At 42.7% G+C, this 72,089-nt stretch overlaps 1 protein-coding gene across 4 annotated transcripts; it reads right to left on the bottom strand.

Annotated features, from left to right (window-relative positions):
* Positions 1 to 24,757: 24,757 nt before the first annotated feature.
* On the bottom strand, positions 24,758 to 58,177 carry mgat5b.L (alpha-1,6-mannosylglycoprotein 6-beta-N-acetylglucosaminyltransferase B L homeolog). Of its 4 annotated transcripts, none has more exons than XM_018235384.2 (19): positions 58,014 to 58,175; positions 53,943 to 54,017; positions 52,910 to 53,022; positions 49,529 to 49,676; positions 48,399 to 48,508; positions 48,057 to 48,130; positions 47,718 to 47,885; positions 45,408 to 45,572; positions 44,115 to 44,284; positions 43,620 to 43,751; positions 32,880 to 33,013; positions 32,518 to 32,648; positions 32,070 to 32,075; positions 30,779 to 30,934; positions 30,506 to 30,652; positions 28,723 to 28,839; positions 27,643 to 27,717; positions 26,857 to 27,119; positions 24,758 to 25,760 (listed from the first exon to the last, which is right to left on the bottom strand). In XM_018235384.2, the coding sequence occupies exons 2-19, from the start codon at positions 54,008 to 54,010 to the stop codon at positions 25,562 to 25,564; spliced, it is 2,376 nt and encodes a 791-aa protein (XP_018090873.1). In that variant the 5' UTR covers positions 54,011 to 54,017; positions 58,014 to 58,175; the 3' UTR covers positions 24,758 to 25,561. The 4 variants fall into 4 exon arrangements, with proteins under 4 accessions (XP_018090873.1, XP_041431785.1, XP_018090875.1 ...); XM_041575851.1 differs by lacking the exon at positions 58,014 to 58,175 and adding an exon at positions 57,833 to 57,954; XM_018235386.2 differs by lacking the exon at positions 32,070 to 32,075 and having other exon boundaries at positions 58,014 to 58,176.
* Between the last annotated feature and the right edge of the window lie 13,912 nt (positions 58,178 to 72,089).

Genomic DNA, 72,089 nt, shown 5'->3' with positions numbered 1-72,089 from the left:
TTTTCTCCCTCTAACAAGTAGTAGGTAAAAATCACTAGGCGGGTATGACGCCAGCTAAGCATAACTTTAAATTTGACTTTTATCTCTCTAACAAGTAGTAGGTAAAAATCACTAGCCGGCTCAGACGCCAGCTATGCATACCTTTTATTTTGACTTTTCTCCCTCTAACAAGTAGTAGGTAAAAATCACTAGCCGGCTAAGCATACCTTTTAATTTGACTTTTCTCCCTCTAACAAGTAGTAGGTAAAAATCACTAGCCAGCTAAGCATACCTTTTAATTTGACTTTTCTCCCTCTAACAAGTAGTAGGTAAAAATCACTAGCCGGCTCAGACGCCAGCTAAGCATACCTTTTAATTTGACTTTTCTCTCTCTAACAAGTAGTAGGTAAAAATCACTAGCCGGCTAAGCATACCTTTTAATTTGACTTTTCTCTCTCTAACAAGTAGTAGGTAAAAATCACTAGCCGGCTCAGACGCCAGCTAAGCATACCTTTTAATTTGACTTTTCTCTCTCTAACAAGTAGTAGGTAAAAATCACTAGCCGGCTAAGCATACCTTTTAATTTGACTTTTATCTCTCTAACAAGTAGTAGGTAAAAATCACTAGCCGGCTCAGACGCCAGCTAAGCATACCTTTTAATTTGACTTTTATCTCTGTAAGAAGTAGTAGGTAAAAAGCGCTAGCTGGGTCTTTGTGGGGATAACTAGTTTAAAGGAGAAATCAAAGTTCCACACGTCCATCTTCTGCGTCCTCTGTAATCTCACTGCGAGACTGGTATTCTTGCGCATGAGCAGTTGGAGCAGTTTGCCGGTTTGCGCAACAGTGCATACGCGGAATTACACGTAAATTGCCGATCTGTCAGATAAATAATGTGCTAATGTCTAGCATGTTGCGCCAAGCAAAGGTAAAGGGTATGGGTTCCTTTGGGGTCCTCTGCAATTGAATTGCTCTAATAAACAGTATATTGTTATTTTTTTAATGATAGTTTAGTTAATGAAGTGTTTCAATATACAGGTATAGGATCCCTTATCTGGAAACCCGATATCCGGAAAGCTCCGATTTACAGAATGGCTGTCTCCCATAGACTCCATTTTATCCAAATAATCCCAATTTTCAAAAATGATTTCCTTTTTCTCTGTCATAATAAAACAGTAGTTTGTACTTAATCCAAACTAAGATATAATTAATCCTTATTGGAAGCAAAACCAGCCTATTGGGTTTATTTAATGTTTAAATTAATTTCTAGTAGACTTAAGGCATGAAGACCCTAATTACAGAAAGATACGTTATCCAGAAAACCCCAGGTCCCAAGCATTCTGGATCACAGGTCCCATACCTGTATAAGGTTTTTTAATCTAAATTGATATTGTGATGGTTAGGGATAGATTCTACATAAGGTTTTACAATATACATCTGGATAGTGTTATAGAGAGCGGTTTGTTTTACATGTGTATTGTATTCTCTGTATGGTTATGTTGTTTTAAAAAAATGTTGGTGATTTTTAAGTGAATGTGATTCATGTATTGGGTAATCAATTTATTTAGGCCTAGATGACCAATTTGATTGCTGAGTTCCCAAGAGGGTGAATGACTGGTTTAACCAAAGTGCTCCTTCATGGCAGCTACGCTAGAGGGTGGGGTTGATGGGCCTCTTTGCTCTATCATATAACCCAAAGCAAAGGGAAAGGGTAGAGATTCCCGTGGGGTCCTTAGCTGTTGAATTGTTATATACATTTATATTGTTATTTTTCTAATGATAATTTGGTTAATTTTAAATATAAAAGATTTTTAAATTAAGAGTTACGTTGTTATAATTAGGGTTATATTCTTGATAAGGTTTTTCAATATACATCTTTATTGTGTTATAGTTGGCAGTTTGTGTTATTAGATGTGTGTTGTATTCTATATATGGTTCTCTATATGGTTATGCCGTTCTTTAGGATTTTTTGTGTTCCTTTTTTTTTTTATTTGATTCCTGTATTGGGTAATTGATATACAATTGAATTGCTGAGTCACCAAGAGGTTCGTTCCCTTTATGGGGGATAACTAGTTCAACCAAAGGTTTCATTTTTAGACAATTAAATTGCTGGTTCCCCAAGGAGGTGGGACCTTTTGCTGGGGATGACAGGCTCATAGAGGTTCTTCATGACAATTTAGGTAGAGGCTGGGTATGATGGACCTCTTTAGTTAAGCATGTGACCCCAACAAGAGGGAAAGGGTAGCGTTTTCCATGGGGTCCTTAGCAATTGAATTGTTCCTTAGTATATTTGGTTTCATAAATGAAAGTCATTACTATTGTCATTGGGATATATTGTTTGTGACGATGCCCCAGATTGATTTGTTACTTATGTATAATTCTCATGTCACTGCTAAGACTATTTCCCAATTTCCTGCTGAAATTGGTTTTAACATTTTTGTTTTGAAATTATTTTTAAGAAAAATGCAGTTATTCTGTAATTGAATGTCAATTGTCATATCCAATGCGATTGTCGATGATTTTTTAATAATGTCTGTTTTTTTTTAACTTATTTAACATTTTAGCAGAGATTGTAAACAGAGATGCATTACCCTTTGAAATAAAATTCTGTACATTTTCAATCCATTTTGCAGTGTTTTTTTCTCATCTCTGTATTTCTGTTATATCTGATTATCCAGGCTTTTAGCAACTGCACTGATTCCTGCTCCCCATGTTAAGTACCACCAGAGGAATCCAACTCAGCGTCTCTTTCTCCAGGGCATAAGATGAAAGCTCTTCTTCTTCTTTAGTATTTTCCTGTTTATGGGAAGAGGGAAAACATGGCTATGTACCTTTTTTGCATCCTTCTACAGGGAGAACTTCTAGCTCTCTTACTGCCTTCACCTTTGGGTTGATGCAAAGGGATTTACAGTTCTATTTCAGTTTTCCAGGTTCTTTATTCCATAGAGCCCCTCACTGAATGAACATCCTTGATCATGCACAGAGCATATTTTGTGATGCAGCTCAAAAAAGAGTAAATTGTTACTTTCCATGTTTTTTTGTAATAATTATACTCCCCTCTAATATTTGCACATTATTTATCTGTAAAAGATCTTTAAAGGCCACTTAATCTGTGTCTCTGGATTGAATGATGTCTTCTGAAAACTTTAATAACTTAATAACTTTACCCAGTGTCGGACTGAGACACCAGGGGCCCACCCAAAAACCTTAATCCAGGGGCCCACCCAAAAACCTTAGACCAGGGGCCCACCCAAAACCTTAGACCAGGGGCCACTCTGAGTACTAATATCTCCTCAATCTACCTCTATTCTCCTAGGGGCAAATTTACTAAGCCGTGAAGCGCCGAACGCTAGCGTTAATTCGCTAGCGTTTGGCATTTTCGCTACTGCGCAAATTCACTAACGAACGCTGGCGTAGTTTCGCTAGTGTTACTTCGCAACCTTACGCCAGGCAAATTTTCACTAGCGACGAAACTACCAAATTCACTAACTTGCGCAGTGTAGTGAACGCTACCTTTTACGCTAGACTTCCTTCGCTACCTCAGACCTGGCGAAGCGCAATAGAGTAGATAGGGATTGTTTAAAAAAAAAGTCAATTTTTTTTCTAAGTCTCAAAAAACGCTGGCGTGTTTTCTACATGATGGCTGATAGGCTGAAAAAGATCGAAAAATTTTTGGGGCTCCCCTTCCTCCCCCATACATTTCTTGACTCATGGCAACTTACCTAGACAGTGGGCACATGTGTAGGGCAAAATAAAATTTTTATTTGCAGCAGCTGACCTTATATCCTTAAATTATCATTTCCTTAGGCCTTAAATACATTCTATTCATCTTTGCAGCAGAGTCTGGTATTTTTCCTTTTAGCTTTAGACTTCTTAAGGAACAGTTCAGTATAAAAGTAAAACTGGATACATAGGCTGTGCAAAATAAAAAATGTTTCTAATATAGTTAGTTAGCCAAAAATATAATCTATAAAAGCTGGAGTTACCGGACGTCCAACATAATAGCCAGAACACTACTTCCTGCTTTGCAGCTCTCTTGCTTTCCATTGTTTGGTTACCAGACCATTACCAATCAGTGACTTTAGAGGGGCCACATGGGTCATAGCTGTTGCTTTTGAATCTGAGCTGAATGCTAAAGATCAATTGCAAAGTTATGTCCCATGTGGCCCCCCTTAAATGTTCAGATTAACACTGAGCTCCAAAGCAGGTACTAGTGTTCTGTTATGTTGGACATCCAATCATTCCAGCCTTTATACATTACATTTTAAGATAACTATATAAGAAATATTTTCGTTTTTCATAGCCTATCTATTTATCCAGTTTTTATTTTTACATTGAACTGTCCCTTTAATATAAAATCATTCTACCCCATTCTCCAAAACTATGTGATCACTAAGAGGTCAGTGTAGGACTGGCCCACCGGGACACCGGGAAAAATCCCCAGTCCATGTGGGCCCCCACGACCACACTCTAATCTATTTTTGTTAGGGCTCTGGTTTTGCTACTACCAAACCAGCAAGGGCTGCTCTGCTCCCCGACTCTGCTGTGCTGCGTGGACGTGCGCATGTTTCTTCGCTATTCGCTTTCGCTGGGCAAGTTGGGGCCTGATGATGAGTAACTGACTATTGCAGTCTTCTCCCTCTTCTCTCCTCTGCCAGTCCAGTTTAATTGGAGAATATACATTTATAATACAGTGCTGCCTGGTGAGCAAATGATTTAAGGGGGGTGGGGGGACTGGGACTATGTATGTCGGCCTTAATGACAGTGGGGGGTTGGGGGGGGCATAGTCTTACTATGAACTATGTTGGCCAATGGCCTTAATTACACCCGTAAGCCATTTTTCTAATCTGACCATCTCCAGTCTCTGCCAGTAGTTGCTTCACCTGTCTTCTGTCTATCTCTGGTTTGAAGCTGAGATATGAATTATTTTACTGGGACTGGGGTGGGAAGGCTTAAAATAAAAATGATAAAATAAATGAAATGCTCAATGTTTTTTTTACTTGATGAATGCAGTATATACCATGAATTTTTAATCAATTAATGAATTGCAGTTGATTAAATGGAACGCAATTCATAAAGCTAATGGAGTACTGGTGTTTATAAAATGTGTGTATAATGTAGTTTTCCTACTTTATTTGCACATGGGCTGCCTTTAAAGCTTCAGTTGTGTGGACTTTGCATACCAGGTGTTAACACATTTTGATCAGTTCCTGCCCTTTGAGCTTACAATCTAAAGTCCCTATCTTATTCACATAAGTTACTGTCTCAGTGAGCTTACAATGTAAGGTCCCTATCACATTCCTACTAGTCTCTTCTCCAGTGGAGCTTACTATCAGAAGGCCCTATCACATTCCTATCAGTCACGTGTGTTCTAAGATTTATACTCATTTATACTGCATGTCTAGTGCTTTAATTATATTTCTTATAAAACAAATTTGTTCTTTTTCAGTAATAAGGTTATTTAATAATTATGGCAACTTAATGTTATTTAATAGTATACAAATAAAAATGTTCACTTTGGTATGCATTTCCTTTTTTTCCCTTGTGGGCTTTCGTGAGTAAATAGAGGGGCCCTTCAGATCAGGTTCTCTAGGGGGCCCCAGGTGCCCCAGTCCGACACTGCCTAATGCAAGCCCCCCCCCCATTTTCCATTACCAGACAAGTGGTAACGTAGGAGTAAGAGTTTATAAAATGTTTATCCTGCAGTGCCAATAATAGAACATTTAGCTGTGCATGAGTTGGACTTTATTCTGCATTATCTTGTGTGTGCAATATATCTAGTGTTTTACAGAATCATTACAGAAACGTATTATTCCTCTTGTTAACTACATAATGGGTCCAACACATGTCCTTTGTTGTTCCTAGAAAAGCACTGCATTATAATTGGCTATAATCAGACTAATATGTTGTTCCTAATTTCTTTCTTCTTTTATATACAGCAATCCGACATTTCCAGCTTGAACAGCACCAGATTTAATGGAAGTGGTTATACAAGGTACCTTGCAATATTGTTTGACATTATAATGATTTTCTATTGGAGGTTGCCCTTAATGACCAGCACATGATGCTCTTGCCTAAGGTTATTCCCCTCTGGGTTATGAATTAAGGGCAATCTCAATATTTCGGTTGTTGTGCCCCTACATCAGATGTGCAGCAATCAATTACTGAGCACCTTAAATATGTGCTCCAACAGTAAACAATTACATGTAGTGAAGGAGAGTTGTAGTTCAATAATGATACAAAATTCACAAAAAATAAAATCCATTTGTACATTGTCCATTCAATTACTGTGCTGTGTGATTATTCCAGAAAATAGTCCATAAAGTGATTTAAAGGATGTAGACAAGTAACATGTGAAGGTATCTTGAGGAATAAAGGCATTCACTTATAATTCAGGTGAATACAGACTTCATCAAACTCTCCCTGCAACCAGTGTTTATTTCTTATTCATAATATAAAGAATTACACATCCAACTATGAAGGAGTTAAAGTGTGAGCGGCTGAGACTGGAGAACTACTGGTGCCCAGGTGTGTGACCTGCAGATGCTCAGGCTGAAGGCCAGTTAGGGTTGGATTTGGTATGAGCGCTTATTTGCAGCCCTAGATACTCCTTGAAGTAAGGCCTATAATATTTAGACTTGAGGGGATACAAGTGAAAGCCGGGATAAGGACTGTGAATCCAATTGAACTTTGGGACTTTATATTTTCTTGGACTTTATTTGGATAACTCTTTGAAGTAAAGCAGGGCAACTGTTACCTCAATATTTTTATATATCTGTAACCTTGTTATGAGCTAAGGGGGCCCAGCCTGAAGGTCAGTTAGGGTGAGATTTGGGGTGAGTGCTTATTTGTGCCCTGGGTACCCCTGGAACTATAGCAGGAATGTTTCTATATATCTGTAACCTTGTTATGAACTAAGGGGGCCCAGCCCACAGACCAGTTAGGGTGAGATTTGGGGTGAGTGTTTGTGCCCTGGGTACCCCTGGAACTATATCAGGGTGACAGTTACCCCAATGTTTCTATATATCTGTAACCTTGTTATGAGCTAAGGGGGCCCAGCCTGAAGGTCAGTTAGGGTGAGATTTGGGGTAAATATAAACTATCACGAGGATTAGGGGGATTTCCATTTGGGTTTCTGAAATTTAATTCTGACAAGATCACAATATCACATCTGAATAAGCAGGATAAAGGCTTTTTTTCGGTACTTGTGTGGACTTACTGATATCCTGGGAAAGCAAGGATTAGTGTTCTGTCTCATGTACCAAATGTCTTAATAGCAATCCAGCTGGCACATGGGTGGATTGGTCAACAGTGTGTAGCTGGCACTACATAACACACTGGTTGTTATTTGATGAAGACTTGAGGAGGAAGGAGTATAACAAAACAAAAAAGGGGTGAAATAATAGAAAATAATATATAGTGTAATATTTATGTTTAAACTTAATCATCATACCAATCAGTGTATCACCAGAAGTTTGGGTTTAGTTGCCCTTTAAACACACAGACCACAAACATTGGTGTGTAAGGATTAGTTAAAATATTATCTCCACAATGTCCTTTTTCACCAGTTTGTATGGGAGGAGTGCCTACTCACTCTTTCTCCCAGTGCCTTTCAGAGATCATCCTTGCTTGCTGTAACCGTCCCTCTCATGGAAATAAGATAACGAAGTTAAGAGGAGAGATGTGCACCCCCCATAGTGGAAAACTCCTCGGTAACTTATAATATCCTTATATTTTTTTGGTGGGGGGCCTCAACTTTATCAAGTTACACCACTGAAATTAACTGCCTTTGGGGGACACTAGGGTTGCCACCTGGCCGGTATTTACTGACCAATTTTCCTGTAGCTGGTGTTTCAGTCTGGCAGCTCAGTAGCAGATTCTGAACTGTTCCAATTTGCTACATTTAGTTGATACATTTCCCAGCAGCATCTGTGGAATATTAGCAACTATTGTATTAATAACAGCTTCCTTTAATAAAAATCTGAGATTCTGCAGGGCCAAAGATAAGAAATGTATCAACTAATGTATCAGTTTAGAACAGTTTACAGATTTGGTAACCCCCCCCCCCCAAGAGATGCTTCAGAAAGACAGAAGAAGCTGAAAAATTAATCTTTTACCTTCAATATTATAGAAATGGTCACAAAAAGGAAATAGAAAGTAATTGAAAAAAGTCCATTAGTGCATTAATTTGTTATTACATTATATGTAAATGTGTCTAGCTCCTGTATATATTAATTTAAGTAGCATTTCATGAATTTAGCAAATGTTTAGCTAATTGCTAAGTATAATTTTACCTGTTAGTACATATGACACAATGGGGGTCATTTATCAACACTGGGCAGATTTGCCCATGGGCAGTAACTCATGGCAACCAATCAAATTGCTGCATTCATTGTTCTACTTGCAGCTGTCTTCAAAAAGCTAATCACTGATTGGTTGCTATAGGTAACTGCCCATGGGCAAATTTGCCCAGTGTTGATAAATGAGCTGTATTTTGAATCCACCTCATAAGCCTGATGAGCCGTATTATTTCCCTGCAGCTTGGCCATTATATACAGTGTGTCCTCAGCCTCCAATCTCAATCTCAATGCCCAACTGCAGGCAGTAAGGACAGTACAGCCTTGTACAGGCATGGGACCTGTTATCCAGAATGCTTGGGACCTGGGTTTTTCTGGATAAAGGATAAGTCTACTATGTAATCATTCAATTAACCCCAAAGGCTGGTTTTGCTTTCAATAAGGATTCATTTTATCTTACCTGGGAATCCATTGCAAGGTGCATCACTTGTGAGTACAGGTATGTGATCTGTTAACCAGAAACCCATTACCCAGAAAGATCCAGATAACGGGATGGCCATCTCCAAAAGACTCCATTTTATGCACATTTTTTTAAAAAAAAATCTCCGTAGTAAAAAAAAAACAGTACCTTGTAACTGATCCCAGGTAAAATAAAATGAATCATTATTGAAAACAAAACCAGCCTTTTGGGTTAATTGAATGATTACATGATTTTCTAGTAGACTTTTTTATCCAGAAAAACCCAGGTCCCAAGCATTCTGGAGTCCCATATGGAGAGGAACCTTGTGTTTCATTCTGCCTCAGCTTGAATTTTTGAATGTATTGCTCTTGGCTCAATTTCTACTGCACTACAGAACAGGCCAAGAGATCTAGTCCACTAAAAAATATGAAATAGTGGCAATAATGTGGACTGTGCAAATGCTGACACTGCCATCTAATTAGGGGTAGTATTTTTAATATATATATTTGTAGTTCGGCAATATACCTTTTAATGTCCCTATTTTATGTAAAAGGGCAATATAATGTTTAATTCCCATACCACAAAGCTTCCAAGTGTCTTTATTGTAGGAATATTGTTGGGAGACTGTAGAGAATTTAGTAGACAAGAGTAGGCCAGTCCTACAATAGCCAACCTATTGCCCTGCAGACTGAACTGGTGAATATCCTGTGATACTGAGTGGCCATGCAGCCTATGATCTTATAAGCATTAATAGATAGAAGCTGGCTACCAAACACAGGCTGATGCTGGCCTCAGGCTAGGGTTGCCACCTGGCCGGTAAAAATGATGGTTGATCCCAATGTTATTAATATGGAAATAAAGATAAATAGGAGGTAAAAATAGGAGATGTGTACTTTATATTTTGAGTCGGTCCCTAAGCTCAGTAAGTGACAGCAGCACAGAGCATGTGCAGTGAATCTGCAGAAAAGAAGATGGGGAGCTACTGGGGCATCTTTGGAGACACAGATCTTCCCTGCTAAAGGCCTGTGGGTGCCTTGGGCTGGTACAGAAGCACAAAACATAATGTACAACATTTCTACCTACTTATTTAGTAAGTATTTCTCCTTTAAGCCCTGTACCTCTCTCCTTCAGTGAACTTGCTAAACGAAAGGATCTTAATGTATGACGCCAACTTAACTGTTGATAAATACAAAAGCCCAGCCTTTCTTTTCTGCGTTCATGGGCTCCATCAGGCCACCTCAGAAAACAGTCCCAGACCCTCTGGCTATAGGAGTAATGTAGGCACTAGAGTGTGGTGCCTTTTCTGCTGAGGAATATTCCCTACACACAGACCAATGGGCAGACATGGGTAGTACTATTGCTTTCTGATACTTCCTAAAGATCTCAGTGTGAACATGCTGGTGCCTCACGCATTTAACAAGCTCATGTAGTCACAGCAGGGTCTGCTGTACCTGGATAATCTGCCTTGATCCCATTCTAATGTTGATTAGAGATTGATATTGGGACTGCACAGCTGAAAAGAAGAGCAACTGAGATTATTGCCTTGGAAAGAGCTATTATACCTTACAACATTTTTTAAAATAACTTATTAATTTAGGGGATTATAGACACAGTTGGAGACCTGTAGCAGGTGTTAAAGGAGAACTAAAGCAGAACTAAAGATATAGGCTAGAAATGTTGTATATGTTTTGGGCTTCTGTTCCAGCCCAAGGCAACCACAGCCCTTTATCAGAAAAGATCTGTGTCTCCAAAGATGCCCCAGTAGCTCCCCATCTTTTCTGCTGATTCACTGCACATGCTCTGTGCTGCTGTCACTTACTGAGCTTAGGGACCCACTCACAATATACAGTACACATAGAATAGAAATGTCACAATATAAGGCTGATTAGTAATTAATACAGATAATTACTACATGGCAGCACAGAAACCAGTGCAACTAGCATCAGAATTTAATAATCAGTCCTGCCGATAATTAGTGACGACCCCTAAGCTTAGGTTCTCAACAGCTGCTCAGAGCCCACTGAGCATGTGAGTGTCACAAACACTTTCCAAGATGGTGACCCCCTGTGACAAGTTTGAAGTCCTGGATCATTGCTGTTAATGAGAAGCTGAAACTTTAGGCTGGTGCAATAAGTTCAGTATGTAAAATATGACATTTTTAGCCCTATTAATTTTTAGGGTTTAGTTCTCCTTTAAAGAGGGATTTATATTATTCCAGCTCAGTTTCTCTGTTCTATACATCATAGGGGTTATCCCACTACATAGCAAAGGGAAAGTTATCTATATATATCAGCAGTACCAGGTATGCTCCTGCCTTAGTTTCATTTCATAAAGATATATGAAAAGCGGCTCATCTAATTTTAATTTACAGTAATTACAGTAGGGGGTACATTATCCCTTATGATCAGAGTTCCCTGTATAACTCAGCCTGTAGCCTTGTGTCTTTATATGGTCACAGAACCCCTCAGTGACTTCTAATATCCTTATAATTTACAGTAGGGAGTACATTATCCCTTATAATACATGAGTGATACTCAGAGTTCCCTGTATAACTCAGCCTGCAGCCTTGTGTCTTTATATGGTCACAGAACCCCTCAGTGACTTCTAATATCCTTATAACTTACAGTAGGGAGTACATTATCCCTTATAATACATGAGTGATACTCAGAGTTCCCTGTATAACTCAGCCTGCAGCCTTGTGCCTTTATATGGCCACAAAACCTCTCAGTGACTTCTAATATCCTTATAATTTACAGTAGGGGGTACATTATCCCTTATAATACACGAGTGATACTCAGTTCCCTGTATAACTCAGCCTGCAGCCTTGTGCCTTTATATGGTCACATAACCCCTCTGTGACTTCCAATATCTTATAATGTCCATATAATTTATATTAACCCAGGGGACAGAAGTAGAGGTAGAAAGAGTAGGCAGCTGCCTAGGGTGCCATCATTGAAGGGCACACATTTAAGAGGAATTTTTAAGCGTGTGTACATGCTTAAATAAAGTCATTGATGCGGAAGAAAGAAATAGGCAGAGAGCTGGAGGCCTGGTGTGTTGGTGTGACTCTCTGCACGCAGCCTCGAACTGAAGTCATTCTTTCCAAATTCCAACAGAAACAAAAAAACCCGACTGGGCTTGTATTGTGATGCTTCCTACTGGCACAGGTACAGATTTTGGGGCCATATGTTTGCTGTTGCTGCTGGCACCGTTATATAGATACTCGCGGGCAATATGATTTATTTTGGCTGCTGCTGCTGGCACATGTACAGGGGGCTGTAAGATGAAGGGTACTGGGCTTTCTGGCACGGGTACAGGGGAAGCAATATCACGATGGCTGTTGGCACAGGTACAGGGGGCAGTATGATGATGGCTGCTGGGCTTGTTGGCACAGCTATGGGGGGGGATGTGTTGTACACTTTGTTGCTTTCATATTTAACAACCATCTTGGTAAGGTGGGAAATGGTAATGCAGGACGGGGGGAAGCTCTTGCCTAGGGTGCCAAACCACCTTTGCCCGGCCCTACACCTTCCCTTATAATACAAGAGCTCTCTGTATAAGAACATGCAGCCTTGTGCCGCCATCTTTCTTCCTCTGCCCAGTCTGTGATTACCAGTGACCACTAGATGGCAGCAATAACATGTCCTACAATCACAGGTCTGCCAATACATTTTTATTGCTATATCCTGAAAGCATTAAAAAGAATTTGCCATAAAACTCTGTGTTGTAACAAGCAAATAATGAGTTATACAGCTTTCTGTTGCAACTACTGCTGTTATATCTTCCTCCAGGGCAGGGCTGTCCAACTGGTGGTCCACGACCCCCCCCCCCATGTGTGGCCCCCACATGAAAGTCTACCTGCTGACTGTTTACCACATGTAATCTTTAAAAGGTATCAGTGCTGAGATTAACTGACCCCTGCATTGTTTACACCTCAAATTCAGACAGTAATCTCCTCTAATGTTCACACCCGTGACACCTCTATCATTCACATCCCTAAAGTCCTGGAATGTCCATACCTCATACCCTGCTGGAGGCAGTGGTATAACTGGATGTTATTGGGCCCCACAGCTAATTTATTTTAGGGCCCCACAAATATCCAGAGGTTGTCCTGTTTTGCCAATATTTATTGGAATGGCTCGTTAATTAGGGTCTAATGGGCCTCCTATACCACCTGTGTGCCATACACTGCCTGCCCTGTGCTCCCTGTGTGTGTCATACTCTGCCTGCCTGGAATGTGAGTCTGGTTGGAGTTTGTTAGCATTTGGAAATACTTGTTAGGGATCCCCAAAGTGTTTAATCATGTGCTGGGAGTTGCTGTGTTATCCACAGAGGAGCATAAGGCATGTGGTATGGGTAAGTCTTAATAAACTTGTTTCACATTTGAATGATGATTGATATCCCTGCAGTGAGCACCAACCTTTAGGTTTTTTGGTCTGCTACCACCATAAATGTGGACATGGTCTTAAAAGTTTTTGTGGTAAAATTATGGTTGCCACCTGTCCGGTTTTGTTCCAGACATCCTGTTTATTTTAAAGGGCTGTCCAGGTCAAAACTGCCTGCCTGGTTTTCCAAATTAGGAAAGCTCCACTGGGACAGGGTCCGACTGATAGGAATTGTTCATAAGTCAGACTCTGTCCCATCTATAGTCTAGCAAAGGATTATAGTAAAGACATACAAAACAAAACACTGCCCATCATGGGTTGCTGGGAGTTATAGCACAAGGTTATGAGCAGACAGGATATAGCTCAGTTGGATACTTGGATTTAAATTCAGTTTTCAGATCTGAACCCTCTTCATGGCACTTCTGAGCAGGAGCCCACTGAGCATGTGCAGTGCCACTGACACACAAAGATTTCCTCACAAGATCCAAGATGGGGTACTGCTGTGGACAGTTTGAAGGCCTGGACTATTATGGTTATAGGGTATGGTTATTCTGTGCTGTCAGTCACCTGACTGTTTAAAAATTAACTCTTCAGGACCTAGCAAAGCCCAGACTGTTAATCCCTTGACATCAGCATCCAGTCAACAAGGAGCCTTGGGTCCGACAACGTGTCTAAGCAATTGAATATACTGTATGGGGCCCACAAGCCATTAAGAGAGAGAGAGAGAGAACAAACAAACAAAGTATGAATGTGAAAGCTGCAGCATCCACCTGTATCATTGCCGGAGCTGCCAAACAGCTGAAGATAGTCTGTGCAAAATGAAAGGTAAAATAAATCTTTTGCTTAAAACAAGGTGATATTGGGGACCCATGTATTAGCCCACGGCCGACTGGATCCCCGGGGTGGAGAGTCCTGACCACCAGTGGCACAACGCCACGTTGTCTTTGCACGCCAATGATCCGCCCAGGTCACGCCCTTATTTTCCCAAAACTACAACCCCCAAATTCTGACTAAACCTCTCCTGTCATGCCCTGCCCTGCCCAAATATGGATTGGCAACTGTCGCGGCCCTGCATTCAAAATGCCTCCTGCTGCTCATTTTGGCAAACTGAAAAGGAAATAAAAGGTTGCAACATCTCAAGGCCTAAATGGGTAGTCAATGTCCCTGAAATCCCCCAAAACTCATCAGTGCAGGTGGAACAGTGTAATTGATATAACCTAATAAGCTTCTTCATTGGTAGGAAAGGCCAGGGTAGTTGGGGGGGATAATAAGAGGCCTGAGATGTGAGGCGAATGGGTAGGAGACTGAGCAATAGAGAATAGGTTTGTTCCCTTCTTTTTCTCATTTAAGAGCGTGGAGGTACCTCTCGCCCCCCTGAGTGTTTAGAGAGCCCCTGCTTGTGTTCAGCAGTTATTTCAACTGGATGCTGCCTGTGCTGGCACAGCTTGTTTTGCCTGGAGGCTGGAAGCAGTTGAAAGGAAGCTGGTCCTTCAAGTAGTCCGATGCTTGTGAATGAAATGCAGACGTAGCTGCAGGCGACGGGGTAGGATTCTGCAGCCCTAGGGTTCTATACGGCACTAGTTCTTGGGTGGTCCTGGAAAAATGTATCAGCCCAGAATGGGTTGCTAAATTGATACTGTCATAAAATGATATTTTTAAAAACCTGTTTAATTGCCTGTATAGTAATTTTAAATAAAAATATAAGTGCCGTCAGTAATGGAAGTGCTTGGATATATAGTCATCAGAATTTTACTGCATACTAGAATCGCCCCTGACCTGCAGCCTAATCACACAACTACTTGTAACTGGAGCAGCTGCAAAACACTCAATGGAGGGGCCCACCTTGCTCTCCTCCATTCACTCCAGGGACCCATCTATCCAGCTTTTCCCAAGCCTGCAAAATAACAGCCTCACTTGCTGCAACAACATAAATTCTCGCTGGAGTTTACAGTTTACCAGTTTAACACTGGTAATAAATCCACATAATCATGCACATTTCTTATCATACCGTATATCTGGCTCCTATTATACATATGGTATTAGCATGACATGGGAGTGAGAAGCTTGCAGTCTGGGCACTGGATCTCCATGTTCACTTGTAATATAAATCATGGGGGGATTTGTGTTTTTTTTTTTCTCTCTCCCAAAAGAGATAGAAAGTTAAATTACGAGACCACAGTTGGTCCTGCCTTCTCCCTTGTGTGGTGTCCCAGGGCCAAGATAGAAAATCAATCAGATAGGAATCTTTGGGACAGCTTCACCTCTATTAAATTACGAGACCACAGTTGGTCCTGCCTTCTCCCTTGTGTGGTGTCCCAGGGCCAAGATAGAAAATCAATCAGATAGGAATCTTTGGGACAGCTTCACCTCTATTCTATTCATTTTTAAATTATAAGTTAACTCACTTTCTACATTTTTTTAAATATTTATTAAGCACATCACCTTTTATCAATTCTTTTTTTATCAATTATCTATTGAAATAATTGAGTCATTTTGATATGAATTCATACTTAATTGATTAATGTGATGGCACAGAATTGATTTAGATATTAAAGCACCTGGGGTGAATGAATTGGCTCTCAGCATTTTAAATAATTGATGCACTTGATAATTATTATTTAAAATGAATTCTGGGAAATAGTTGTAGAGTGTGTTTACTGCTATATTCCGTCATTTCATCAGTAACCCTCTGTGTGCTATTGTCTCAAATGCTTTTGCAAAAGTCAAAACAAAAATACAGCAAGAGGGAATGGCTGACATGTAGGGATGTTGGAAACAACTAGTCATTCAATCAGGTTGCATCAGATTAGTCTTTAGGGAGCGTTTAATGGTTTGAAGGAAAAGGGGGGTAAGTGGTGTAACTTTGGTGGCCCAGACCCCCTGCCTGTAATCTTAGGTCACCCACAAAATTTGTGGATGACCCATGATTTTGTGTGCAGACTGGCCCCTCTCTCGATCAGATTCGGGGAAAAAAAATTTCAGGCGCTGCGCATCGACATCTGCGCGGCACCTATTGATTTACGAGCGACAAGCGCCTCGGCGTGTCAGAGTGGGGGGGCGGGGGGCCCTGGAAATTAGTCCCGGTGGGCCCTGGGTCCCCCAGTCTGACCCTGTTTGTGTGTCAAAGGTCACCCGCGGGCTCTCAATAGAGAAAGCAGAGCCAAGCCCCCCCCCCCCATGGCCGTGGGGGTCTGCTTCCTTTATAGGTACAGCAATGGGGAGAGTCTGGTAGATCCAGTGCCATAACCAGTCACAGGCAGGCCCCATCGCTCTACGGAATTGCCCGCTTGCGCACTCCAGGTGCATGTGCAGAAAAAAATCCTTCTGCCTTCCCTCCCCTGAGGCTAGAATCAGCCAACCACAAGGTGCAGCTCAGACATGATCATTAATAACTTCCATTTCATGAAGAATCACAACTTGATAAACAAAGCCAATTGTGTATGAATTAAAATGTTCACGTGTCTAGACCTCCTTCTATGAACCCAGACTAACACAAATTTCAGATAGTCAGAGACTACTAGGCCCTAAGCTGCCCAATGTCCTCCTCTGCCAAGACCACAAACCCCTTTCCTGAGCTCCTTCTTCCCAGAACATTATCCCACAAATGCCTGAACTCAAAATCCTGTTCTAGAGACAAAGATATCTGTTATAAGAGACTAGGGATCTGAGCCCTGAGCTTGAAGAGGATCAGGCAGGCAGACCAATAGGTCAGTTGATTTGCAGTTCAAGGTGTGGTGGGATTCAAGAAACCAAATACAAAATCTAGCAGTGCTTATTAGGCCTCAGTTACAACTGCAATCACAGCTATAGTCACACACAAAGGGCACCAACATTTCACAAAATTCCAGGACAAACAAAGCTATAATAAAGGCAATAATTATAGCTCCCCCCAATCTCCATTTCACCTCTTCCGTCTCCATCCTTTATCACCCTTTTCTTTACTCCCTGCCTCTGCTTCCTTCATCAATATACAGTAACAATGCACATTAGTACACATATTACTCCACCATGCACCTCTATATACAATGTAACTATGACACAATCAATACTCCAATCAATATTCTCATTTTCCATGAAGGATGAATTTTCTTCGGCTTCTTTTTAAATATTATCGTTCACCTGTTTGGGGGCCTGGGCCCAGTTCCTCAGGGCCCAGACCCCCATTTTTTTTATCAAGGTGAAATTGTGCCCTTTAAATTAATAGTAACACCAAAAAATGAAAGAGTTTTAAAGGGGACCCGTCACCGGAAAAAAAAATTCAAAATCCTATTTCATCACATTAGTCAAGCAAAATGAACTTTAATTACACTATATAAATTATTTGAATATTGTTTCCTTCAGTCTGGGAATTCAAAATTATAGCAATATAAGAGGAGGGCAGACAATATTTGATTGACAGCGGAGATTTCTAAATGTGCTTACAACAGCTATGAATGCTTTAATAAAAAATAGAAATTGGATTTAATGTTTAATTTGAAAATGACCTTTATTATACAGATGTTTGTGTCTGGATGATAGGTCCACTTTACAGTATTTAATATACTGTTAGCATGCACTGATAAAAGCTGTGTTTGCTTCAGAAAGACTAAATAAGCCCTGTCCAATACAATGGTGTTTTATCTGTTATGTGCTATGTAACCTGTGTCTTTTCTCCTTTTTTCCAGCAGCTTCAATGGCTGCCCCCATGGCTGCACAGCAGCTTATTTATAGAAACTATAGTAGTCTTACTGATGCAAACACACCAGTTTTACCAGAGCAGAGCAATAGTAAATTATATTTGAATTACTATTATTATAAATTTTCACTTTCTTGGTGTTACTGTAGCTCTGGATAGGGCAGGCAATAAGGACGGGGCTCCACATTCTCTAAATAAGTCTGTTTCCCTTTTCGCATGGCCAATGTTAATTAATGTGCATGCTGAGCCCTTAAAACATAACTTCTTTTTCCCCTTTAATTCACAAAATGATTTTTGTTAGCACAAAATGAATATGGCTGGGCAGCCAGACAGAGAGATGGATAAGATGTGTAGACAAAGTTAAATCCTCCCAAGAGCAGGTGAAGATGGAGATGGATGGCTGGGCTGATATGGCTCTGAATGAGCCCAGAGTAAATACATTAGCGAGTAGGGGCTCAGCTTCAGGGAGAGAGACATAAGTCACACACACGCTGAAAGCAGAGAGAGTTAAATTGAGATGGATGGAAGGAGCGGGAGTATGACAGCACCATTAGTAGACACATGGAGTAGAGCAATGGGAGGTATATGAGACAGCAGTGAGAGCAAGAAAGAGGCATATTGTACTGGGATTGATAGAAGGCCAGGAGAGGAGATTAAGAAAGAAGGAGAATAGCACTGGGGAAGAATAGGAATCAAGAGAGATATCGGAAATATTTATGAATATAAGATAAGGTGCAAAAAGGGAGTATCCCATCCATAAAGAATCACTCAGACAGGCAGAGAATGATTGCAATACCAGCTCTCCCTAATTGGAGCAACCAGTTTTACACCCCCACCGGAGCAGCAAATATAACCAATGTCTACACATAAGGATGGCAACTGCCATATTGTATCCCTTAGGCCAGGGATCCCCAACCATTTGAACCCGTGAGCAACATTCAGATGTAAACGGAGTTGGGGAGCAACACTAGTGTGAACATTTTTCTTAGGGTGCCAAATAAGTTCTGTGATTGGCCATTTTGCAGCCCCTATGTGGATTGTCAACCTACATTGAGTCTCTGTTTGGCAGTACAGCTGTTTTTTATACAATCAAAACTTGCCTCCAAGCCTGGAATTCAAAAATAAGCTCCTGCTTTGAGGCCATTGGGAGCAACATCCAAGGGGTTGGGGAGCAACATGTTGTTTATGAGCCAGTGGTTGGGGATCACTACCTTAGACAGTACAGTATGAGGGTATAGCTTATTGTGTGCCCAGAACATTCCTTCTCTGTATATTTGTATTTATACATATGGGGAGGAGGTGCCATATTGTTTCCCCTAGACAGTGCAACAATAAGCTATACCTTCATACTGTAAAGACCATGGGGTGTCCATGAAATGTTTGGGCATGTTATATAAGACCCATGGGCTATCTGTGACCATGGGGTGTCCATGAAATGTTTGGGCATGTTATATAAGACCCATGGGCTATCTGTGATCTATTTAAACACATACAGGAATGACTCCAGCCTCTACTGGCTGCTTCATACAAATTTGTTGCCTCAAGCATTTCAATTTCAGTTTATATATTAGATAAGAACAGTGTTTCCTCTATTCACATAACATAACCCATTCCTCTTGTTCCTATTGTCTGTGTACAATCTGTCTCCCTCAATCTGATTGCATAGCTCATCCCTTCTGCTCTGCTCAAATAAACAATCACTCTGCTGCTGATTCTTTTTCATTTTATTTTATCCATTCTTCTCTGCTTAGCAATAAAACCCATATGGCCTCCTTCTCTTGTACTATATAATGGGGGAGATTTTAGGTGCTGTAACACCATATTTTTAGAGGGGGAAAAAAACACCAGAGCACAATACCAGATTTTTCATCTGTCTTCAGGGGTATAAAGAAAATAATAGGGTGAGATCCTGCAAAACAGCAGCTGCAGGTCATAAGGATAGGGGTGGAGACAGCAATAGAGAAGGGCACAGTAAGGACAAATTGAGTCAGTAGGGATAGATGGAGATATTCGGAAAGGATGGGAACAGTAGAGCAAGATGGAGATGGTAAGCAATGAGGGAGACAGCACGGAAAGAAAGACAGTAGGGCAAGATGGATGCAGTAGGAAAAGATAGAGGCATTAGGGAAAAATGGAGACAGTAAGGCAAGATGGATGCAGTAGGAAAAGATAGAGGCATTAAGGAAAGATGGAGACAGTAAGGCAAGATGGATGCAGTAGGAAAGATAGAGGCATTAAGGAAAGATGGAGACAGTAAGGCAAGATGGATGCAGTAGGAAAGATAGAGGCATTAAGGAAAGATGGAGACAGTAAGGCAAGATGGATGCAGTAGGAAAAGATAGAGGCATTAGGGAAAGATGGAGACAGTAAGGCAAGATGGATGCAGTAGGAAAGATAGAGGCATTAAGGAAAGATGGAGACAGTAAGGCAAGATGGATGCAGTAGGAAAAGATAGAGGCATTAGGGAAAGATGGAGACAGTAAGGCAAGATGGATGCAGTAGGAAAGATAGAGGCATTAAGGAAAGATGGAGACAGTAAGGCAAGATGGATGCAGTAGGAAAAGATAGAGGCATTAGGGAAAGATGGAGACAGTAAAGCAAGATGGAGACAGTAGGGAAAGATGGAGAGATTAAGTCAAGATGGAGACAGTAGGAAAATATATCGACATCAGGAAAAGATGGAGACAGTAAAATGTTAGTATTGTAGGAACAGCTAATAGACCATGCCAATTGTTCAGTTGATGTGCAGCTAAAGGTGTGGTAGGATATAAGATACCAAAACACTAAAATGCCAATTGTTCAGTTGATGTGCAGCTAAAGGTGTGGTAGGATATAAGATACCAAAACACTAAAATGTTAGTGTTTAGTCTAGGAACAGTTTCCCCAGTCTCTTTTCTATGGATGTTCTTTCTAATGTTTCTTTCCAGTGTCCTTAGATGGTCAGACCATGAGGTCAAATTCCTCCAAAACTGCTCAAACAAGTCCATGCAGGAATGGCTTCTTTATGCTTCATTTGACCAGCACAATAATATCAAATGGTTGCTCACAATACAATTGATCAAAGCATCCAGTGACCAGAAGCCTGCCAGAATTCAAGCAATGAAAAGATCATAAAGAGGTAGTTCACCTTTTACATTTATTTTAATATGGCCTTTCCTTAGCAACTTTCCATTTGGTCTAGATTTTTATAGTTTCTGAATTGTTTGCCTTCCTTTCCTGCCTCGTTCCAGCTTCATTCAAACGGAGCTACCCCTTTAAGAAACTCCAGAATATAAGGGTTGTTAGAGTCCTTTTGCTGCATATTTCCACCTCATTTGCATTTGATGCTATACCTCTCCAGGTAGGACTCTGGCATCTCTAATCACCTCCTGACTGGTCTTTGTGCTGGTAAGCCACACCACACAGTTAACTAATCACTTCATTAGCCAGTAGCTAATTGCAATGAGCCTGACTGAACATCAAATTCCTTAAGGCTATCTCATTAGAGCACCCCTTAAGGCTATCTCATTAGAGCACCCATATGCTGCTAACTAAATCAAGCGGCTGTGACTAAAGATGAATATATGCAGGTTGCGATTGGCTTATAACCCATGCTTGACTGGGCTTCTTGGTCCAATGCAGGTGTCCTTCTAGATTGGCATCTGATTTGGGCTCAGTTAGAGGTCACTTAGGACACTGGAAAATCATATTGATCATGAACAGCATCAGGAAGTCAGCACAGCCTTCTCAAGTGACCAGTGATTCCCAAACAGTGGAGCTTTACTGTTCCATGTTCCCCTAGTAGCAGAAGTAGCAGTGCTGAGAATTTGGAAGAATGCCTATTTGCTTTCTTAGAAACATTTGACACCTAGCTTGAAGCCTGTTAAATTGAGATTTGGGTTGTTCATTTGTACATTGGGGTAACAGTCAGCCTTCTACAGTTCCAGGGGTACCCAATGTTTCTTTATATCTGTAACCTTGTTATGAGCTAAGGGGGCCCAGCCTGAAGGTCAGTTAGGGTGAGGGGTGGATGTGGATTGTCAACCTACATTGAGTCTCTGTTACACCTGGATTGTATACGACCAAAACTTGCCTCCAAGCCAAGAATTCAAAAATAAGCTCCTGCTTTGAGGCCACTGGGAGCAACATCCAAGGGGTTGGGGAGCAACATGTTGCTCATGAGCTACTGGTTGGGGATCACTGCTCTATATCTTTAACCTTGTCATGAGCTAAGGGGGGGCAGCCTGAAGACCAGTTAGGGTGAGATTTGTGGTGAGCACTTATTGACAATCACAATACAAACATCTCAGTTGCTTTTGTACTTTTCCTCTCTTATCCCACACAATAAATCCCCCTTTTCTTTCTGTCTCTCTTTCCTATAACTCCCATTTGCCTCTCTGCAATAAAACCCTCTCTATCCTCTTCCCCAGAGCAGAATAAACTCTCAATCTTTGCTCCCTCCTATTACTTACCCGCCTCTCTCCCTTGTTCCTTTTCATGATACATTTATTCTCTCATTATTAATTCTCTTCCTGGGTATCTCATAATAGAACAGCTCTCATTTTCTACCTTGTTCCTCATACAGAAAAGATCAGCCGCTCAGCTTCTCTTCAGTCCCTGGGGGGTAGTATCAAAGGGTAAATGAACTACTAGCCACAAAATCATACCATAACCATCTGCTGTCTGCTTTTATAAAAGCACTCACACCTGCACTTGCACATGCTTGCCGATCAAGTCAATGGGAGCCAAGGGAGGCAGAAAAGCACACGTGTGTCATTGGCCTAAAAGCAAATCCAATGGCCGAATGATTGCAGGACTCCACAGCACACATCAGAGTCTTCTAAACAGGGGACCCTGTGGAAGATAATAAGGATAATATTTATTATGATTGTTAGATGTTCTCGATATTCTTCAATGCTCTGATCAGCAGCTATGTAGATGTCCAGAATTCAGGTAATACCCATTTCAACCATATTCAAACCCATTTCAACCATATTCAAACCCTGACAGGGGTAAAGGGGTTGTATGGTCAGGGCAAAACTGGGCCATGACTAAAAATCACCCAAATTCATAAAGAAGGCTGAAGTATTTGGCAAAGGGCCCCACACATAGGATGAAAGCAATGTTAGCTTATTCATGCACCCCTTTTAAGACTACACTTGATATTATGCTTCTCTCAGCAGCCACCACGTTCCCTTGATCTCCAGTAAGTGAGCACTCACAGCAAAAGGACATTGACTTCTGTCTCATCCTGAATATGAAGCTGCATGGCAGGGAGCAGCTTTAGTTAATATAGTGACATTTTATTGCTCTGTGCAGACTGAGCTGCAGAGTCATTCCCTCCCCTCCCCATATCTTAGAATTCACTTTAGGTTTTATCCTTGCACCCATCGTAGCACCTCTCTATTCACAAACTGCAGGGCTCACCCCTAATTGGATGTAGCACTCTCCCTCTGTTGCCATGCTTTTATTCCTGTGGTGCCAACTAAATGCCAGCCATATTATAATGCACACTGGCAGTGCTCAGTCACAGTCACACAGATCCTATCTGATCCCCATTATAAGCAGCAGTCCTGTCCTGCTTTATGGCTGAGATTCTAGCTATCTTTATAACAGGATGTGTCACTGTGACAGAATGCTCTATCTGATCCCCATTGTAAGCAGCAGTCCTGCCCTGCTTTATGGTTGAGATTCTAGCTATCTTTATAACAGAGCATCCTGTCACAGTGACACAGATCCTATACAGAATGATCCCCATTGCAAGCAGCAGTCCTGTCCTGCTTTAACATTTTAGACTCCTTGATCTATGGTCTTGGTTGTGGGTAAAGAGAACGGTGATTTGTATCCATAAATTGCACTTTGCACAGTGCACTATGTTCATAAATGGCCCTTGAATTTTAGTAACTTACTAAAGTTTGAAATAATTGGCCTCCCCTTTACTAGCACAGCAGCCTTCATAAGCAGCTCCAGGGCTCAGATATTGTGGTTTGTGTCACCCTAAAGCATTTCCAGCAATGCCAGCAGATGCCTTACTTGCCAGGCTTAATAACCCAAACTGCTTTGCATATGTTACTACACATTTACCCAAAGCATAGTTCAATATAGAGATATAAGCATATTAAAGCAGGGCCCCTGTGTGTAGCAATAGGACCTTTATTATATTATTATTACCCATGGTTAATAAAGTTGTTGCACATGTATAAAGACATAATGCTTGATTTACAGCCTTGTTAAAGGAGAACTAAACCCTAAGTTTCAGCTTGTCAATAGCAGCAATGATCCAGGACTTCAGACTTGTCTGCGACACTCACATGCTCAGTGGGCTCTGAGCAGCTGTTGAGATGCTAAGCTTAGTGGTCGTTGCAAATTATCAAGCAGAAAATGGGGAGCTACTGGGGCATTGTTGGAGACACAGATCTTTACCAGCCCAAGGCAACCACAGCCCTTTAGCAGTACAGACAGCGCCGGATTTCCAAATAGGGCACCTCCTGCACCCCTACCCCAGGCGTGTGTGAACGCAACCGTCGTGTGAGCCGCTCTACTACCGTTACTCAAGCTATCACCAACGCACGTGTGCCCCCCTACCTCCATTAAAACTCACCGTGCTGCTCCCACTATAGAGGAAACTCCGCTTCGGGGTTCCTGTAGGAACCCGGAACTATGGATGCGGCTGGGCGGCATGCCATCCCTAAAAATGTGCCACCCTAGACCCGGGCCTTTGTGGCCTTGCCACAAATCTCGGCCTGGGTTAAGAATCCCAAAGCATAATGTACAACATTTCTATCTACTTCTTTAGTTAAGCTTTAGTTCTCCTTTAAGAGCACAGGTGAGTTGTGATTAGGGCCTCCTCGAGCACAGGGTCTGCTTCCTCTATAGTCATTGCAGTTCCAAATGCCACTGACCTTATACTCCTATGCATTACTGCCCATTAAAAAGAAACTAGCCAGACTTAATATCCCCCAATCCAAACCAAAGGGACACCATCTTGTTGGTCTTTGTGTACTTTCCCCTCAAATCTTTATTACCAGAAATAAATCTTTAGAATGAAAAAAACAAAATAATAATAAACACACACAAGAGAACATGAAGTCTATTGCTCAGATTTGCCTCGTTCTAAGCACTCCAATCCCATAGGGCACTGTCCTGTAACCACCGCCGGAACCTTTGTATTTGGTCCAAATATTTAGGCATGTTAGAAAAATTACATTTTATTCCGGACTCGTGGTGTTTTATGGATACTTGTTATCCTCCATTAGTCTTCATAGTTACAATGTGGGAGTGGGAGGGTGGGCTCAGGACAAAATTACAGAGCTCCCTACAATGGTTGCCGTTGAGGTCCGGACTCAAATAAGGCCCGGCCTTTCAAGTACACAAACAGCCTTATATAGGCCCAATAAATAATCTGTTGTGTCTGTCTATGGCATTTGCCAGAATCTACAGATTGCCAGTCTGGGACTAATGCCAACAGCTCCCGTGTTTCTGAAATAGTTGAGCTGCAGATGCCTTCCCTACTCAGGGGCTCAGCCTGAGCATTGTGCTTTTAATTGTAGAAAGACATTGAGGGAAGATGAAAGATCACCAAAGGACGTGGCTTGTGGTCACCATATACATGTAACGTCAGTGCTTGGTATTGCCATATGCTGCAGCATAAAAACCCCAGGGCTGGGAATCAGCAGCCAATGGGATTGAGTAGAAAACTAGTAAGGGTGCAGAATCTTTCCATGCTGTGGTCACTCGAATGGCTGTCTGGAGTATGACAGTGGCACATAGCACTTGACAATCCGTTGACTCAAGAGCATTCCTGACACAAGGCTACTTGTCCAGGCTGATAGTCTCTGCAGGGACACAACCGGCGGAATTTGTTACTATGCCCGGAACAGCTGAACAGCAATGGCTCCCTCTGTAGGTAACATTCACCCACCGACAGGGACACCGCCGGGTAGAGGTGGCTCATCACTGACTCTGTGCTTTCACACACAGCACCCAACCTACAGGGAAGAGAATGGATTTCAACGGCTGATCCAAATGACAGAGAGCATTACTACTACTGTCTTGCTCTACTGGTACCATCTTCAGGTTGGGATTGAGCGTGCATGTAACTGCACAATTATAATCAGAGAGCATTACTACTACTGTCTTGCGCTACTGGTACCATCTTCAGGTTGGGATTGAGGGTGCATGTAACTGCACAATTATAATCACAGATCTAAGGCACTCATATATTTTATAATGTCCTGATTTATACAACAAGGGGGCTCATTTATAAACACTGGGCAAATTTGCACCTTGGCAGTAACTGATAGCAACCAATCTTTTTTTGTTTTTTTTCAGCCAGCTGCAGGTTGAACAGTGAAAGGAAACATCTGATTGGCTGCCATGGGTTACTGCCCAGGTACAAATTTGCCCAGTATTTATAAATGACCCACAAGGACTGTTTTGCCCGCACATTAAGCTATACCCTCATATTGCACTGTCTAAGGTAAACAACATGGCAACTAACTTCCATATCTTTAAATACAAATAATCAGAGAAGGAATGTTCTTGGCACACAATGAGCTATATCATAAACAGTATTGTCTAAGGGAAACAGTATGGCAGCTCCTTTTCATGTGTATAACTGCAAATATACAGAGAAGGAATGTTCTGGGCACATAATGAGCTATACCTGCATACAGTACTGTCTAAGGGAAACAATATGGCAGCTCCTTTCCATATGTATGAATACAAATGTACAGAGAGGTTCTATTCACTGAACACACTACACTTGTATTGTCAATTTTATGGAAAATAAATTAAATATAAATGATGCCTAGAAACTAGCAGTACGTGTTCCTTTGATTCAGAGCAGAGTCCAGATTTCATAGTAAGGCAGCCGAGTGATTGAATCAATTATTCATTGGATCACTGTGTAACGGAGTCTTGGCTATAAGGAACAGCTGGTGTAAAAGAACGTACAGGGAACAGAATGTCCGTCTATCTCTGGCTGCTGTATTATGTAGCTGAGAGCCCCAATATTCTGAACATAGCGGAGCCAAGCCCACGGCAGACTGGGCGCAGAGCCTGACAGTGCCATCATATACTCACTGCTCTAGTAACCGTTGCTGGTTGATGAAGACGAAGAAGCTTGGCTCACAGACTAAATTTCGCTCCCAGCATGCATTGGTGCAGGATTCCCCTTCTTCCGACAGCCAAACCTGCATGGAAGTGACTGGGGGCCAGATATGGGGAAGGGGTGTGTTTGGGTGCCACACCAGGTGTGTGTGATTAACGAGGAGCATGGAAGGGGTGTGAAGGCCTTGGGACCCATTTATGGGATAGGGGGAGGGAAAAGTGAGAGAGCAAAACTCCTGACAGAACACAGAGGAATGTACAGAATGGAAAAAAATATATAGGACAAATATTGGAAGGATTTGGAATGGAAAAGAGGGGGACAGTAAAGAGCACAAATAATGAAAAGATAAGGAAAAGTCAAGTATGTAACTAAGGGGGTAATTTAAAAAAAAAAAAGTTTTTTTATGATCTTGTCACCCATAACAACAAATATTAAGGTAGCATTTACTGTTTACAAATTACAAATGTCCTGAAGCAGAATAGCCAAGGCAGTAGTAAGGAAGTGCTTCTCTCAAGATATTGCAGAAATGGAAGAAAACGTGAGGGACTTTTCTTTGACATTCAGAACTAGCGAGAGAGTAGGGGATAGAAAGTTTCCATCCACTGGTCTGTGGATCCCAGCTACATATATATATATATGCAGACTTTAATCTTTGATGGTCTGGGGTCGCTTCCCCAAAATGTTAGGCCACCTCAACTCTGGAAAATCCCCACCCCAACTGTCTGTCTTCTGCATTTGTTACGAGGGGTGACACTTACTTGATGCTGGATATAAGCATGGAGTCTTTGCAGCATTCCCTCGCTAGTGTATTCGTAAGGTAAGTATGGCTCCACCTATAGAAAATGGCGAGTTTGGTCAGTTGTGCTATATACACTGGTGATGTCTCCAATGCTAATAAATACACCACCCCTTGGTGGGTGTTTTTATGTTTATTGATTATTTTTCTACATTATTATTTTGGCCCATCTTTTCATATCACGGTGCAATAACTACAGTAAAAAAAAGTCAGTGTGGTCTAATAGCGGTACCTCTAGAGAGATTATGTATTATTATGTATTATGGGAGAACTGCTCTTGAGATGCTGGGTAGGTCAGAGTGCTTTTGTTCAGTTGGTATAACATCAGGTCTAAGAAAGTCTCCCTGTGATTGGCTACAAAATAGCTTTGTGCTCCAATCTTTGCTAATTGTGGTGGTCTGTTACCAGCAATGAAGACTGGCAGCTGGTGGTCTGTTACCAGCAATGAAGACTGGCAGCTGGTAGCCAATCATGTCTCATGAGAAGACACTACAATAGCAGTAGAAGAGTGGGCTCCATGCCTACCTATTTCTACACGAGGAACAGGAGAGACAAATAAAGGACTCAACAAGGTTGTGACTAGGGACACAGCTCCATCTGCCTTCACTCCTCCGCTCCTCATTCCCTCAGGCTGATCAGCGATGTACTGGATAACAGGGTCTAGCTTCTGTGACTAAAGCATTTCTCCACCTCCCCCAATCACAGTTGCTAATGATCTCCCTCGAGCACTGTCCCTGAGCCATGAACCATCATTCTCCAGAACCGTCTAGATAATGAGGCTGCTCTACTGGCTACTTGGAAATATCGACACATAAAACACCCCTTATTTGACATATTGGCAGCATCAAACTATTCAGTCCCCGAAATGATCCTGTCCTGGTCTGAAGTCTTAATAGGATGCTCTGGTGCCAGGTTAATTGGTACATGTGAATTGTATCTTACATTGTACATTGCAGTCAGCTAGGCATTCATTTAGTGATCATAAGTGCACCAGTTCAATGTTTTCCAAACACAGGGGGAGAACTATCCCTTTCCCTCATACCTTGCTCCTCAAAATTGCTTTGATAGCTGCCTCAAACTCCAGTGTGTTGTTGTAGTCGACTGTTAAAACTTGTGGTTTCCCAATGGCCATCTCCATGTATGGATGCTGAGAAGAGACCTGCAGACAGGACAGAGAAGGCTCTAAATCCATCATTGTTTCAGCCAATATACAATGTTACCATGGTGACAGCTTTGTAGTAGCCTGAAACCCTGGTGCTGACAGCCCTGTAAAAATATTTGTGCATACAGCCTTCTATAAACCCATAACCCTGATGCCTACAACATTGCAGAACACTATAACCCCGGTAACCACAGACTTCTACAAATCTGTAACCCTAGTGCCTAAAGCCTTCCAAATCTTTATAAACCTGGTCCCTACAAACTTGCAGATTCGTAAACCTTTGGTGTCTAAAGCCTTTAAGCATTCTGTAACCCTGGGCTCTACAGCCATGCAGAACCTAAAACCCCAATAATTACAGTCTTCTGAAAACCTGTAACCCTGGTGACTACAACGTTGCAGAGCCTTATAACCATGGTGCCTACAGCTTTGCAGAACCTTATAACCCTTGTACCTACAACCTTGTAGCACCCTACAGCCCGGATAGCTACAACCTTGCAGAACTCTACAACCCTGGTGCTTCCAACCTTGAAGAACCTTATAACCCCAGTGACTAAAAACTTGAAGGCAACAAACAAAAACCCTAGAGCTTACAACCTATAACCATGGTGCTTAACACCTTGCAGAACCTTGGTGCCTGCAATTTTGCAGAACCTTATAACCCTGGTGTCTACAGTCTTGCTGAATCTTATAACACTGGTGCCTACAAATTGTCAGGACACTTTGAATCTTACACCCTTACAGAACCATATAAAACCCTGGTGCCTCAAACCTTACAGAACGCTAGAACCCTGGTTCCTACAGCCCTGGATAACCCTAGTGTTTACAAAGTTGCAAAAAGCTATAACTCTGGTTTTTACAGTCTTGAAGAAACCTGTAACCTTGAGATGCATGATTTAGAGGAGAGAAGTCATTCCAAATATCAGCGTATTATCTGCAACACAAATCAGCAATGCTCTACTGCTGTCTATTTTACTACAGGATAGAAAGGCTATGACAAGTGACAAACCCATCATGTGACAAATATATGGAAATACATGGAAAATCAACCTGCAGCTGAACAATATATGCTGACAATGACAAATATATATAAAGAAATGTGTATTTTGTCAGCATATATTGTTCAGCTGCCGGTTGACTTTCCATGTATTTTTCATATATCATATTCTGTCATCACCTCTCAGTAGTGTCTGTTTTCCTTTGATTGTATCCTACAGAGATAGTCCTTAATAATTCTTCCTTTCATCTCTCCCTCCCTCACCCCCTACGATCTCCCCCTGGGCTACTTACACTACCACAGTTCCACGTGACTCCCAAGCCTTGGCACTCTCTCTCCGACACATTTTCATGACTCACTTGGTTGACTTGTCTATTTAACGCTGGTAATTGGGTTTTTGTCAGCTGCTTATGATGAATATTCCCACAAGCAATCTGAACGGCTGCAGGACACCTATCTCAAAGCTATGTTTAAGCACTAGTCTCTTCGGACATTTTGTATAAGCTTATGTATTACATGGCGTCTTTTTTCTTGGACCACTATGGGGTAAATACATTTTAAATTCAAACAGGGGGCCACAAACCTCTTATAAACACTACTAGGGGTGTTGCTACTGACCCTTTTTTTCTCGTCTCCACTACATCCTGGGTAAGGAAAACATAAAAGTACCTCACGGGAGGTGGGCTTCCCACGGAAAAATTCATGGTTGAGAGAGCTGTGAGGAGGATTGAATAGCGGCTGTAGGAACACACACCCGTTGGCTACGGCTTCCAAAGGGGCAGGGCCTTCATAAGGAAAACCAAAGCCAATGAAGAGCTGTGGGATAAAACATGTAATACACCATTATGAAATGGCCCTCTTCAAACCACCTACATTCCGCCACTATCCCCGCCCTCTATACACCATATCAGCCTAGCCTTGATAAGTCCATTTTCCAAGCACCTTAGCTTTTTTCAGCAGCTGCTGCAGGTCCTGTTGGGGCAGCAAGCCGTGGTTCTTCACAAAAGCAGGGACCTCAGGGGGGCGCTGTGTTTCAAAATAAACTGTGCCGTGGATCTCCATGTGCTTATGCAACACAGACAGGAACTTCTCTTTTCCCTAGAAGAAATTGATCAGTTTTTGGGTAGTCTAATTATACATATTTTTTACACAAATAGTATCAGATACGATTGGATAGTATCTGAATAACTTGTCTATGAAGATTTTCATTCATCCAGGCCATTGTATATCGAGTAGAAGTAAATCTAGAGCAACTGGACTTGCTGAGTAATTATTGAAGTCGTTTCACTACTCATCCGAGCAGCTTCTACTGGTACGGGAGATCCTCGGCATATAAACTCCAATCACAATGAAGCAGTGTAACTATCCAGAGAGGTGATAAGTGAAACTCACAGAGGTTGTGAATGCTGTGTAGTTACTGTGATAGAATTACCATTGTGCCATGCAACTCAAAGAGTTATCTGAATAATAGTAACCCTAAGCATACGGAAGCATAAATGTAGTGCCAGATTAAGGTGTAATATCCCAGAAAACATGACAATATACATACAGTGCCTGTTTCATTTAAAATACACCCTAGTACACATGGTATGAAAATTGCAGTGTTTATGCCCAAGTATGATTCCCCCACAAAAAACAGTTCCATGTATGATACACTAGAACAGCATAAATGTAGGGCCAGTTTTATGTTTACTACCCCCATTTAACATACGTTAAAATGAGCACCAATTTTAGGTATGATGTACCCAGATATATGGCAAATGGAATACAGTGCCAATCTATAACTCGAATAATACTCCAGAACATGTAAAATGGAGTTTCAATTTCAGGTATAATGCCCCCTGCATACACAAAAAGATAATAACAGTACTAGCTTTATATATAATACCACAGAACCACCAGTTTTATGTAAAATATCTCCCAGAGCACATGAAATGTTAAACAAAGTGCCAGTTTCAAGTATAATGCCCCCAGAACACATGGCAGGAAACACAAAGTGCTAGTTCCATGTATTCTTAGCCTCTCTGTATATGGTTGTGGTATTGTTCTCTTTTCATTCTTAACTCGCTTCACTTTGTCCCTTGAGCCTGTGATACCAATTACAACCCACCTTACAACTTCACAGTCCAGCTGACATTGACCTGCCTCCCAGCATGCATTAGGGCATACTGCTAACATGAATTGAAGTGCTTTGCGAATGGGAGTGCAAAGCAGATAGAAGTTAATACGGTACCTGCAGCTGTGTGAAGCCATCCGGGAAACAAGTGCGGCAGACAAAGAGAGAAAAATTAAGCAAGAGAGAGAGAGAGCTCTGTGGGTAACACAATAGATTTGCCAGCGGACAACCCTTGCAATATTTATTAATAAAGGCAGTGAGTAGAGAAGATAGAGATACAGCAGAATAGTAAATCAAGCAAGAATAAAGCATTCTAGGATAGTAAAGGGATAAAAAAAAAGTTAAGGAATTAAGGGGCAAATCAGCTTCTCTCTACTGGCAGACATCTTTGACCCATTGTATACTCAGACATGTTTTCTGCCTGCCATCTATGCTATTGTAACATTAGGCAAGCTTATAAGGAAATAGATTGATGTGCAGAGAGGTATTCAATGAGGTAGAAATATCTCTGGGAGGGTCTGTGTGATACAAGGGTGGAGTAAGATGATATGAGTAAGGGCGGAACCTTCCACATGGCAGCCTCTTTCCCGTAAACCACAGCCATATTCCGGACTTTATTCTGTGCCACCTGGCGGCGCTCCGTATCATTTAGCTCATCTGTCACAAAGCCCATGAAGGAATTGTCTGGAGTGTGAGCTGAGGATAGAGAGAAAGGAGAGCGAGGGTGATGCAAGGGGTCTTGCAGACACAATTCAGCAGGAACAGCCCGTAACTTTGCTTTAAGGAATATGGGGTCTTTTCTAAGATCCATCAGCAAGCAAGCTCAGACTGGATAATAACAGAGAATGGGAGCTTACTCACAGACAGTTGAAAACCTACACATTCATATTCTCATACATATCCCACCACACATTGCTCCAGACTCACGGAACATGGTCATGAACTGCTTGGGATGCAGGTTCCAGTAGCCCCAGTTGGTACGATAGCCATGGAGCGTGGCATACTCTTCATGGTTGTAGGCCGGCTCTGTTCCAAAGGTGTCCACTACCCGCAGGCGGCACCTATAGAAATATTCAAGGGTTAGTGGTCTGTAAGCCTCTGTCTAGTCCAGGGATGTCTAAAAGCGATTTAACTAAGGATTATGGGAGTTCTAGTGAAAAAGCACTCAGTTGGCTTGTAATTCTCGCTATTTGCTTTTGCACAGTGCCACTCCCTGTCACTGGCAGAGCAACACCCAATGAGCATCAGGGGCACAGTGGTTCACTATATGCAAGTCACTTTTTCTTAAGAGAAGGTACTCTGTATATTCTGTATACTCTGTATAGTGAAATCATGGTTATTATATAGGGGTGCCACAATGGCAAGTAACTTGCAATATGGGCAGTTTTCCTGCACAACATTGTCTTTATGCCTGGAGCCAATTCCGTAGCCAGCAGGGCAAACATTAGAGAATTACTGGGGGTACTGCTCTAAGGGAATTTACAGAAGACTGGAGTTTAGTGAGATTACGGGAAGTCTTTTAGCATAACTGGGACATGGTCTGTGCTTTTTTTAAATTGAGGCCCCATTTTTAGATGCTGGTAGTGCCCAGCACCCAGGAGTCCAGTGGGCTGATAACTGGAGCCCCCCCTGGGAAGAGGAATGATTTACTGTTAACACTCAGCCCAAACAGAGCTGTTAGTTGTATTTACTGGAGGGCTGCCATCAGAATCACAGGGACCCAGAATTACTAAGTCAGCAGGTCCCTCCCACATGTGGCCTAATTTATTGACCCACTGGTTACCTAGGCAGAGGGCTCTGACAACAAATAAAGTGAAGCCATAATGAGGAAAAAAAGGCCCAAGCTCACACAACTGCACCCCTTATCCACACAGATTCTACCAATGCCCCAACCCACAATCTACTCAAATGCCACCAACTCATCACAAGCCCTGTCCCCTTTGTGACCAGCAAATCAGAGTTTTACATCTCTTGGGTCCAACTCTGCCCTGAATACAGTACCCCTGTACACTCTGATGGTGGCCCTGGAATCTGCTTTATATAACCTGCCTGACTTTGGAACTCTCCAGCTACACCCAGTAGATATACAAAACATTAGTTAAATATAAACACTAATTATTACAATTCAGTTCATTTGTTCCAACAACAAATAGAAGAATACAACTAAATATCCTGAAAAGTGGACAACAGAGGCACGAGAGCAACTGTACCATTTGGGGGGGGGGGTATTTGGGGTTATGTGGAATTCAAGTACTGTGAAAGATTATCTTTGTATGGGGGGGAAGGCGGAGGTAAGTTTTGCCATTGCACTAAACTTTTTTCATGCCCCTGGCTCCCCATCTGTGTTTACTTCCAGAAATGAGGATGAATCTGGGGAGGGGGGTTTACATTTGGTCTAGATGGAAAGAAACCAGTGTGCTCTGGCCAGGAGCTGATTTAGAGGCAGGCTGTAAGATTGCAACCATTCTGGTCGACAAGTATAAAGATAAGTATAAAGATATGCATTTCAAATGCAAGTCTTATTGAGCTATAAATCAAGAAGCATAATGGAGGACACAACCGCTGCTGTAATGAGCACACGTGATAAAATCACTCTATTGAGCGGAGACTGGAACTACAAGAACATAGAACAGGAAGGTCCGATCTGTGGTCTATAAGATCTTGCTGAACTGCAACTATCAGTGTCCTTAGGAATTAAGGGGTCACTAAGGCTGGTGCCACCTGAACTTTAGCGTTAGAGTGGGTCAAAGGGAAGGCTGTATCCCTTGTGCAGAGGGTGCTATTGCACTTTATGCACTAGAAGAGCCAAATATCTGTTTTAAAGAATGTAAATTAGGCTTTTTAGGTTACCAGAAGTGGCTTTTTACTGCCCCTGTAAACTGGCCACTTGTTGCTGCCTCATGGCAGGTGCAGCGTCAGGCCTTTAATTGCAACTGCTACCGCCAAATTGCATGGTTGTAAATGCCCCTAAAATTGATCAGGAGAGAACGTAAATGCGAGTTTTGCTGTGTTGAAAGACATTCAGTTACAGTTATTGCTTCTTAGGGCAAGGGCACACTAAGCAGATAGTTCTCGTTTCTCTGCAGGTGGGGAGCTACACAGAGTGGAGATCAGCGTGAAAATGCACACATTCACATTTTTCCCCGATCCCCACCTCATGTAGCTCCCCATTGTCCGACACCAGGCCTGCGTTTAAGAGAGGATCCCAGATTAACCTATTGGTCACCTGGGCCCCTGAATGGAGAGCCCTGCCAACAAGTAGAATGAGGCCCAATTGGGGAAAAAAGGAAGATTTTTGTACTTACCGTTAAATCCTTTTCTCTCATCCTACATTGGGGGACACAGGCACCATGGGGATGAAGATCCTGCAGCTTGGAGAGTGGACACTAAGAGTTAAAGTTGACTCCTCCTCCTCCTCTGGGCTTCATCCCCTGCCTCCTCCTACTTTCTCCAGTTTCTGACCGAAGAAGGAGTACCAAAATATCACCCAAAATACAGAGAAGGAGTCTCCCACCCTTAAAAATTAACCTATTAACCTTTTTGAAAAAACTACTCCCAACGGGGAGAAAAAACTCCAGATGACCTACGGTCCATCTTTATCTAAACCAGGGAGGGAAGGCCTGTGTCCCCCAATGTAGGATGAGAGAAAAGGATTTAACGGTAAGTACAAAAATCTTCCTTTCTCTCACCTATATTGGGGGACAACAGGCACCATGGGGATGTCCCAAAGCAACCCCTGAGGGAGGGACCTTACCCCTACAGTGCTCACATAAGAACTGTTTGTAACACCTTCCTCCCAAAGCTGGCTTCAGCTGAAGCTTGGGTGTGCAGCCTGTAGAAGCGCGTGAAGGTGTGTGGAGAAGACCAAGTGGCGGCCCGGCAGACTTGTTCAGCCGATGCTTGGTGTCGAACAGCCCAGGAAGTGCTGACTGAACGTGTAGAGTGTGCCTTGATCTTGAATGGGGTTGGTTTACCCCTTACTGCATAAGCTCTGATGATTGTGGAGCGAATCCATTTCGCTATAGTCCGACTTGGCGACCCTCATTCCTCTCTTTCGACCTTCTGTAAGGATGAAGAGAGAGTCTGTCTTTCTAATTTTCTTTGGTGGCCTCAATATATGCCTTGAGGGCTCGAACAACATCCAACTTGTTTAGGCGTCTCTCATGAACATTCTTTGGTTCGGGGCAGAGCGAAGGAACAACTATGTCCTGATTCAAATGAAATTCCGAAACGACCTTAGGCAAAAATTCTGGTGTTGGTCTCAGGACCACTTTGTCACAATGGAATATCATGAACGGAGACCTGCACGATAGTGCCGCTAGTTCGGATACTCTTCGAGCCGATGTAATAGCCAAAAGGAAAACTACCTTTTCCGTAAGGGTGAGTAATGGAATTGCATCTAGTGGTTCAAAAGGCTCCTCTTGAAGAACTGATAGTACTAAATTTAGGTCCCAAGGAGGAACAGGGTACTTATAGGGGGGAACTAGTCTAGTAGCCCCTTGTAAAAATGTTCTGATGTGGTCTCCAGATGCTATCTTTCGTTGAAAAAGGATAGAAAGTGCTGAGATTTGAACCTTCAGGGAACTTAAGGCTAATCCTTTGGAGAGACCCTCCTGGAGGAAGGATAGAATGTCCCTGTCCTTCGCCTTCCTTGGATCTGTCTTTCTCAACTCACACCAAGTAATGAAAGTTTTCCACACTCTGTGATATATTCTAGCCGAAACTGGTTTTCGAGCTCGCAACATTGTGGGTATAGCCTCTCTAGGAGCTCCAGAAGCCTCCAGCACTAAGGCTTCAAGAGCCACGCCGTTAAAGCCCATTGATGTGAATTCGGGTGGGCAATCGGCCCTTGTGTAAGTAGATCTTCTCTCAGAGGAAGATGTAGTGGCATGTCTCCTGCCATGACTACTATCTCCGCAAACCACGGCCTTCGGGGCCAATAAGGGGCCACCAGAATCGTATGAACCTTCTCCCTCCTGATTTTCTTCAGTATTCTTGGTATGAGAGCTAAAGGAGGGAATACATAGGCTAGCGAGAAAGTCCACTGGATCACTAGGGGCGTCGACCGCCCAAGCCTGTGGGTCTATGCTTCTGGCTACGAATTTTGGTACCTTGTGGTTGTACCGAGACGCCATCAGGTCGACTTCTGGTAGGCCCCACCTGTTCACGATTAGTTGGAAACTTTCTGGGTGCAGACTCCACTCGCCCTGATCTATCGTTTCTCTGCTTAGGTAATCCGCCTTCCAATTGTCTATCCCTGGTAGATAGACTGCCGATATTGCCGGAACATGATGCTCTGCCCATGTCAGAATACTTTTTGCCTCTGCTAAGGCCGCCAGACTTCTTGTGCCTCCCTGATGATTTATGTAGGCCACTGCTGTCACATTGTCTGACTGTACTCTTACTGCTCTTCCTCGCAGAAGGTCTGTCCAGTGTTGGAGGGAATATCGTATTGCTCGGAGCTCCAGTAGATTGATGGGAAGAAGCTTCTCCGATTGGTTCCAGAGTCCTTGCACTGTTTCTTGGCCTAGGACTCCTCCCCATCCCCGTAAGCTGGCATCTGTTGTTAGTATCGTCCAACAGTGGGAGGGGAAGGGTTTTCCCTGTGTCAGCCGGTGAGGTTGCAGCCACCAGTCCAGGGAAAGGTTGACCTGTTCCGGAATCGTAACCTGTCTGTCTAAGTGTTGTCGATTCTTCCTCTGGTGCCGTAGTATGAGCTGCTGTAACAGTCTGGTGTGGAATTGAGCATAAGGTACTACGGGGAACGAAGCCACCATTGTGCCCAACACCTGCATTGCTGTGCGGAGTGGGATTTTGTCGGAAGTTTTGAGGTACCCGATCCTTCTCTGAAGGGTGCTGATCTTTTCCATTGGCAGAAAGGCCCTTTCTACTCTGGAGTCGAGAACTACACCTAGGTATTCCATTCTCTGTGTTGGGAGAAGTGTGGATTTCTTGTAATTGATTATCCAACCCAGCTGAGACAGTACCTGTATGACCTGAGTTGTGTGATTGGTCGCCACTGTCAGGGAGGGGGCCTTCACTAGAAGATCGTCCAAATAGGGGATCACCTTGATTCCCTTGAGTCTGAATCCTGAGAGTGCTGCTGCCATGATCTTCGTGAAGACCCGTGGAGCCGAAGATAGACCAAAGGGGAGCGCCACAAACTGCCAGTGCTTCCCTGCTGCGTAGAATCTCAGAAATCTGTGATGGGCTGGGTGTATGGGGATATGGAGGTATGCGTCCTTTATGTCTATTACAGACATGAATTCGTCCTTTTCCATGGACAAGAGGACGGATTGTATTGATTCCATCTTGAAATGGTATGCCTTGACAAACTTGTTGAGAGTCTTTAGGTCTAGCACCGGTCTGAAAGATCCATCCTTCTTGGGTACGATGAATAGGTTTGAATAAAAACCCTTTCCCCTGTCCGACTGTGGGACCGGTTGAATGACTCCCGAGTCTGCAAGATCGAGTATGACCCTCAGAAAGGCTTCTCTTTTGTGACTTCCTAGAGGAACCCGGGGATATGAAAAATCTGGTTGGAGGATGTAGATTTAAGTCTATAAGATATCCTTCTGATACTATTTGGAGGACCCATTGGTCCCTGACTAGACTTCTCCACACCTCCCGGAAGGTCCTTAGGCGTCCGCCTATAAGAAGCCCTCCAGGGGTGGGCACATCTTCAGGCAGAGGTAGACTTGTCCTGGGAAGGCTTGGTAGCTCCCTTGGTAGAGGACCAGGTGGACTCCCGCTTGTTGTGGTATCTCTGGCGAAAATTCGCGTTTGACTTCTCAGGCTGAGGCTTCGCTCTTTGTCCCTGCCGAAAGGGCCGAAAAAAGGTCGCCTCCTAAAAGTGGGTCTCTTAGGTTTACTCTGTGGAAGGATAGTGCTTTTTCCTCCTGTAGCCTGAGAAATTATCTTGTCAAGCTCAGTACCAAATAGTTGTTTCCCCTGAAAAGGTAGACTCACTAAGGACTTCTTTGAAGTAAAGTCTGCCGACCAGGTCTTGAGCCACAAAAACCGGCGAGCCGCAATGGATTGTGCTGAGGTCTTGGCTACTAGTTTGGCCGCATCTAGTGCTGCGTCACCCAAGTAGGCAGTGGCATCCGCGATCTGTGAAAGCAGAAGATCAGTAGTTGGATCCTCAGAGCCTAATAGCTGTGCTACCTGCTCCACCCAGACCTCCATCGCCTTTGCCACCCATGCTATGGCGAACATAGGCCTGAGGGCTGTTCCGGCCGTAGTGAAGATTGACTTACAAAAACCTTCTAGTCTCTTGTCAATCGGATCCTTAAAGGATGCTGCATCCGCAACAGGGATGGTGGTGGTCTTAGAAAAGCCTGGATACTGGAGGATCGACTGAAGGAGGGGAGGACCACAAATCCATACATTCCTGAGGAAAAGGATAAGACTGGGTAAAGCGTTTTGATATTTGAACCCTATGATCTGGAGCTTTCCACTGAGATTTGACTATCTCATCTAACTGCTCATATGCTGGAAAGACATAGGAGGTCTTGCGTTGTCTCTTGAAAATATTCTTACCAGCCTCTACTGTAGTAGAAGCCGTGTCATCGATATTAAGGTCTTTAGAACAGCTTGTATTAACCCTTCCACCTCCACCTGGGTTCTGGGGGTCTCCGGGTCTGGCTCAACATCTTGTTCAGAGTCATAGTCTGTTAGAACCTGTCCTTCCTCATCGGAGGAGGTAAGTAGGCCACCCTTAGTTCCCGAGGGAGAGTCAGGTGGCCGCTTTGAAGCAGTTGGTCGCCTATCGTGGGGCCTGAGGAGGGTTAGATAGGTGTTGCAGGACTTTGTCCAGTGTCTCTGGAATGCGGGCCAAGTTGCTAAGGCCGGCCAAGGACATAGTGAGAGCACGCATCAGGTCTGTTTCGGAGCCCTGAGGTGTTGTATTGTCTGAGTGTGTGAGTGGAGGAGGGTCAGAGAGAGAGCTGTGAGAGGCAATGGTGGGTCTACATGCTGCGCACACCGCCTCAGTTGAAGCAGATAAAAATTTTTCCTTGCATGCTGCACAAGCTAAATAGGAAACCCTGGGTGTCCTGCGTGCAGGTGCTGATTGTTTAGCTATAACAGCCTCCTCTGTGGTGATAGACATGTCTGTCCTAAGTAAGTGGAGGCAGGGGAAAAAACTGTGGGCCCGCAGTAAGCAGAAGACGTCTGCAACAAAGGATAACATTTAATTATTTATTTACCTTGTCTGCCCACTATTTATATATATATATATATATATATATATGCCGGGTGCTTCCCCAACTAACCTGCGTCGCGAGCAGCACACCGCTGAGGGGAATCTCTTGCGCAGACAAGATGGCGGCGAAAGGGAGTGGGCGTGAGCCGAGAACGTCGGAAGCGCCGGCGCCTGAGAATAAGGCGCTCCAAGATGGCGCCGACGTGAGTAGGACGTATGCGTCCCAAGATGGCGCTGGATTGTTGAACGCCGCAACTACAAACACACGCGCCTACAGGACGGAGTCCCAAGATGGCGCCGACGTCAAACAGGACGCCGGCGTCCCAAGATGGCGCCGAAGGAGTACCAACATGGCGCCCTGACTGCCGCAACCTAATATGGCGCCGATAAGCACCGAGATAGCGATACTAACGGCGCCCTATGTTCCCTGCTGACCGATAAGCGTCTACATACTAACTGGGGAACCCGTGAGAGGATATATATATATATATACCCTCTAGCACTACCTGTGGGTGAAAGAGATTTTTTTTTTTTTTTTTTTTTTTTTTTAAAAAACAACAAGGGTGGGAAGCAGGTAGCTCTCCTACCTGTACAGCCAGGAATGTGTGCTCAAACCAACGACCTCCCCTGTCGAAAAGACTGGCGCAGACCTCCGTGGAGCGGTAACCACAGCCTCAGGGGGAAAAATGGAGCTTTGCCTGCAGCCTCCGTAGAGCGGTAAGGCAGTTTGGCACAATTGAAGACGTCTGGCTGAGGGGCACTGGATACAAGTAAGCGCTGTCCCCCTGTGGCATGACCCGCACCGAAGTAAGATCATTTGCTCCAGCCACCGTGATGTCCATGTTCTCCTCTGAGGACACTAAAAGAAACTGGAGAAAGTAGGAGGAGGCAGGGGATGAAGCCCAGAGGAGGAGGAGGAGTCAACTTTAACTCTTAGTGTCCACTCTCCAAGCTGCAGGATCTTCATCCCCATGGTGCCTGTGTCCCCCAATATAGGTGAGAGAAAATGACACGGCCATTCACTGACCCACGCATTCATGACCTCAGTATACTAGAACCCCACCCACAATCCACCCAAATCAAATCCACTCGCCTGCAAGCCACACCCCATTCACCACCCACAAATCACATATTTAATTCTCTTAAAAGCCCCTCTGCTATGGGCCCCGACTTCAGTTCCCTGCACACAGAAATGTGCCAGTATAAGTTACAGGGCTTTTGCAGGGAAATAAATTGAACAAAAAGCCTACTAACAGCCTACTAACAGCTATAGAATACGTCCCCTTTGAAATAGTCAGAGAGCAACCATATAAATGTTTCAGCGGCACATAAAGAATTTAGCGCAAACACCATACAGTAAGCGGCGACTGGCGGGCACAGGGCAATCTGTACTGCTGTACCAGGATTTCCGCAATATTCTCCCTAAAAGGTGTTTTATTGTGAGCTAAATCTATATAGAGCAGAGAAATGTGAGCCATAAACAGCAGCCAATACACATCATAAAAATGTTTAGCCGTGTCCCTGAAGGCTTCATCTTTGTCTCTAAGATCTATCACATGGGGAAGGGGGAGGATTTCTATTTTCTGTGCTTTGTGTTAAGGGAAACTTTTAATGTTTCTGCCCAATAAAGGGGAAATAGAGCCAAATAAACAGCTATTGATTTAGCAGACAGTCGTGCTCTGTACAGCAGCACTAAGTGCTTTTATTTCTTTTATGGCGGATTCTGGATTCTGCAGTATCCTGTGGGTGCAATCTTCCATTCTCAGGTCTAATAAGCTCCTCTCATTGCCCTGCATAAGAATGTGGGTGGAGCAGGAGTGTGTACTATATACACCTTGCAAAATGGATTCCTGATGTTATAAGGGGTCATTTACTAAGTGAAAGCTAGGGTGCAAAGTGTGAAAAACAGGTGATTTTTTTTTAATTGCTGCACATCTCTACACTCTAGTGGTGTAACTAGCATACAGTGGTGTCTGCTGTATGGTCTGCCTGCTGCCACCACGGCCAACCACAAGGTGGTCCACCTGCATTGGGGGGGGGGTATATGGGGGCTTGTGGAGAGCCTGAAAATATATAGGTGGGGACCCTGGCTCCTACACCCCTGGTGCCTAAGAGCAGTGGCCGATGGGGAGATTTGTGGTGCAAAAAAAAAATGCACGACTGCGGGCAACAAATAGCCTGAAAATGCATGTCATTTGAAAATAAATGAAATCGCCGGCGGTAAAACCAACACATCGCTTCATTCTTCTGAAGTCGTCTGTAGTTGCCTCGGGAGGAAACATTGGATGACTTTGCGATATGTTGGTTTTTATTGCAATTTCAGTCAATTCCAATGAAGACGAATTTCGGGAGATTTGTTGCCTGCAGTGATGCATAAATAATCGCAACAAATCTCCCCATCGGCCACTGCCCTAAATGCCCCCCTGCACAAGCCAGTGATGCAAGTCTGCAAGTGTGCCTATTGATGCATGGGAACCCTAGAGTTAATTCTACAGTTCCTGAGGTTGGCTGTGTCAATACACTTAGCAGACTGGTGCCTAAAGGATCACACAAATGCAACATTTTTAGCTGTAGCTATGACACAATCCCCAATGCAACAATTTTGAATGCAATGGAGTCCGATTTGTAAGAAACACATGAACAAAACTGCCCCTTGTCCGGTTGTATATAAAGTGGAGACGCCATACTGATGAGCAGTAGCTGATTGATAATAGGCACTATTTATAAACGGATGACGACAAAGGACTTGAATTAATTGTATTCTCTATTGACACATCACTGAGCCTAGCACGAGGTTTGCTAACCTCTGCTGACTTTTCCATGGCTATATTTGTTCCCTTGCCTTTCATATTTTATGAATCTGGATTTAATTACCTCCGTTTCAGCTCAATATGTCAATTTCCATGGATCATAAAAGCTGGCAGAATAAATTCCACCCTTTGTGTACATTATCCCTCTCTACAGTTGCATTACTTGATATGCACTTCGGCTTTAAAGAGGATGCAACTCCCATCACACTTCAACATATTCTGAAGGATTCTAGCTGGGAGTTGTGATGCAGCAACGAGGTGGATTCTTAAAGAAAAAGTATCCTCCAATGGAAATCCTGCCTGTTCTGTAAATACCCCCGGCTCCCTGTTTAATTCATGAGGTCAATGCTGAAGGCATTTAAGACATTCTCCAGCACCAAACACATATACAGCACTACATGCAATCTTCAGGTGTACTAACAAAATGGCCAAATAATCTCCTTATGTTACATAGAAAGGTAGCTAGTAGAGAGAGAAGAGAGTTTCATAGTGAGTTTGGATGAGAAACTCCTAATCTGCATATGACTAGTGGAAAAGTAGTTCCAGAACTCGGGGTACTTTGCAGGGACCAGATTAAGGACTTCTCCATCTGATGTGAAACTTCAATTCCCAAATCCACTGTGGCTAAACCTGATATAGCAGGTCACTTACCTGTATTTCCTAAAGGAGAGGCCCATATGCTGCTTCATCTGCTGCATTCCGTGATAATCCGTGTAGATGAGGTCAAAGGGCAGCGGGTCAGTCAGAGGACAATTGCCCCTCCCAGGAGGAACGCCTAAATAACTATAATAAACTGCGTTAGTTGGCTTCCAGGTTATATATCTTTCTGCTCTTTGTTATACTGGGTATAACAAAGATTTGTAACCTATCATCCCTCCCAGCAAAATGCAGTTGAACTATATCTACAAGCAAAGGCTGTTGGATGGTGTAATTTAACAACTACCTGGAGTTTATGAATACTTTCCGGGACACAAAAGATGTGTGTGCCTGGTGCAGTGGGGCTGTCTCTGTAATGCAGTTAGGGAGAACCTGTTAGTTACAATTAGCTAAGGGGGATCTTGTCCCTTCTGTTACCATGGAAACAAGCTTACAGGTATTTAGTCTGCGTTCCTATATGTACCATGCTATAGCATTTTGCATTCTTACCTTTGCAGGTCCTTCACAGCCACGGTAATTTTCAGGTTGTGCCCTAAAATGTAGAGAGCCGCTAAAATATCCGCCCACTGCACCATCTCGCCCAAAGGCCCGCCCTTCAGCACCCGGGGACTGAAAACATCGCCTGACTCTTCCGTCAGGAATCCGATATGAACAAGGATCTGGTGAAAAGAGAGGGAAGGAGCAAGAGGGAGAAGGAAAGTTGAAAATGTTAGGGATGCATCGAATCCACTATTTTGGATTCAGCCGAACCCCCGAATCCTTCTCGAAAGATTCAGCCGAATAGGGGTGGGAAGGGGAAACATTTTTTACTTCCTGAAGTCACGCGATTTCCCTCCCCGTCCCTGATTTGCATATGCAAATTAGGGTTTGGATTCGGTTTGGCCGGGCAGAAGGATTCACCCGAATCCAAATCCTGCTGAAAAAGGCCGAATCCCAAACCGAATCCTGGATTCGGTGCATCCCTAGAAAATGTTGACCTTGATAGATGGGTGTCTTCATCTAAACTCAGCTACTAGGTAACAACATTGTATGAATGAGATGGAGGCATCTGACCACACCTGGCTGTATGAGTCAACTCCAACTCATAGCTTCTAGCTAACTGGTCTGTTAGAGGGGTAGTCTCAGTCAGTGGACTCACATACCATACCTAGCTACAAGTGCAATATGTAAGTTGCTATATAAAAGCCACTGTAAGCAGCAGTGCTGTCTTTATTGCTTTATGGCTGAGATTCTAGTGATCTTTATAACAGAGCATTCTGTCACAGTGACATAGATCCTATCTGATCCCCATTGTAAGCAGCACTCCTGTCCTGCTTTATGGCTGAGATTCTAGCTATCTTTATAAGAGCATTCTGTCACAGATTAAAATATTGTAAGCACTTTGGGGTAGAAACCTCATCCTAACTGTGTATTCACCTAAGCACTTAAACAGATTTATTGTCCCTTTATAAATTTATCATAACTATGCCCCTGTTTGTGCTTACACCTTGTAAAGCACATACATTTGTGGTGCTATATAAATACATACACACGTAATTACAGTAGCACAGATTGCCTTAGAACACAATAAAAGCACTGTATGTAATGTATTTAATAACAGAAACTAATTAGAACTGAAATGAACATTTTAAAAAGAAACATTTTGGGACAATGGCATGTATTGGTATTGTTTTGAGGCTAGAGGCTGTAGTCACACTACTATAAGAACTATTATTAAAAAAAATCTGAAAATTACTACGGGGCTCAGGAAAAGAAGACAGTTTAAAACAATGATTATATTACCTGCTTCTGCTCTTTTGGAGTTTCCAAAATCTTGTTCTCCAGTCTCCTAGCTGCCACCAGCCACTGAGTCTCTAATCTGCGCAGCCTCTTCTTCATGAAGATAAGAGACTCCTTTCCAGTTCCCATTAAGTCCAGCAGGGAGGAGAGCTCTGTGCGGAAGGCAGCCTAGGAGAAGAATCAAGAGGGTGGTGCTTAATACAGGCCAGAAAGCAAGAGGAAGCCATTTGGGAACGACTATAGCGAATAAATGTGATTCCTCCCTAGCTGCAGCATTTACACTTTATCCATTAGAGCAGGGAGTGTAAGCCATTGGCTCTGCAGCTAAACTACATTGCCCAGCATTCCACATACTGTGGAGCTGACTTAAGCAAGAGCCGGAGAGCACTCCATTATTAATATTTTATGAAAAAGAGGTCACTATCCCTTTAAGTGAAAATAAAAGAATAGGAAAGAGAGTGGGTACTACATTTTCCTAGTGTTGGGTGGGGGACTATTATAGCTAGAAATAATTTTTTTCTATGATCTGTAAAAAAGGTTATAGGACTACTACATAATATATATATAGATAGAGTCAATGGAGGAGCCGGCACTCTCGTCAGAGAGTGTCTCCTGTCTGAATATGCCTTCAAGTCTGTGCATTTGTTGAGAGGATCGATTTATTACCAGTTTTTCCGTGTGAGGCACCTGCATGATACATCGACGGATGGCTAAGAATTGGTGCATACTGTTTAAGTTGTTAGCATCCGATGCACTTACTGCTGCACTACCCGAGAAAGCCAAGTACATACAGCCCTTGTGATCAAGAGTGCAAGCCCTCCACCTTCGATGCCCAGATGATTATATCTTTTGTCTACATTCTTTGGCATATTATATGGACACCATAATTAAGTTTCGGTGACCTTTTACACACCACTATAAGGACTTTGTGACTTTGATTTTTTGACTTTGACTTTTTTGTTTTTTTAATTGTTTATTTTCTATAGATTTTTTTACATTATTGATTATATATTTTGAGATGGTATTTTTTGTGCACATAAACTGCCTGCCTAGGTAGATGTTAATCAGATTTTTAGACAGGTTTACACATATATATGTATATCTCACTTATTTATTACACATAATAGCAGATATTAATGGACACCTGTAGGGTGCACACCAGGTATTTTAATCATTTGTTAAATCCCTTTCTATAAAGTTTTTTGCCTTAGATATGCACACCAGATATTAAGGTTCTCTGGATATTTGTGGAGTCCATAGGTTAATTTGGTATAGCACCAATGGGTTAATGACTTAGTTAATGGGTATGTTACATGAGACAATGCCCTCTTTATCTATATAATGGAAATTATAGTTAATGGGTATGTTACATGAGACAATGCCCTCTTTATCTATATAATGAAAATTTGATAATTTCCAAGCACCTGGTCCACTACACCTGTATTTTAGTATAAACAGTTTGGATTTCACTGAGGGGTTCCTAAGACAGACCTTTGATCTTGACTCAATTGTAGGTATTTGTAACATAAGTAACCGTTTGTGCTGTGAATGCCGGAGAGTTACAATGAAGACGAATTATTGTTACAAAATACATTATTTTAATCTTATTTTTTGGTTTGCCCAATAGGGGGTTTTAACATAAATGTGGATATTACTGTATTTATTTTTGTTTAGTAATAATATAATTTTGTGTATGTAATTTAACTATTTGACGCTTAGTGATGATGATGATGATGACGTTAGCCAATCAAGTTCTTTTTCCCGCCATCATAGGTATATAATGCATTTTTTGATTGCTTATTGTCACTTTGAGAAAGGCCGAAACGTTAGTCGTTTACTTAATAAAAACATTTTTATTTCAATTTAAGTCCTGAGAGTGCGGACCTTCTTTGTGGGATATATATATATATATATATATATATATATATATATATATATATATATATATATATATATATATATACACACAGGTTTTGGGATCCATTATCTGGAAACCAGTTATCCAGAAAGCTCCGAATTCCGGAAAGGCAATCTTCCCTAGACTCCATTTTATCCAAATGATCGAATTTTAAATAATGATTTCCTTTTTCTCTGTAATAATAAAACATTAGCTTGTACTTGATCCCAACTATGATATAATTAATCCTTACTGGAAGTAAACCAGCCTATTGGGTTAATTTAATGTTTAGTCTAGTAGACTTAAGTACAAAGACCCAAATTACAGAAAGATCAGTTATCCGGAAAACCCCAGGTCCCGTGTATTCTGGATAACAGGTCCCAATGTTATCCTTTAGTGTTAAACTTATTGGGCACCTGTTTCCTGGGCCTTTGCTTGGAGTAAGAACTGAATGACTGATTCCTCCAAGGTAGAACTGGGCAGAACCATTCAACTTCACTAAGGTAAACCAGAAAGGAGCACTCTGTGCCATCCACCCCGTAAAAGGCATAGCAGGGATCTGACGTCCAGCGAGAGCGCATCCACTGAAAGGGAACACATACAAGTCAACTTGGTAGTAAATGTCTGACAGTAAAAAAATGGCACACCAAAAGGCTGGAAGGTAAGGCCTTTACCGACCATGACACTTACAGACTTAGTATAAATGAAACATTCATTCCACCTTAATAAGGAATGGGCAACAGTTATGGACATACCTCAACCTTCCCAGAACAGTCTGGAAACCGAGGGTCTCGAGGGATGTCACAGAGGTCTCGCTGACCTTCCACGACTAGAGATACAAAGAAAATACTCCTGTTAGATTTTAGGCCTTCTACACAATGACCCACATTACCCCTTCCTGACACTCATAATGCTGGTGGCATTTACATGAAAGAGGCGGCACTGACACTTGAACTGTGATTGCCATTTTTACTCCTATGACCCACCCTGTGACAGACGGACTTACTAGTTAGATAAAATAATGGAAACCATGACTCCCGATGACCAGTTACACAGTTGTCTCCCACACTAGATCAGGGCACATTGGCCATGCTCACTCTTTGATCGGAGAAGGCTGTTCCGCAAAATCTGATCTACTTTCACTGCGATGTCAGACACGTTCTGAGCGATGGCCTGGATCTTTTCCATCAGCCCAACTGACTGCAAGCTGGAAAATACAAACACAGGCGTTATTTATACTTTTAAGGCTATGCACACGGTAAACTGTTTGCTGCCTGTGCACCATTCACCTTCTGCCGTGTTACATTCAAATACAAAATGATTAGAGGGGTTATATGGGAAGAAATTGGCCAGTTTTGTTCACAGGGATTCTATGCAAAATCACCAAACAATGGTTGTTATGAGAAAAAAGACATTAAGATTTAAAAGTGAGAATTTAGGGTCACAAGAATTGCTACTTATAGCTTCTGCTTTAGGTAGGAAGAATGGAATCATAGAAGAAGATGGTGATAGCGGAGCAAGATGGAAGCAGTAACACCACAACTGCCCAACAAACAATGGCCACAACAGGGGGTACTGTAATCAGCGTTCAAGTGACAGAGGGGGACCCGAGATCTGAAAATTAGATTTGTGGGTCATAGCTTGTAAGGGAACTAGGGGTAGTAAGAAGAGACATGTGCCTAAGACATAACGGTGAAGAAAGCACTAGGACCCTAGGCACATACCTCTATGTAATCCCATTCCTGAGCATTAGTGGAGTGAGTCAAACTGGGAATGCCAGGGAGGTGTCAAGTGTGTGTATGTGGGGGGGGATGATGGCAGGGTGCTTGCCTTGGGCACCCTTACCTATTGTCCTGGCACTGGCCAGATGGCCTGGGGTTTATATTGGTGCATCAGGTGTTGTTATTCCACATTAACCAAAGATATATCAGGAATTGCAGGGATTTTGTTTCTGGTCACAAAAACGATGTAATTAACGTGATAAACTCATTTCTATCCACTTAATTAAAAGAAGTTCCTCAAGCAGAGATGCAACACAGATTATAAAATCAATTTTGAGACAGTAACAGAGCTTGGCAAGTGCAGTCAACTGCCTCTAGTCTTGTTGATGGGAGATAAAGGTAAGATACAGTCAGAGTGATTAGTGCCAAGGAGGGTTTAGACCAAGGTCAACACAGGGCATATACTATGTAATAGATTCATTATGGTACAGTAAGTGATTACAGACCCATCCAGCCCATAATGTTCAGCTTCCTCTCCTCTACGATATTCGCTGGCATTCTCCAAACGTGCCAAGATGTCCATTCTCCTCACCAGCGTCTCCAGAATTTCGTTCATTCTCCGCAAAGCACCCCTCGACTCTCCTGCGCCCAGCACTAAAATCAGAATGTGATCCTTACTGCTCAGACATGGAACCATAATGCTTGTACTTCAGGGATTATACCAACATTCCTGTCTTTATTTTTTCTCATATTGCAAGCCTGCTTTTGGTATATTAGCTGCTACTATAGGCACCATCTCTCCCTACTATACCATGGCCACAGTCCTTTCCAAGAGACTATTATCCCACTGTTACTATAGGCTAGTGATGCACCAAATCCAGAATTTTGGATTCGGCCGAACCCTTCGAGAAAGATTCGGACGAATACCGAACCGATTCCTAATTTGCATATGCAAATTAGGGGTTGGAAGGGGAAAACATTTTTTACTTCCTTGTTTTGTGACAAAAAGTCACGCGATTTCCCTCCCGCCCCTAATTTGCATATGCTAATTAGAATCCGGATTCGGTTCGGCCGGGCAGAAGGATTCGGCCGAATCCGAATCCTGCTGAAAGAGGCCGAATCCTGAACCGAATCCTAGGTGCATCCCTACTATAGGCACCATCTCTCTCTACTAAACCTGCTATCCCACAGTCCCTTCCTAGAGACTATTTTCCCACTGTTAGTATAGGCATCATCTCTCCCTACTATACCTGCTATCCCACAGCCACAGTCCCTTCCCAGAGGTTATTATCCCCACTGTTACTATAGGCACCATCTCTCCCTACTATACCTGCTATCCCACAGCCACAGTCCTTCTTCAGAGACTACTATATCCGCTGTTACTATAAGCACCATCTCTTCCTACTATACCTGCTATCCCACAGCCACAGTCCTTTCCCAGGGACTATTATCTCAACTGCTACTATAGGCACCATCTCTCCCTACTATACCTATCACACAGCCACAGTCCCTTCCCAGCGGTTATTATCTCCACTGTTACTATAGGCACCACCTCTCCCTACTATACCTGCTATCCCACCGCCACAGTCCCTTCTCAGAGGTTATTATCTCCACTGTTACTATAGGCACCACCTCTCCCTACTATACCTGCTAACCCACCGCCACAGTCCCTTCCCAGAGGTTATTATCTCCACTGTTACTATAGGCACCATCTCTCCCTACTATACCTGCTATCCCACAGTCACAGTCCCTTCCCAGAGACTATTATTCCACTACTACTATAGGCACCATCTCTCCCTACTATACCTGCTATCACACAGCCACAGTCCCTTCCCAGAGGATATTATCCCACTTCAACTAAAGGCACTGTCTCTCATTATTTAACATGCTATTCCTCAAGTGTGCCATAATTTTAGTCATTAGAGTCACAACCTCTGCCCAAGAGCATAGTCCATTGATACAGACTGTACCACTCAAAGCCATAAAAAGCAGGATTTGTTATAATATAGAAAACAATGTCCTTTGTCTAGTAACCCATAACAAACAATTAGACATTTGCTTTCAACACTCTAACTGTACCAGACTGCCTGGTTGCTAAGGGTTACTGGACTGGAAGAAATGTTGCACATATAATTGCACAACTGTCATAAAGCCTTTGCCTCTGACTGGCAGGTAACATAGCGACAAGTATAAAAGGCAGAAAAAGTATCACCTTTTATCAGATGTTTCAAAAAGTATTTTATATCATGTAGACAATGAATTTACATTTGTTGTCCATTCTAGTTTGAAATTTAGACTGCTATGCAGTTGCTAGGCTCACAGATCTTAGCTACAAAGGATTAATTTGATGGTGGCAATGGAAAATGAACAAGAGGTAGATTAAGTAGCATGTTGTTGACTCCATTGACAACATATTGAATTTTACTTAAAAGCTTAACTTAACCTTTAAAAATGAAGTATTGCTGTTATAAGATATTAAACTGTATCCGATGTTTAATAAATTAGCTTCACAAATAGTCAAGCTCAAGTGTGCACTGATTGCCTTAAAATCCGCACCCATCTGCACAAAGCCAATCCCATGTATTCCTATTACTACACACACAGACCAGCAGCTGACAGAGCTAGTGTTTTCGCCACTAATAGACACACTGGGGCGCTTACAGACACTATGAGGTTTGAGAATCTCATAGTATAAAGCTGCTGAAACTTTCCAAACAGCATGAGACTGCAAAGCAAATCAATAGGGGAGCACCATATTTTTGGACTAATTTGAATGCACTGCTGCCAAACAGCATGGTTGCATTGTTTGCAGCAGGCAAAAAAAAAAAAAAAGCTTATACTTTCTATTAAACTCTGTTAGTTCCCCTTGAACTGAGCATTGCATTATTGGTGTGAGGGAACAAAATCAAGGACACAGCAGCATGTAGTCCTCCTACCCCTCAGTACTGGAAGGAATAATGTGCCAAGTTTGGGTCATGGAACCTGCTCAGCAGGCTCCCAGCACAACAAGGGGACACAAGAAAAACTCGCACATTAAATATGCATGTTTTTGTATAATTATTCCTGCCTTCCCTTCGTTCTCCTCTTCCCTCAGAATCCCTGTGGATTCTGTCGTTCCTCGCAAGGTGGGGGGGGGAGGAAGAAATAGCTCGAAGGGGTTTATGAAATCGTCTTTGATTCTGTATCTCAGAAACTCCCTGAGGGCCATAATCTGCTGTGACAATATCCTCGCCGCTTCCCACCATGCTGAGGATTTCATTATCTGGGCACCAAAGTGTGAGAAACCATTTGCCTATAATAGAAGGGCTATGGGCTACATGCAACTCGCTATCTGCGCTAGCAACGGGTGTAACTACTAATGTATGTAGCTCAGCTGCTATTGAGCTCTCCAGCTGCATCACTCCATTTTAAAGGCAAAGTAGAGGTGCTGTCACATTTAAAGGGTCAGGGATTTATACAGATTTCCCAACTGGCGAAATGAAGGGCTTTGGTTTATTCATTCGAGTCAATGTGAATTAGGGATGCACGGAATCCACTATTTTGGATTTGGCTGAACCCGAATCCTTCGCGAAAGATTCAGCCGAAAACCAAACCAGATTCTAATTTGCATATGCAAAAAAATTTTACTTCCTTGTTTTGTGACAAAAAGTCACTAGATTTCCCTCCCCCCCATAATTTGCATATGCAAATTAGGATTTGTATTCGGTTCGGCCAGGCAGAAGGATTCGGCCGAATCCTGCTGAAAAAGGCAGAATCCTGGCCAAATCCCAAACCAAATCCTGGATGCGCTGGATCCCTAATATGAATAAAACGTCATTACAGATATGTCACTTGCAATATAATTTTTCACAAGCATACACTGTAACTCATTCCAACGGATCACCTACCCTCTGTCCGAATGGTAAAGGGGGAGTCTGCCAGGCGTTTCGCTGAGAACTGACCACCGAGTGAGGTCATCAGGAAGCACAGTGTAAAAAATCCGATGCCCAGAACAAATATCCTAGGATGGAAACAGGTGGGTATCTTACCACATTGCACAACATGTTCATATTAACTCATTTCAATTTCACCAGATACCAGTAGAAAAGTGGGCACATCAGTAGGGCCATTTCTGATCTGGGACTGGCATGGGAGGAAAGTGATGATATTGCTACATCAGCAAGAGTTCAAAAGCAATTGGCTGCACCAGGCCTGGACTGAGATTCAAAATAGGAGCTGGCATTTCAGGTACACAGAGGCCCAAACAGGCCACACAGCAGCCCAAACAGCCTCCCACCAGCCCAATATACAGTGACTGTCTATGGCAACGTTCAGCAGCCCCTCTGACATTTGCCAGAACCCACAGATTGCCAGTCCAGGCCTGGGCTGCACCTACAAGCCAATCCATTTCACAAGCCATTAATTTCACAGGCTGGAATTAGTTATCATTATATTTTATGGGTGGGATGGTGCAACCCATCTCTTTTTTTACTAGCCAAGCCAAAGGCGAGGACCAGTATGTCAGGTTTATTGGCAATACGCTTACCAGTATGTTAAGTCTTTGCTATTTTTCCACCCCCAGCCAGCCCATTTATGCCCCTCTGGCTCAGCTTCCATAACAGATTACTTCCCCTAATCTGCCCTGTGCCCACCCCAAATGACATTGTCCACATTATACTAAAACGTAATTATGGTTCCCCTTTAAACTGATTTTTGTGCCCAAGAAGCATTTATTGATGACCCCTTTATTTTAGTGGAGAGGCAACACAAACAAATTAGCCTTGAATTTCATAGCTCTGCATCACCAAAATCAGGGGAACCAATATCACCATCCTTCCATAGAAATCAGCATGTTGATAGCAAAGAAACACATGTTTGCTCTCCTGATGTACATCAAGTAGGCAGTGCAGTAGCAATTAAAGTCAATTGGGGCACTCTTACCGGAAGGGTCTGAGGGTGAGGAAACATCTTCTGACAAGGACCTTCCCATCAGAGTTTACCGACAGCATCTTCTCACTACAAGTAAAAAAAAAAATAGTGTAAAGAGCAATGCTGTAAATTGGAGGGAACAGAGCAGTGTCTGGTAGAGCTATACCTGAATTTGCTTTTATAGATAGTACCGGAAGCCCATCTTGAAGGTAAGTTGGGTGAAATTTAGGGGGGGGGACATCTATTTGGTTGCCTAGATATTCCTGGAAGCCCATCTTGAACATTAGTTCGCATGAGATTTGGGAAGAATGCCCATTTGCTTCCCTAGATTGTCCTGGAAACCCATCTTGAAGGTAAGTTAGATTACATTTAGGTGGAACATCTATTTGGCTGCCAAGATATACCTGGAAGCCCATCTTAAATCTTTGTTAGCATGAGATTTGGGGAGAATGCCCATTTGGTTCCTTAGATTGTCCTGGAAACCCATCTTAAAGGTAAGTTAAGTGAAATTTAGGGGGAACATCTATTTGGTTGCCAAGCTATTCTCGAAAGCCCATTTTGAATGTTAGTTATCATGAGATTTGGGGAGAATGACCATTTGCTTACCTAGATAGTCCTGGAAGTCCAGCCTAAAGGTCAGTTATTGTGAGATTTTGGAGAAATGTCTTTCTGATCTTCTAAATAGTCATTGAAGTCCATACTGAACATCAGTTAGGTGTGATTTGGGGGGGGCACCTCTTTGCTCACCTAGTTAGTCCTGGAAGCCCATTTGGAAGGTAAGTTAGTGCAGGATTTAGGGAGAGCACCTATTGGCTCCCCTAGATAGTCTTGGAAGCCCAGCCTGAATGTAATTTAGAATGAGATTTGGAAGAAATATCTGTTTGATCTTCTATATAGTCCTTTAAGCCTAGCTTGAAGTCCAGCTAGGGTTAGAATCAAGATGAACAGGTATAAAATATAATTTGAATGAAAGCAGAATTACTGATACCCCGATATGTTTAGGTATCCATGACTGTAAAATAAGGGGGGCTTTAATCAATGAAAGATTGAACCCAAAAAAATCTAGGTCAAAGAGTCTATGGTGATACCTGCTGTAAAATAAAAATCTTCACCCAGTGTTCAAGTGGGCACAGATGCTATTCCTGCATTTGTTTACTACTGCAAACTGCCAGATTGTTTGGTGATCATGTGACCAACAGTTACATCAGGCTGAAAAATTTGGAATGTCGCTCTAATTACCCAGCATGTTATGCGCAATGAGATAATAACCAGACTGAGAGACTTGCTGTATACATGTAAAAGGTAAGTTGATGGTTTAGGTTGACTCGCTCAGAATATTTGGTCAACTATGTCCACATATGTACACCCTTTGCACTAAAGGACAGTATAACTCACAGTTTCTGTGGTAATGTTGCAGATATGAAATGACATCCTCGTAATGTATTTTTCTACACATTACGGGAAAACCACAGGTGCTAAACTGCACCTATAGGGGCAAATTTAATTACCTTTGAAGTTGCGCCAGCTTCGCCGCACTTCGCCAGGCGAAGTTTCGCCAGGGCGCAGCTAATTCACTAAAATCCGAAGGGAGGCGAAAGGTAGCAAAGTTGCGCTAGCATTACTTTGTCAAGCAAAGCGAAGTTACTCTAGTGATGCCTAATTTGCATACGGCACCAAGTTAAAGTACAATGGACGTATATGTAGCAGCAAATAAAATAGAGTTGTTATTTTGCCCTATACATGTGCCCACTGTATAGTTTATGTGCCGTATGTTAGGAAATGTAGGAGGGGGAAGGAGGGTACACCCCAAAAAATTTACGATCTTTTTCAGCCTATCACCCTTAAAAAGACGCCAGCATTTTTTGGGACTTGTCAACTTTTTTTGAAGCAAGCCCTATCTACTCTTTTGCATTTCGCTTGGTCTGAGGTGGCGAAGGCAAGTCTGGCGCAAGAGGTAACGTTCAGTAAGTGAATTAGCGTAGTTATATTCTTTCGCCATAGCACAACTTCGCCTGGCGTAAGGGTGCGAAGTAGCACTAGAGTAGGTCCACTTCGCTACCGAATTTACGACAGAACCCGCCAAATCGGCGAAGTAACGAAATTACGTCACGCTGGCAAATTTGCGCTAGCGTTAGCCGTTTTGCGCTTTAGTGAATCTCTCGCACATACAATGAACCTCTCGCACATACAATGAATCTAATGCACTTACAAAGATCTTTTGTAAGTTTGGCTCATCAGAAAGTTTGAACGAAACATAGCGTAAAGCCCAAAGTGTTTCACCAAGCATCTACTTTCTCAGGGAAGTACATTACATTTATTTTAAATAAATTGTTTGTTGCGATTTACACTATGGGAGCATGCCCCTCTTCCTTTGCTTGTTTGTAGAACCTTGAGAAGGACCAACTCAATGAGAAGGCAGTGCTGGATATAGAATACATGGGCTTGTGTTTGAAATGCTCTTGAATTGGACTCTGTTCATTGAAACACTACCCTGAACCTTTGATCATTGCAATGTATTTCTTTTTATTGTACCCCTCTATAGCTCTTTTATACATGATTTTTCTTTTCATATTTGATATCAATTATACCTCCCAGGTACCACTCTTAAGTACCCCTTTATTACTACTACTAATAATGACTGTTAAATGACCTTTAACTCCCACACACAATATGATGCCTCATACAGCCTCCCCTTGGCAGCACAAAGCTAACACAATCACAATACATCAGCTCACTTACCTCTCATACATTCCACTCTCAGTACAAGGGCACAGACACATATAATGTCAGGCTGCTCACGTTTCCATGTCTCACACAAGCTGAACTTAAGTGCTACTACCTATGATTTCATGGTACTTACCTCTGGCAAGGAGGAATGTTAAAAAACCTACCATTTCAACCCTTTCTCTATGCATATATTATTTATATATAATATAAATAATATCTCTATCATAACAAAGAGAATATTAAGTACAACCTGTGTCTCTGCATGTACAGCCCCCCTCACTCTTACATACACACAGTATACACATTATATCTATTTATAAAAGACTGCCTCGCTTCTCTCTCACACGTGCACGTAATATATCAATTATACATAGCCCTTTATCTGTCTCACACAGAGTATAATGGCAACACTTACATACAAACCCTCAATTCAGATACGAGAGTACTTATCTCATTTTCCCACAGTGTATTAATATACCCACCTACCTTGCTCACAGCAAATATACAGTGCCACTTACCTGCCACATATTGTGTGAGGCACTTACCATACTGGCAGAGTATTTATATAACAGCACTTGCCTGTCAAATGCCAAGAAGCGATATATATTGCTACCGGTCTGTCTCACATACACAGTATATAGAATATGAGGAGACCCATTTTGCTTAACGCCTTCAGCATATGCTGGTACTGACCTGTCTCTAACACATATACACAGTATATAAGGCAAATATGAGAATACCTACCTATTCTCACAGCACTTACCTGTCTCTCACACATAAGTATACATGGGCAATTACTCCTTTCTCTTATGGAATTTGGAAAAACTGTTGTCTACCTTGCTGGTCACACACACAGTATATAATGGCTCAGACCAGTGTCTCACACACACATATAAAGGCAATTTCTACTCTCCCTTAAAGAATATAATGACACCTACCCCACAGACTGAGCTCACCATGCTGCTGACACTTACCTGCATTTCACACACATATAAGGACACTTAATAGACACCTCATTTACTGCACAGACAATATGATACTTGTATCTCATATACACACACACACACACACAATACAAGGGAAGTTACCCCTGTCCTTATAGAACATGAGGACACCCACCTTGCTGCTCATACACAGTATATAATGGCACACAGGATAGCAGCACTCTTACCCACCTTGCTCTACAATACTGCACAATATATAATGGCACTCAGCAGTCTCACACAGGATGCCAGCACAGCTCTTACCAACCTTGCCCTACATTTCTAAACAATACGCCCGGGCACTTACAAGTGACACCAATTCCGTCCCCCCCTACTACACACACACACACACACAATGTAACAGTCCACTCACCGGGTCTGGCGCGCCACCTGCAGAGCGTGAGGTCAGATAATGGCGTCTGTCCTGGCTGTGAGCGTGCGCCCCATGCCCGTAGCGCTGCCCGTGCCTCCCCTCCCGCCTGTTCACTGCGCTTCGCCACACGAATATGGGGGGCTGCATTGTCTCCACCGGGGAGAGCACCAGCTGCATTACACCTAACGCAGGTACAGCGACATCTACAGGCAGTGCCGGGGTACTGCACCCAGCCCTATTAAACAGGAGGTTAACCATTTCGTTGTAAGGTTCGGCGAGAGAGCTATCGGGTTAATGCTACATACAGTATTAATCACCGGGGACCAGTTAAAAGCACATTCACTCAAAACCCAAAGAGGCTTTTTAATCATTTCATTTTAATCATTCCAAGGTCTCCAAACTGAAGTAGAAATTAATATCACTCCCATTCCCTTTTATTATATGTATTGACTGGGCAAGACTCCCCTATACATGTTGGTAAATATTATCAATAGCAGGGTCCAGTGGTTTAATAGGTGCCTAAGGGAGGTAGCCTAACACCTACAGTGCATTTACTATCATTATCTGGAGCCAGCCCCACATGATGACGTTTGCTGTGAGTATTTTGGGGGCAGTGTGTGTGGGCAGGAGAGAGACAGAGGCATAAATAGATGGAGAGGCAGATGAGCCATAGATGATATCACAATCGTCTTATTGCTCACAGACTGAAACTATGCATCACCCAGCTGCCAGTAGGGAAAGGAGGCAGATTTCTTCCAGCTGAGAGTTTAATTGGTTTATTATGTGGAATTTTGTGTACTAATGATGCACAGAAATAGAGATCAGAGACTTGTATGGAGGGGGGTAGTTAGATCTGGATAAGGTAGGTGAGCTGCTGTGACCAGAGGCAGCATAAGGGCTCTTACAGACGAGCGTTTTTACCTGCGCTCCCCTGCGTTCTGGTTTCATGCGTTCAGCCGCAGGGGATCGCAGGAGTAGACGCACTGAATTCTTTTCAATGGGGCTGTACTCACACAGATGCATGTAAGCGCCGAACGCAGGGAAATGCAACATGCTGCGTCCCAACCTGCGTTAGGCGCATACATGTTCCTGTGTGAGTACATTGAAAAGAATTCAGTGTGTCTAATCCTGCGGCTGAACGCGTGAAACCAGAACGCAGGGGAGCGCATCTAAAAACGCTGTAAGAGCCCTTAGTCACATTTATAGAAATAGTTTTTATAGTGACCCCATAGCACATAATAAGGTTAAAGATATATAGAAACATTGGGGTAACAGTCACCCTGCTATAGTTCCAGGGGTACCCAGGGCACAAATAAACACTCACCCCAAATCTCCCCCTAAATGTCCTTCAGACTGGGCCCCCTTAGTTCATAACAAGGTTACATATATATATATATAGAAACATTGGGGTAACAGTCACCCTGCTATAGTTCCAGGGGTACCCAGGGCACAAATAAACACTCACCCCAAATCTCCCCCTAAATGTCCTTCAGACTGGGCCCCCTTAGTTCATAACAAGGTTACATATATATATATAGAAACATTGGGGTAACAGTCACCCTGCTATAGTTCCAGGGGTACCCAGGGCACAAATAAGCACTCACACCAAATCTCCCCCTAACTGTCCTTCAGGCTGGGTCCCCTTAGCTCATAACAAGGTTACAGATATATAAAACATTGGGGTAATAGTCACCCTGCTATAATTCCAGGGGTACCCAGGGCACACATAAACACTCACCTCAAATCTCCCCCTAACTGTCCTTCAGACTGGACCCCCGTAGCTCATAACAAGGTTAGAGATATATGGAAACATTGGGGTAACAGTTATCCTACTATAGTTCCAGGGGTACCAATGGCACAAATAAGCACTCACCTCAAATTTCACCCTAACTGGCCTTCAGGTTGCCCCCCCCAGCTTAAAACAAGTTAACAGATGTATAGAAATGTCGGGGGAATCTAATATTTAGCCTGGCACCCACTGTACTGTTAGAATAAAACAAAGTAGTAGCATATTCCTATGTGCATAACTCTGTTAATTACAAAGCTGCTTGCATCTGAGGCTGCCTCAGTGATAAATGTGGGGGACTGCAGAACTATGTGCTATGGGGGTTAATGAATGAGGGAGAAAAGAGGGGGTGCAGGATCTCATGTGGAGGGCAACCTGCCAAATACTTGATATTCATTGAACTGTGGGTTGTGAGGGGTACTCAGCATGGTCTCCCTGGTAACAAAATCGCCTCTGAAAGCTTTACTACTCCAAAACCATTCCCTGTGGGGCTATGGGTGCCCCTTGCGGCTTTAGGCAGTGTTTACTGTTTACAATTTCTTTTCCAACACGCCCACTCATCTCAGATATCTCTTTCTGCATATTCCCTATAATTCTATCATTCATTCACTGATATTAGAACCAACATATCTGTAATACCAAGTGTCTGGCCCAGACTTACACAAATCTCTGTCCCTACTCACTGCCCTACTGCCCTTCTCTACTAGATCTACCCATAAACTCACCGCTCAGTGTCTTCTTACAAGCGTAACCACCATTCTATCACACTCGGATATTCAAGTGACAGTTCAGCCCATGTGTCACTAAATGGCAATCTTTCCAATTCGCTATCCCTTCCTTTTCATTAGTACAGTGTTGATGGAAATCCAATTCTGCCCTACAGGGTATATGTCAGTCTGTTTAGTTCCTATTTGTGTCTTCACATCCCCAGTGAGAAAAAAGTCTGGCCTAAAACCCTCTCACAGCAATTCTATTTGATTTGCTCTACAAATGAGAAAACTGCCCAGTAGGAGCTAAACTTATGACTTACAGACCAAATCAATAGGATTCCTCAGCAACCAGGGACTGCAGAAATACCTCTATACGCCAAGCTTGTAAAGTTACAAGCAATGGAGTCTACAGTCCAACCACAGCACCCAACTGTGTGTCAGCTCAGAGGATCAGCTTCAACAGATCATCTCAGCTTCAACAGAGAATCCGCTAGAGTGAAATTCTGCCACTCTCCATTCATTTCTATGGGATTTTGACAGGCATATTTTATCAGAGGATGAACTTTCACCCATTGATAAATACTCTTATAACAATCCCATAGAAATGAATGGACAGTGGCAGAATTTCACTCTAGAGGACTGTGGGGATCTCTAACTTTACTCTTTGATAAATATACCCCAACGTTTGAAGAATTGTCAACCTTGACAGAAAAATAAGGCTTACATTTTGGGAATACATGAGTGCAATGGTTTCTTTTTAATGAAACAGCGGAGTACAAACAAATTATGGGTTCCTAGGAAAGCTTAGGAAATGTATTTTGAAGTTATTGCCCACTGTTTATAAGTGGTTTCTTCTTGAATATATCATCAGTAAGTAAATGTTTGTTTTTAAGGTTCTATACTGTGGCTTTGACATTGTATAGCTGAAAAAGCATTTTGGATGGATAGTTATAAATATGTCTAGAATGAGGATACTTGCATTTTATATTTGGTGCTATGTATTGCTTCCACCCTACCCCATTCCTTCTTTCTATACCCCGCTCTCCCATTTAACTGTTGCAAATTCAATAAAAATCTATAATACAAAAAAAAATCAATACAGAAATAAGCTTAAAGATAATGTTAGTTTATCTTGACCTTGGGATTCTACAAAGTCTGTTTTGCACAAGTAAGTTCATAATACAGAACAAGGTTCATGGTACACTATAAAGCTGAGCATTATTATAGGTGCTTACAAAGTCAGACTACGATAGCATAGAACATGAAAGAGCTAGAAGAAGATGAATACACATATTCATTGCCAATGTCTATTCAATGCGCACATACAGTAATCCTGGTTGAACTGTACAAAGCACCAATCTTGGAAACCACAACTAATCTGTCTGTAGTCCATCTTTCCTATCAGCTAAACCTCGTTCTATTGTGTCTGTGGCACAGAGATGACTGGAGCTGCCCACTGTATGTGCTGCTGGATTCCCTACCCACTCTGCATCTGCACTTTATCGCAAATAAATATTTTCTCTACTGGTAAAACCTCTCCCACTATCTCTTATGGGGTATAACTGCAGAGAACAAGCTGCTTCTGGGGCTCAAGATTATAGATGGAGCAGTGGACAGGACTGGAGGTAGGGTTGCCACCTGGTCGGTATTTTACTGGCCTGACCTGTAAAAATAATGGTCGATCCCAATGTTATTAATAGGGAAAAAAGATAAATATATAGGTGGCAACCCTAACTGGAGGGGAAAAGGGGTCCCTGAGAAAGCACAAAGGCTGAGCCCCCAGATAGGAAGGGGACATGTAAATGACGAGTGTCCGGTCTTCATGATGCATATACTCGAACACAATATGCAATACACATACTTTATATTTTCATCTATGTTTTCCCCAAGGGGTTCCTCTATTGCCGGGGGTCCAGATTCAATCCCCTTCTCAAATAGGTAATGCTGGAGGGTGCTCTAAGAGTTGATTTGAATTTGAAGCTTTCCAGACATTGTTCAATATTTGTAGCCCCTTTTCTTCTGGGGGGCACCAAGTTATTTTTTTACACTCAGACTGAATACAACTGAATCCTCTTGTGGGGATAACAAAGCGTAGGGAGGAAAGTGGTTGCCCCTCTGTGCATCCACTTATGACACCTGTTAAAATATAAATCTAATTTAGTCAGTGACCTTTTCAGTGGGTGAAGCCATGATATTGAATAGGGTAAGCATGTGTGGTCTTACCCTTTGTGTTTGGGAAGAAATTATATACAGTCCCTTGTATGCAAAGACAGAGATACGATGATAATTAGGTAGCGAATAAGAAATATCAGAAACAACCGAACCTTCAAGGCAGTGGAAGAGAAAGTGAAGGTAGAGAGATGTAAGGAGAGTAAATTATCAGCAGGAGAGGGGAGAGAAGGGGGGTGTATAAGAACGAAATACAGATAATAATGAGAGAAGTTACAGAGGCATAGTCTGTGCAATGCCTGAATTTCCCCTATGGCTTTCACATTAGAGCTGAGGGAGAAATATAATAATAAAGCGAAGAATGATCTACTTGTAGAAATTTCAGCTGACAGAGATGTATAAGGGCTGCAAGAATGCTCTAGGTCTGCATATTCCAGTATGGAGAGAGATTATAATGAAAAGGGGAACGAATTAGGCCTGCACACTCTAGTTGAGATATATAATAATGGAAAGAAAGGGATCTTGGTCTGCAAACTATTGGTGAGCTATAGTATTATGAAAAGAGAGAAATATATATATAAACATTATGGTTTAGTTCCAGGGGCACAAATAAGCACTCACAGTGTCGGACTGGCCCGGCGGGACACCGGGAAAAAACCCGGTGGGCCCCGACCCTCGTGGGCCCCCGCCGGGCAAGACCCCCTCTAATAGTATAAAAAATTTTAAAAAGTTTTCGGCGATGCGCATCGCATCGCCGCTTGCGCATGCGCGCCGAGAAGTGCGCTCGCGCATGCGCATGGTGGCGTTCGAGCGGCGCAGTAGGGGGGCGGGGGGCCCTGGACAAGCAGTCCCGGTGGGCCCCGGTCCCCCCAGTCCGACCCTGAGCACTCACATTAAATCTTACCCTAACTGACCTTGAGGCTGGGCCCCCTTAGCTTATAACAAGGTTACAGATATATAGAAACATTGGGGTAACTGTCACCCTGCTATAGTTCCAGGGGTACCCAGGGCACAAATAAACACTCACCCCAAATCTCACCCTAACTGGCCTTCAGGCTGGGCCCCCTTAGCTCATAACATGGTTACAGATATATAGAAACATTAGGGAATCTAATGCACAAATAAGCAGTCACTGCAAATTACACACTGGTTTGCTCATACATAGCATGCAACCCTCTGATTTATGGTGTGTGGGTTTCATACACTCTTATTCCTTGTCTTCAAACATATACAAGGCAATTCAGTGGTTCCAGGCTCAGATGGGGCAGATACGTTGCTCTCCCTGGCAGTTAAAGGGTTACAGGCGCTGGCTAACTTATGATGAAATATTGATAGAACCCAAGTGCAAGTAGCAACATCCGTACAATGTCTCTGTCTGTCTTTGTCAGTTCATATGCCTTCAGTTAGGGTGTGTGGGTGTGTTTAAAGGCCTGACTGTCTGTGCTGCTGAATATTTACAGCTGTGTGGGTGTCTGTCCGTCTGTTGTCATTCTATTGGGGCACTGGTGATTGCCAGGGTATAATTAGATTTGTGCTTAATGACGTGCAGATATGCTATATTTGTTGATTTATGATGGATAATGGCAGAAGAGATTATTTAATTAGACATATACGTCTAAATGTGCCGATTCACATAGATGTGCATTAGGGACGTTCTCTTGTGGAACAGTTGTGAGACTTGCTAGTGTTCACCAGGAAATCTTAAGGGTCTTGTTCAACGGATGTAGGGTCCCGTGTCTTCTTCCCCTCTAGGGGGCCTATGGTGACCCACATTTTTTTTTTGCATCACGGGTCACCCACATTTTCACCTGAGGGGGCCCACATAGTTATGATATTGGTCTTGTAGGGGGTTATTTATTATGTGCAGACTGCAGGCCCTGACTGGCAATCTGTGGATTGCTGCAAGTTGCTATAGACAGTCACTATATAGTGGGCTGGTGGGGGCTATTTGGGCCTCAGTTTTGGGTCAGTTGGGCCTGTGTGTACCTGAAATGCCAGGACCTTTTGATTTTCAGTCTAGACCTGTGTGCAGGGTGCAAAGTGCAAAACATGGTCCTACTTTGCACCCGGGGCACTGCCCTTTGCACCTAGATACAACACACAGGCAGACCCCTAGACAAATGTGCTTTTTAAATGAGAACTTGTGTGCCCCTTATACCTCTTTTACTTGTGTTTGGGGTTAAAGTAAACTACTCTAAGGGCTTGAGCACACGGGCAGATTCGGGGAGATTTGGTCGCCTGGCAGCTAATCGCCTCTTCTTAGGGACGACAATCACCCCAAACTTCCTTCCGCCTGCTAAAATGAAAAAAAAGAAGAAGAGGCGAAGAGGCGATTAGTCGCCAGGCGACTAAATCTCCCCGAATCTGCCCATGTGCTAAAGCCCTTATTCTAGCCTCTCTTGGCTGTTGAATCGTTAGATATCCAGTTCGAAACAATACAATGATACCTGTATCTGATGACTCAGCACTAACAGTGGCTGATCTTCGAGTGCCTTCAAAGTCGTCGAATATTTGGCCACCCTGATTGACTAGCCGACTGATATTAAAGTCTTCTGCTAATATCAGTCAACTCCCACCATACACGCATCAAATATGGTACGAAAATGTTTTTGTACAATATTATCAGTGTGTCTATGGCCATTTTAACTCCCCTTTCTATTGTCTTTTATTCCCTTTCCCTTTTCACCCCCTTCAGATGCAACCTCCTGTTAAGTTCATTTGAAGGGTTAGTTTACCTTTAAGTTAACTTTAGTATGTTATAGAATGTCCAATTCTAAGCAACTTTTCAAATTGTCTTCATTATTAATTATTTTTTTTATAGTTTTTGAATAAGTCTTCTTTTAAGTCTTTCCAGCTTTCAAATGGGGGTCACTAACCCCATTTAAAAACAAATGCTCTGTAAGGCAACACATTTATTGTTATTGCTACTTGTATTATTCATCCTTCTATTCAGACATCTCCTATTCATATTCCAGTCTCCTTTTCAAATCAATGCATGGTTGCTAGGGTAATTGGACAACCACATTGCTGAAATTCCAAACTGCTGAGTAAAAAGATAAAAAACCACAAACAAGAAAACCAATTGCAAATTGTCTCCGAATATCACTCCCTACATCATACTCAAAGTTAACTCAAAGGTGAACAACCCGTTTAGGAGCAGCGTAGCCAATAAGATGTTACAGTCAGTTCATTGCAAAGACCGTGAACAGCAATATTGACACCTGCCCAGTACAGACATGGGGGGCTGCTCTCTCTTATTTGCACCAAGCTCTAGAGGCCTAATTGCAGGAAGGGAGTTTGTCTCTGAAAGCTGTGTTACTAATGAATCAATTCTTGGAGTAAGTGATGCACATTCTCAAGAGGGGGGCATATTGCTAAAAAACATCCTCAGCTAGGTTTCTTACTGTGACCCCGATTTATCTACTATCAGGAAGTCAGGTTGAGAGCTTTGCCTTGGGTGGAACAGTTGTGAAATGGAACATAGGGGGGTGTGTGGTGTTGAATGTTTCCTCAATGATGTGTTTTATCATCTTACCTTGCAATGCTCCCAACTCCACAACGATTGCTATAAATTCCTGCAATTTCTGCTGCTTTCCACCTGTCTGCGGGGAAAAAATTGCATTATAATTCCCAGCTCAGTCCTGCTGACTCATGACTAATTTAGCAATTTTCTTGCACTTTATTTTAATAGGCCTAAACAATGTTCCCCCTAAGGTGTGCAATAACGTGCGCGCACACAAATTTTAAGGCCAACGCACATAAATTGTGGTATGCACAAAGAATTTTGCGTAAAAACAGAACATTTTGCATTTATTCTGACCTGCATACGCAGTTTTTAAAATGGCGCACACATAAAATGTGTGCACAAAATAATTTTTTTTTGACGATAAGGAATTAGAGGGAACACTGGGCCTAATCCAGGGATGTCAATGTGACAGGCCTGCCTCATACAATAATCAGAGCTGGACGGGAAGGAAGGGCAATCTGGTGATATGTAGCTTATTACATGGTCATAGACAGTCACTATTTATTGGACCTGTGGGGGCTGTTTTTGCCTCTGTGCACTTGAAATGCCTTAATGGTGACCTGCTATTGCATTCATGTGAATGGGCACAGATTGCACTTGCCGATGTCCAAACACACTCATTTCATTACAGTTTCACTAATTCCCACTGCATCTGTTTTGCCTTTTCTGCTGAATCAGCCAGACCCAGGACACCCCTTAGTGCTTTTATACTTGAGTCAGGGCTGATTGAAAATGAGGTACCCAAGTATCTGTACCTGTACAAGTTGGAATGGAAGAAAAGACAAAAAGTTGTATGGCAGGATCAGCAAGCAAGAGTCTCTTTGCCCAATTTAGCCACCAACATAGTGAAACAAATTGGACTGGGTCATAATGGAGGCTTATGCAGATCCATCATATGAGGAAGGCATTGCACCTTTCATTTCTAACATGCCAGATTTTTCAGCCAGATATTGGTTGTGCAGCATTTGGGAAGACCTCATACACAGGCCTGTGAGATGTTGACTTGGTCTGGGAAGGCCAAGTCCTGCCTTATCATTAAATGGATATTTTTTTCTAATGTGTGAGTCATAATTAGAGAACTACTGGATACTAGGGCTCTCATCTATATAGTGAAGGCCCCAGGGGATAGGGCTGCCAGCTCTTGTCGGTAGCAATACTGGCCTGAGCAGAGAAGGGTCTGGGTGATGATGTAAGGGGTGCAGTTGGGGATATGAGGGGAGGAGCTGTGATGTAAAAGGGGCCATTGCAGACATAGATGGTCAGTTGGGGTGGGGATTGGATGAGCAGGCAGGGTTAGAGAGCTGTAAGGGGAAAGAGAGTGGTGGAAGTTAGACTTGGAGGTAATTTTGGATGGATCGGTGGGGGAACCATTGGGGATTACATATTTACTGACAGTTGCAGTGGTAGTAAATTTGTAATACTGGCACCGGTCCTAGCAGCTTTTTTACCTGTTATGCCTGTGAAATACCAGCCAGGAGGCAACCCAACCGGGAGAGTGAATGTTAACATAAATCACAGATATAACATAATTGAAGAGACAATACTGTTACTCAATAACATATACCCTTTAAAGGAGAACTAAGGCGTAACTAAAGAAGTAGCTAGAAATGTTGTACATTATGTTTTGGGCTTCTGCACCAGCCCAAGGCAATCACAGCCCTTTAGCAGTAAAGATCTGTGCCTCCAAAGATGCCCCAGTAGCTCCCCATCTTCTTTTCTGCTGACTCACTGCACATGCTCTGTGCTGCTGTCACTTACTGACCCACTCACAATATACAGTACACATAGAATAGAAATGTCACATTCCCTTACGTCCCCTACGGCAGCACCATGAGATTTATTTTGCTTTCCCTTACATGTAGGACAAGTGAGAAAAAAAGAGTTAATTCTCCCCACCCATAAATACCAGCTACTCAAAACCCCCTCTAGTGTTTTTTTGTCCTACCTTCGTAGGCAGGTGAGTGTATTATCCGCGTAAAGGTGGATGCCATATTAACGTTCTTTCTGGTTTTTTCCTAGATTAAAGATGCCAGGTCCCTAGGGGACTTGAAGACCGCAGACTGCATTACCCAAGAGGTCTTTCAGTCGGAGGTGCGAGTGGCCTCTTAGGTTTTGCCGTCGCCGCAATAGACTGTGCAGCCGAGGGTTGCCCATAAACAAGATGGCGACGATAACCTATGACACGCAACTTAGAGTTCACGTGATTGGTTAAGAGATGTTTACACTGATGATGCGGATCAGGTGTGCTGAAGTTCGCACCAGAGGATCTTTAAAGCTAATCACGCTGTGTTCAGACGCTCCCCTTGTATAGGAGTGTGATCAGCCTGCTGCTTAGACGTTGCTGCCTGGGTTGCAGCCTCCTTATTCAGCACTAAGGTACAAGGTACTCTGTGGGCATGCTTTTTACCTAAGATTCCTTTATAATCTATGTGTAAATTTTCATGTTTTTTCAGATGTCTACCCTAGAGCCACCACCTGTCAAAAGACACAGGAAGTCAAAGCATCTGCAGTGTAGAGCATGTGACACACTTCTCCCAGATGACTATGGGAAAAGGTTTTGTAAGGACTGTCTGTCCTATCTGGCTCACAAGGATGTTGAAGCACTTCCTGAAGCTTCTTCTTCGTGGATTAAGGAGTTTATAAAATCAACTATGAAGGATATGTTTAACCAGTTGCAACCTGGCCCAGTCCCTATTGCGGATGATATTGTGAATTCTCCTACAATAGTTAATCCTATATCTTTAGACGGATCAACTCAGGATTCATCCTCGGATGAGGAAGAAATCTTAGCCTTGTTTCCGGTGGAAAGCACTGCGAAATTGATCAGGAGAGTAAGGTTAACGATGGAATCTCTGGAAAGCGAGGATTCGCAGGCAACCACTTCTCAGGTAGCTAAGAAATCTAAAAATTTTCCGGTTCACCCAGTCATGAAAGATTTAATGACTAGAGAGTGGAAAAATCCTGAAAAGCCTCCGTCTATAACAAAAAGACAAAAGCTTTTGTTTCCCATTCAGGAAGAGGAGATACAGTCCTGGGGGACTCCTCCGAAAGTAGATGTAGCCATTGCCAGACTGTCTAATAAAACACTCATTCCTGTGGAAGATGGTTCAGGATTAAAGGATCCTATGGATCGCAAGATGGAGTCCTTACTTAAAAGAGTTTATAATACGGGTACAGCTATTGTAAGCCAGCCTTGGCTGCCTCGGCAGTGGCTAGATCAACCAGGCATTGGCTCAAACAATTCACGGAGGATATCAACAACAACATATCCCGTGTGGAGCTTCTGGAATCCCTGGAAAAGGTCAATATGGCAGTTGAGTTCTTGTGTGACTCATCCATTGAAAGTATTAAGCTAGCTGTGAAAACTATGGCTTTATCTACAGCATCCAGAAGAGCTTTATGGCTAAGAACCTGGTCAGCTGATTCAGTATCCAAAAACAGCTTATGTGCCATGGCATTTGAACCAGGTCGTCTCTTTGGATCAGAGCTGGATAAACTTTTGGAATCTTTGTCAGGCTCTAAGAATAAGCGTCTTCCTCAGGAAAACCAATCAAATAGGAGCAAAAATTCCTTTTTCCGGAATAGAAGAACATCACCTAAAAGAGATAACTACTTTCAAAGAGACAGAAGAAGGAACGATACAAATTCCTTTCGGCCCAATAGAGCATTCAATTCTTCCAGAGGTGAGAGAGGATTTGGGAAAACCTTCCCACCAAAGAAAAGGCCATCCTTCTGACGCCAGAAGTTTACTGCCGGTAGGGGGCAGATTAATTTTTTTCTTTCCAGAATGGAAAGAAACCATTGCAGACGCATGGATACTCCAATTAATTGCAGAAGGCTACAGAATAGAATTTCTGAGTCTACCTCCTCAGAGGTTTATTCTTACTCCCTTAAATTCTCCAAACAAACAGCTGGCTCTCGAGCAGGCCATCACAGAATTTGTTTCAGCCAGAGTTCTCGAACCAGTGCCTCCACTGGAGATTCATCGAGGAACCTATTCAAAGGTCTTTTTAGTCCCCAAGCCAAATGGGACTTTCAGAACGATTGTAGACTTAAGACAAGTAAATCAGTTCATCCACAAGAAGACTTTTCGTATGGAAACCATCAGGTCGGTGATAAACATACTAGACAGAGGCGACTATATGGCTTCTTTGGATCTCAAAGATGCTTATCTGCATATTCCAATTTTTCATGCTCACAAGAAATTTCTTCGGATTGCTGTGTTCATCAAAGGAGTTCTGCACCATTATCAGTTCAGAGTTCTTCCTTTTGGGATAACAACGGCACCTCGGGTGTTCACCAAGGTTGTGACCTCGATAGCAGCGGTTCTAAGAGAAGAAGGGATAACTCTTATACCTTATCTAGACGACTGGCTGATTACAGCAGTGTCAGCAGCGCTGTTAAAGAAACATTTAAACAGAACCATCGAGCTGCTTCAGTATCTAGGATGGATAATAAATTGGGACAAATCAACCCTAGAACCATCCAGAGCAATAAAATTTTGGGACTCATCATCAAATCTGCGGAAATGAAGTTATATCTTCCCCAGGACAAGATTTACAGTTTGAGGGAAGCTGTTCAAGAGATAATCAGAAACCCTCTTTCGACAATCAGAGGCTTAATGAGAGTCCTAGGTCTCATGACGGCATCAATAGAGGCTGTCGCTTGGGCGAAGTTACACATGAGACCTTTACAAACAGAGATACTTATGAGTTGGAATCGGAAAGTTTCCTCCATAGATATGAAGATATGTCTCAGCGCAGAGACACGATCCAGGTTGGAATGGTGGCTTCAGGAGAATCACCTAGTACAGGGTCTATCTTTTCAACAGCCGGAATGGATAGTGCTAACTACGGATGCCTCTCAATGGGGATGGGGAGCCCATCTGAGCCATCTAACGGCACAGGGCATTTGGGATCCAATGGAAAGCTCCATGTCCTCAAATTTCAGGGAATTGAGAGCGGTCTACAAAGCCATTATTAGTTTCCAAAGACAACTAAAAGGCAAAAGCATAAAGATTCTTTCAGACAATTCCACCACAGTGGCTTACTTGAACAAGCAGGGGGGGACCAGAGTTCCCTTGTTGAATCAGGAGCTATTCAAGATCTTGAATTGGACAGAGAGACACAGTCCTCGTCTGATGGCGGTGCATATAAAAGGAAAGGAGAATTTCATAGCGGATCATCTCAGCCGGAAAAAGATTGCTCCAGGGGAATGGTCCCTAGATTAACACATATTCTGGAGAATTACAGATCGATGGGGAATGCCAGAGATAGATCTCATGGCCAACAGGAAGAATCGCAAAACACAGAGGTTTTGCTCCTTAAACAGACTAGATCGTCCGGATTATATAGACGCCATGTCAATCAGGTGGAAATTCCAACTAGTTTACATCTTTCCCCCAATACCTATGATTCCCAAGGTTTTACAGAAGATCAGATTGGAGAGAGTGCAGACAATTCTCTTAACCCCATTTTGGCCTCGGAGGAGTTGGTTCTCTCTGTTAATGAGAATGTCCAGAGGACAGTATTGGATTCTCCCGCACTTTCCGAAGCTATTGACCCAGGGGCCTCTGGCATATCAGCATCTTGCGAGATTGAAGATGACAGCTTGGAGACTGACAGGTCCATTTTAGAGTCGGAGGGACTCTCTAAAGAAGTAGTAGACATACTGATTCAATCCAGAAAAGCTTCTACTATCAAGTCCTATTCTAGAGTCTGGAAAAGATTCAGAGACTGGTGCAAGAGGAAACAGATTTCGGAGACTCAACCTTCTGTGCCGGTGTTGTTAAAATTTCTTCAAGAAGGTTTTGATAAAGGGTTATCGGTAAATACTATCAAAGCGCAGATCTCGGCTTTATCTGCTCTCCAAAATAGATCTTTGTC

Source organism: Xenopus laevis, chromosome 9_10L (assembly GCF_017654675.1).
Source record: "Xenopus laevis strain J_2021 chromosome 9_10L, Xenopus_laevis_v10.1, whole genome shotgun sequence".
Classification (NCBI taxonomy): domain Eukaryota; kingdom Metazoa; phylum Chordata; class Amphibia; order Anura; family Pipidae; genus Xenopus; species Xenopus laevis.
The sequence above is the reverse complement of the archived record's forward strand: the minus strand, read 5'-3'. Positions and strand labels throughout refer to the sequence as shown.

Coding starts and splice junctions, on each gene's coding strand:
- mgat5b.L (XM_018235384.2), bottom strand. CDS start 54,010: ATGCTGTCGGTAAACTCTGATGGGAAGGTCCTTGTCAGAAGATGTTTC. Junction 53,023..53,942: donor CTCACCCTCAGACCCTTCCG/GTAAGAGTGCCC, acceptor TTTCCATCCTAG/GATATTTGTTCTGGGCATCG. Junction 30,653..30,778: donor AGCTGCTGAAAAAAGCTAAG/GTGCTTGGAAAA, acceptor TTTATCCCACAG/CTCTTCATTGGCTTTGGTTT.